The 71,459-nt window shown below is 41.5% G+C and overlaps 4 protein-coding genes across 7 annotated transcripts in view; 2 read left to right on the top strand and 2 right to left on the bottom strand.

The window, feature by feature from the left end:
• The first annotated feature begins 6,179 nt into the window (after positions 1 to 6,179).
• Positions 6,180 to 29,251, top strand: LOC104612853 (uncharacterized protein At1g51745). The gene is made up of 3 exons (XM_010280462.3): positions 6,180 to 7,083; positions 11,264 to 12,264; positions 27,478 to 29,251. Exons 1-3 carry the CDS (start codon positions 6,899 to 6,901, stop codon positions 28,842 to 28,844), a joined length of 2,553 nt encoding a protein of 850 aa, XP_010278764.1. The 5' UTR covers positions 6,180 to 6,898; the 3' UTR covers positions 28,845 to 29,251.
• A 4,397-nt stretch (positions 29,252 to 33,648) lies between these two features.
• LOC104612922 (multicopper oxidase LPR1 homolog 1-like) lies at positions 33,649 to 40,611 on the top strand. 2 transcript variants are annotated; one of them, XM_010280581.2, is made up of 5 exons: positions 33,649 to 33,793; positions 33,908 to 33,993; positions 38,365 to 38,662; positions 38,757 to 40,217; positions 40,423 to 40,611. In XM_010280581.2, exons 3-5 carry the CDS (start codon positions 38,414 to 38,416, stop codon positions 40,477 to 40,479), a joined length of 1,767 nt encoding a protein of 588 aa, XP_010278883.1. In that variant the 5' UTR covers positions 33,649 to 33,793; positions 33,908 to 33,993; positions 38,365 to 38,413; the 3' UTR covers positions 40,480 to 40,611. The 2 variants fall into 2 exon arrangements, with proteins under 2 accessions (XP_010278883.1, XP_088756148.1); XM_088900022.1 differs by having other exon boundaries at positions 38,757 to 40,611.
• A 25,814-nt stretch (positions 40,612 to 66,425) lies between these two features.
• On the bottom strand, positions 66,426 to 69,536 carry LOC104612851 (uncharacterized). 2 transcript variants are annotated; one of them, XM_088901501.1, is made up of 2 exons: positions 69,166 to 69,536; positions 66,426 to 68,691 (listed from the first exon to the last, which is right to left on the bottom strand). In XM_088901501.1, the coding sequence occupies exon 2, from the start codon at positions 68,600 to 68,602 to the stop codon at positions 66,680 to 66,682; it is 1,923 nt and encodes a 640-aa protein (XP_088757627.1). In that variant the 5' UTR covers positions 68,603 to 68,691; positions 69,166 to 69,536; the 3' UTR covers positions 66,426 to 66,679. The 2 variants fall into 2 exon arrangements, with proteins under 2 accessions (XP_088757627.1, XP_010278761.1); XM_010280459.1 differs by having other exon boundaries at positions 66,426 to 68,834.
• Positions 69,537 to 70,420: 884 nt separating this feature from the next.
• The window catches only part of LOC104612850 (uncharacterized), a 3,664-nt gene continuing 2,625 nt past the window's right edge, over positions 70,421 to 71,459 (bottom strand). The window contains exons 4-5 of one of the 2 annotated variants that reach the window (XM_088900025.1): positions 70,929 to 71,432; positions 70,421 to 70,809 (exon numbers count right to left, since the gene is read on the bottom strand). In XM_088900025.1, the coding sequence (XP_088756151.1) occupies positions 70,717 to 70,809; positions 70,929 to 71,432 (597 nt within the window). In that variant the 3' untranslated portion in view covers positions 70,421 to 70,716. Of the gene's footprint in view, positions 70,810 to 70,928 lie in introns of both variants that reach the window. The other variant, XM_010280457.3, reaches the window with a different exon arrangement.

Consider the following 71,459-nt stretch of genomic DNA (forward strand, 5'->3'; position numbering starts at 1 on the left):
GCTTATCAAATCGACCCTCTTCACTATTCTAGCATCTATATCTATATATTAAATCTGAATGGTCTAAACTATCACTTTCCTATACGCTCTTTATATATTTTTTGTCATTTTCTTATTTTTTCTTTAAAAAAGGAAAATATTATTACCTCTGTGATACGTTTTGGCTACTCTTGCCAACCCCAATGCATGCTAACATAGTAAGAAACATTTTGGAAACCAAATGTCTTCTTCTCAAATTCTCTCAAACCAAACTCTCCCACCCTTTCTTCTTCTCCCAACTTTTTCTCAAACTACTTCTTGCTGAAGAAACAAACCCTCTCTCAAATGTTTTATTGTAGGTCCATTTTTACAGTAATTCTTTTTTCTTTTAGTTTAAGCTATTATTGCAATTTTTATGTCGTTTTTTTGGTTTAACAGAAGTTGTTAAAGGCATACTGAGGTTCTTAGAGCCATTAGAAATCTAGTAGCTCCAAGAATGAACCCTTTCTTAAACCTCTTCTTACATGTTCATTTTCCCATTATTTTATTTTATTTTCAAGCTATATACCATTGACAAATAATGCCATTTTTTGGTTCCATAGATTCAAGGCTTATAGCTTAGTATTTTAGCTCCAGGTGTTGTTCAAGTTGGCTTTCCCATTAAATTTGCAAGAAAAACACCCCAGGTATGAACATACATTTTTCTTCATTGTTTCTCTTATTATTTTTTGGCTTAAATCTTAATTATAATAGTAAAAATAATTAAAATTAAAAGAAAATTCAGATATACGTAAAACCAATTTTACTGAACAGGTGATGAAGAGGACATGAAAATGAATTTGCTAACCCATTATTCTGTGTTGTGTACTTGATCTGCCCTAAATTATAAAAACAATGAACAATCAAAAACAACAACAACAACAACAATAATACTGAGTGATCAAATTAGAAATATCACGAGCCATATTTTGCTCCATTTTGACTTAAATTGCATGGGTTCCAACAAGTATTGTGCTTATATATAAAGCAAATGATGTCCATGTTATTGACTGCCATTTTTTTTTTGCCAAAAAATGTTGACAAACATAGTTAATGCTCAAGGTTGAACACATGGTTGACCTTTTAGGAAATAGACTAAAACTATCCCTATTGTTTGCAAAATCTCGTAAATTAAAGTACCCCTAATTTTTCTGACAATTGACGTCGGCACAAAATATTGCTGATAATAGTAAAATATCTATTATACCCTTCATTATTCTTTTAAAATTTCAAATACATATATACAACACTTTTTTCTAACCGCTAGACCATAGGTTTGAACTTGTGCCGCATGTGACACCACATTCTTTTCATCTAATATGGTCTCCTTTATAAGTTATTCAAATTAAATTGGTAGAGTTCGAGTAAAACCGGAAGGTATTATTAAGCTTGTTGAATTTGTAATTTTTAGTTTCAGATATGTATTTGGCACTTAATGTTGTATATAGGTGTCGCCACTCTCTCCTAATTAATGGACTGATGAGGGCCACTAACATCATGAATGACAACAACGCTATAGGTGTTTGTGGGAACATGCAAACCTGCTCACTACACATGTATTTAAGGAAGGAGGAGTCAACAAAGCCTCTGTACTTTTGCCTAGCAAACATGAAGCAATCAAACTCGAACTCCATACTTTCTACTTGAACTATAAAGAACATTACACCCCATTCTCTTGACACGTTAATTTGTAACTTCATTTGGGACAAGAAGGTTCATAAGAAGAAGATCAACTACATATGTCCCCCGGGTTTGCCTCCAAGAGAATCTCCCCTTTGGCTCTTGCAATCTCCCAAAATAAAATTCACCAAATGAGAGAGGGTCCAACATTAATTCAAAATCACTTTCCCTTGCAAGCTCCATAGTATCTCCCTGATTACTACTCATTTTCTTGCTCTGTATATAACTATGTACAGTTTGTTGCCAAACATTACTTGTCAATTAAGCTCAAAACTAAAGCAACTCCAATCTGATTGTTTTGGTTGCCATGTTTGTGATAAACAAAGCAATTGTTTCAAGAGCAAGCACTATCATCGTTCTTGGGTAGTCTCTCCACACTACTTGTTACTCCTATAACATGACCATGGAACGTGTTCCTAGCATACTTAGGCCACCTTTTGCAACTTTGTTCATCTCTTTCTCTCCTCTCTTTAGCCACTAATGCCTCTGCTTCTCTGGTTGAAATTTCAAGCACCCTACCAACCCAAACTAGTCCCATCTCTCTATACCCTACATTCAATCATCCCACCAACTCAAATCCATCCCGTCTCCGCTTTAGTCACCCCCATACCTCCGAGTCTAGCGATCCTCTCACGTCTCACCAACCCAGACCAACGAAGGTTGAAGGTTTAGAAGGGTTTAGGAAGAAGGTTAGGGAATAGAAAGTTGTCCAATTTCAAGTTACGAGATGATTTTTTTTTTTAACTTTTTATGTTTTATATAAATAATTAGGGCATTTTTTACTACAAAAGTTGGATTTTACAAAAATTACAATATAATAGTCACATGCAATCACATGCGGATAGAATATAATGAGAGTCCACGCTCTGTCAAATGCACTCTCCAATGAGAGACGACCACGTCGGCATATTTAAAAGTTATTAATGTTAACGAAACTTTAAATGTTAAGCAAAAAAATCCGGTCGAACCAGGCATAAAAGGATAAAAAATACTTAAAAAGTTATAAACATTTTAATTACATGGGATTTTTCGGTCTTCCTCCCATTTTCAACTCTCCCCCGCCAAGCCCTAACCTAGAAGTATCCATCGGCACGACGTTCGTGAACGTGAAAGCCACCGGCGGACAACATCAAGGGCTACAACTTTGTTTGCCGTTGGATAGCACGTACTATCTCCGCTGTTGTCGTCTCCGTCAACTATGTCTCTTGCCAGAACATCGTTACCGGGCATTGCATGACGATGGATTCAAAACTTCGGTGTTCCTCAACGCAAGAAATTGTGAGGGGTTTCCGGTTAATGCTGACATTATTACTTCTTTATACTATTATTTTTTTGTTGTTTGTGAATGCTTCTGAAGCTGGCAGTACTTGAACCCCTTTTTCTTTGAAACGAACAACCACATCCCCAAGTTGTTGGTACCTTGATAGAAGACAATCTATCGAAGTTCCAAAAAGAGAACATTTAACTCTCTACGCCTGGTTTATTTCACCAAATCAAGATGGGCATTTTTCTGCAAGTTCTAAATTTTGTAAGCAGCTATAAATTTAAGAGTAAAAAAATCGAAGTTTTACTTTTTTACTTGCAACAAATTTGTATCACAAAGTAATAGAGCTTGGTTTGTGGTGGTGCTGAGGTTCTTCCTTGAACTCCTCAAGGTTAGCAGATCAACATGTTTTTTCTTTTTATTCTAAGGTTAAGGTAAAATATTGTATTAGTTTTCATAAAAAACTATACAGGCATAACTCATGTACGGTGAACAACCATGCATTAAGAATATAAAAGTCATTTTGGAATTTTTACAGTGAGATGAACTCAAATAGCATTCAATATTGGAATTCTAGTAAGAGAATTGCTTTTACAATTTCATTTCTATAGTCCAAATTCCAGGTTTTCAGCTCTCAAAGTGGTGCAGTAAGTCTCATAGAACTACATTAAACAGACAAGGAATTCAGTTTTTCTACTTTAGACAAAGGGCACCAAGGCAACATAGAACTGGATCCAGTTTTGTTTTTGGGGTTTTGATAGGTTGCCTTCGAATAGGGTAGCACCAACTTGGGGATGTGGATGTTTGTTTCAGAGAGGAAGGAGTTTAGGGGTAATGCCGACTTCAAAAATATTAAAAAACAAAAAGAAAAGTTTATAGGGAAGGAGGAGGAGAAGAAAAAGAATTCATCAGAAGAAGATTCGAAGAAGAAAGAAGACAAGCATGCTTATTGCCGGTTGATTTCTTGCCGTCGATGGATTCCCCAATCACGGACGTTGATTTGTGTAGTGAAATCGCCGATGGATTGCTTGCTGTGTTAGGGCTCCGAGGAGAAAATGGGAGTAAGAATGAATTCTCACATCCCAATCCTAAATAATTCAAAAGAATCAATGATTTTAAGTTTTTTTTTGTCTTTTTCTATCCAGTTCAACCAGATTCATTTAACTAACGTTCATACGCGTTAGCATTAGCTTGATTTCGCCCAGAGGACGTGGTCGTCTCTCATTCGAGGGTGCATTCGTCCAATGCACCCATGGGTGGACATAACGTGGACTCATATAATGATGTCATAATGGTAGGGGTAGACTTAGTGTAAAAACAATCCAAAGAATATTTTTAGAATATGTTTGGTTTGAAGGAACAAGTAGGGAAAGACAGGAAAACTTATACAAGGTTTGTAAAGGTTTTCTTATATTTTCCTTTCTTTTCCTACCTTTTCCTTCAAACCGAACATAGCCTTAGGCCCCATTTTTTCTTTAGGAAATGGGGGTGGGGTAGTTGGTCAATGGAAAAGTGATTCCTGTTGACCAATTTTTGCGTGTGTTTTTTTTGGTAAATTCTAGGCTTCATGGTAAAATTAGTTTCCCTTTGCATTACTTAGGTGGATAGTTAACTTTCTTACGTAGGGGATAAGTTTGACTATTCTAACATTGACTTTTATAAATAAAAAATTATTTATATAACTTATCTAAGAATAAAAAAACGAGTAAACAAATTTTCCTGAATAAGTGTTTTTTATGAAATATTTATACTTGAATAAATACACTTTAGCCGGGTAAGTGGACTTTTGAAAAGCGAACAAGGCCTTAAGAGATATCATGGATAGTTTTAATCCATTTCGTACAAATATTGGGTTGTTTGAAGAGTTTTCCCTTCTAACCAACCAAGGGTTAGTTCTTGGTGTGTTAGTTGGTTTGTTCTAGTGTTAACGTGGAATCAAATTTCGCAACCAACACTTTGGGGAAAAAGGGTCAAGGGGAAATTACTAATGGTGCATGGCACCAAATATCAAAAACAAAAAAAAGAAGGGTTTTCCTTTCTTATTTATAATTTTATGTGAAAATTCCATTTTAGTATTTTGAACTTTGGGGGTAATGCCAAGTTAATACCCAAACTTTCAATCGTGTCACTGCAGTACCTAAACTTTTAAAAAGTGTCAAGTTGGTCCCTACCGTTAATCGATCGTCAGTTATCTATTGAAAATATCAAAACTACCCTTCTAAAGAAGACATTGTTCATTGTCTTCTACCTTGAGACGAAATTGATTGAGGTGTTTGAGATTTTATACTAATGAAGTCATTATCTTTTACCTTTAGATCTGAAACATATTTTTGTCTAGTTATTTCTTTGTTTTCCGTTATTGTTTCTTTCTATCATATTTCATGTTTTTTTTTTCTTTGAAGATAACCGATTTAGTCTCAAGGTAGAAGACAATGAATAGTATCTTCTTTTAAAGAGTAATTTTGATATTTTCAACAAATAATTGAGGATGATTAACAGCAGGACCAGCTTAATATTTTTTGAAAATTTAAATACTACAATGACACGTTTAAAAGTTCAATTACTAACTTGACACTACCCCAAAGTTGAAAGTAAAGTGAAATTTTCTCTAATTTTATTCATACAAACGTCTATGCATCACGCATGACGCATGAACGTCGAGAGAGGGCACATAGCATTCGTAAGTACAAATGAGGAAATGGCCAAAATAACCCTAGAGGTTTCTGTGTCCCGCTCGCTCTTTACAGCCAAGCCTGAGAGAGAGAGATGTCCGGTCTGGTCCAGAGTCCTAAAATAGCTAAAAATTTTGAGAGCTGAGCTCCCGCCATGCAACGACAATGCACAGACTTTGTTCAGTGTTCATAACATCCTCGTTATGTATTTAAGGTAGAAGACAATGAATAGTATTTTTTTTAGAGAGTAATTTTGATATTTTCAACAAATAATTGAGGATGATTAACAGCGGGACCAGCTTAATATTTGACATGTTTAAAAGTTCAAATAGTAACTTGACACTACCCCAAAGTTGAGAGTAAAGTGAAAATTTCCCTAATTTTATTCATACAAACGTCTACGCATCACGCATGACGCATGAACATCGAGAGAGGGCACATAGCATTCGTAAGTACGAACGAGGAAATGGCCAAAATAACCCTAGAGGTTTCTATGTCCCGCTCGCTCTTTACAGCCGAGCCCGAGAGAGAGATGTCCGGTCCGGTCCGGAGTCCTAAAATAGCTAAAAATTTTGAGAGCTGAGCTCCCGCCGTGCAACGGCAGTGCACAGACACTGTTCAGTGTTCATAACATCCTCGTTATGTATTTCTAAGGCGCGAGAATTTAACGATATCACAATATTCTCGTGAGTTAAAAACATAACTTAGGAATGAAGAGAGAACTAGAAGAGTTCTTCTAAAGCAACTGTGCAGTTCTCGTTTCGTCTCGTCTCGTATCGTAGAGAGAGAGAGAGAAAAGCAACTATTCGTTAATCGTTACTTCGTTCAAATCAGGCATAGAGAGACTGGGGAGACAACACCCGTTCCGATCCATATGTTCTGCTTCTGCAAATCGAAATAAAAAAAAGAAAAACATCTACTGAGAGGGACTGCCGTCAATGAAACACCTTAGAAACCCTAGAAATGTATATTTTTCATTGGATTTGAATGGAAACCCTAAGAGACTCCGGACCAGCACCTTCCACCAACAATGGCGGTTTTCTGATATCTTGCCGACGTTACGATTTCGCGCTCTCATCTGCTGGAGGCTGACCAGGCCAGTCAGATGATCCTCCCCTGATCAGTCGCCATTAACGGCGTTGGTATCTGTTTCGATTCTAATAGTTTATTTTTTCTTAAATTATTTTTTATATATTTTTGTTTTTGTTTGGAGAGGAGAGGGGGGTGGGAGAAAGAGAGAGAGAAGAGTGATAGGGAGAGTGGGATGGGGATTTCGGAAGGATCGGGTGGGGTTGATTGCAGCGTTGGCACCATCGTTTGGGTTCGTCGGAGGAATGGGTCTTGGTGGCCGGGTAGAATACTCGGCGAGAATGAGCTCTCAGCTTCTCATCTGATGTCTCCCAGATCAGGAACGCCGGTCAAGCTTCTTGGAAGGGAGGATGCCAGTGTGTAAGTTTGTTTCTCCCTATTTGCCCCTTCTCTATTTGTTAGTTTTGGGGATGTTTTCCTTTGTATCATTTCCATATTGATGGCTTACCTTTGCTGAATTGTTATTAACAAGGTTTGAGGTAACTGGTTTTTGTTGGCTAACTGGTTTGAGGTAACTAAACTGCATGCTTGATCATGCTCTGTTAAGCTGAATAGCTGATAGCGAATGCTATGTTGTACTTAACATTCATCAAAAAATAAAATAAAATGCTATGTTGAATTTAACTATCTAAAAGTTTTTTTGTTGTTGTTAATTTTCAAGAAAATTTCTTTTGTATTTCTTAGAGTTGTGTAACGGACTTTAGGGTTACATTTTTTTTGTCTTTGTTATCTTGTGAATGTGAAGTGAGACAGAATATAATGTACCAATGAAATAATATATTTGATTTAAACATGAAGAAACTAGAAAGTGAACTTAACGGATATTCTTAATCAAACTTGCAAGCATTTAACTACTGATGAGTAGGTCTGGCTCTGCATCATTTGGAAAAATGAGCCCTTCCCTCTTACAGAAATCTTGTACTGATCATAGTTTTCAAGGCGCCAAGGCGAAACTAGGCAACAAGGGAGTGCTTAATCGCCTAGGTGCCTACCTAGGCGCTGCTTAATGTTCAGAAAAAAGACAGAACAACAAGGGTCTGAGCCCCTGCTCTTGTCATAGAAATATGAGTAAAAGAAGTGGTGGAGCCCCTGTTATTGTCATAGAAAAAAGAAAGCATGAATAAAAACCTCAGAAATGATGGAGAACAAGGGGTGAAGACCCTGTTTTTTGTTCCATAAGAAGAAGAAAAAGGAGCAGAGACCCTATTTTTTTTTGTTCCAGGGGTGGAGCTGAGCCTCTGTTTTTGCTCCAGAGTAAAAGAGGGGGTGGAGCCCCTGCTTTTGTAAAAAAGAAAAAGAAAAACTAAAAGAAGAGGAACCCCTGCTGACGCCCTAGCAAAACAAGGGACTGTAAGGGAGAATCTTTATTGGGCAGTGCTGTAATGTTTGATGTTTATTGGATCAACCTTTTCTAATAAGGGTTGAATTCTGTATTTCTGTTTAACTTATCTCTAATGAAGTTATCGTTTCTGATAAAAAAAAAAGAAGAGGAACCCCTGTTTTTGCTCCAGAAAAAGAGAAGAAGAAGAATTACAGGCTAGAGGGGGCATCAAAGACTTGAAAGTTTGAATAACTATCCTCATTTCTTCAGTCTTTGAATAGCTATCAAAAAACCCTATCGACATATGAAACTAATAAAAATATATTATTTTATGAAAGAAATAAAAAGAACGATTCAGTGTATCGATCTTATCTTAATATGATAAACTCAAAATATAAAAATATTAGAAAATTGTAAAACTTGAAGAGTTAATATATAAATGCCATGGTGATTGGGCAAGGCAAGCCCCCAAAAGCACCTAGACGTCTAGGTGTTGCCTTGACAACTATGGTACTGATGGATCAGGTATTTGATACCCAAGGTTTTGATGCTAAGCTTTCCTTATTTTGTATGCATCATTTGAGTTTTAGTCTTTTAGAACATTTCCCTTTATCTCTATTTCCTTATAGTTTTGCAACTTATAACTCATATTGCATAAGATTGATGTGTGATGGAAGTTAGAATAAGTGATGCTTACTTCTCCATACATTCCATCACTTAAATTTTCATAAAGAGAATATTAGATTTGACACTTCTTCAGGGGCTAAAATAAGCTTTTGGGAAGATCTTTAGTGGGGCGAAATTTCTTTGATTTCTCAATTTCCACCCATAAAAATTTGCCTGCATCCCATTGTGCTACCATCTCTGACTCTGGGGTCTGTTGGGATCTTGTTTTTAGAAGGGTTATTAGGGACTGTGAGCCCTACTTGCTGTAGATCTATAACCCCAATATCCTTGACCAAAGAGTTTGGGCCCTTCTTCTTCTGGCCTTTTTTGCGTGCTTGCTTTTTGATCTTCTGCCCTCTTTTCATCCTCTCTCAGTAGGGGTGCAACTTTTGTGGGTTAGGGTTAGGATTTTGTCAAAATTTCAATGGGCCCAACCTGAAGCCCGAGCTGGAAACAGTGTAAATTATTAACTTAGGCTAACCTGACTTGCACCCCTATCTCTCAGGGCTTCCAGTAAAAGCCATTTGGAGAGGCGGTCCTATGCCACCCAAAGTAAAAGCATTTTGTTGGGAGGTTTCACTTGAAGATTAACACTTGTGAGGTTTTGCAAAAGAGAAGGCCTAGCAGTTGCTTTTGCTTCATGTGTGTCTCTTTTGTAATGCTACTGGTGAAACTTCCTTTCATTTGCTAGTATCCTGTCCCTACACTTCTAACAATCGGGTGTATGTCTTTCTCTTTTTGGTTGTGGGATGACTCTTTGATGAGACATATTTTTAGGCCTTCAAAATGGCGTGGGAAGATACTTTGGAAGATGTGTTGGGGCAGCAGTAATATGGGTAGTATGGGAAGAGAGAAAAGTGGGGATTTTCAAGGAAGAATACCACAATAAAGAAATTCTAATAGAGGCTGAGAGTGGCATGTTGTGTAAAGACTCTCCCTTGCTTTGACATGTTCTCAATAGAAGATATCATAAGAGGGCGGTCTTGGTCTCATATGGAGGATTAAGAGGCGATCTCATGTAGCAGTTTCCTCAACTGCAAGAAATGCAATCTCTGCATCCCAGGCAGTTCTACCCTTTCCTACAATAAAACTGAATTTTGATGGGAGTAACAGCAAAGCCCAGGGAGGTTGGGCATTTTTAAGTCTTTAAATTGTAACTGCTTAATGTTGGCTTCGTATTAAGGTGGAGTCAGGACCTATTTGACAAGGGAACTCTTTAAAAGCTGAACTTTTTGCTGCCCATCAAGGACTCAAGCTGGGGAAGGCTTTAAATTTCAAGGATCTCATTGTGGAAGGAGATTCCCAATTTTTAGTAAACTGCTTAATAGTGAACAACAGTCCAAGCCTGTGGCAATACAGACGGATGGTGAGGGAAATTCGAAAGATAGCGCAGGAGTGAGCAACATTCCAATGGACAAGAAGGTAAGCTAATGGCATGGCACTGGCAGACATGTTAGCCAAACAAGGAGCAAACGTAGCACAATTGTTCAGGTCTCTGTGGAGCAAAAAATGAGGAATTTGGGACATAATATGCTGTCTATTTGTGGAGGGGTAGCTATGGCTATCTTGGGTATTATGGGGTTTATAGTAATACCCTTTCATCATATTACTTGTATAATAATTAATAAAGCACTGTTTCCAATAAAAATTGAATTGTTGGTTTCTGCTCTAGTTCTTGACTGCAAGTTTGGGGTATTCTCAGTTATACCTTTTTTTTTTTTTAAATAAAACAGAAATTCAAGACTAGGGTCATTTCCTAATAATTAAACTTAGGAAGCTCCTATAGCTTCTAGAATATCAATATCCTTGTGGGTATTGACAGCCCTTCTTGAGGGTATGGACAGCCCTTCTTGAAAAATGCTTAATGGTAGTTCTGCATTTTAAAAGCCATGCCTAAGTGCATAGGTGAGGCTCATTTTTCTTCATTGCCTGAACCCTGAGGGTGGGCCTTGGCACAATGGTTGGGTTGCTCCAGTGTGACCAGGCTTCAAATCTTTAAAGCAGTGTCTCTGTGTATCTGCAGGGTTAAGACTTCATATATCTGTCCCTAACCAGACCTCGCATTGGTGGGAGCCTCGTGCACTAGGCTTCTCTTTTTTATTCTTTGCCTGAATCCAAGTGCTGCTTCTTATTGCTATGGTTTGATGAACTAACCTTGAATTTAATGTTGGAATAATTGACTTATTACATTGTTGATTTTAGCTCTGATGTTTTCAACTTAAACAGTTCAGCCTATGTAGGACCTGAACCTACTATGAGTATGATACAACCTTCAGGTTAATAACATGACACTCTAACCAATTGAGCCAATTGGCTTTTTGAGACATTTTGTTTCTTTTAAAATTTATAAATACATGTACAATGTTGATCATCATGCTACTTATCCTGTCAAAACCTGACTCAGTTTCCCTTACCACTTATCCTACTTACCATAAAGTTATGTTGTCACTTTGGTTTTATTCGTCTTTCATCATTTGTTGTTTTATTTCGTGATTAACATTTCAGCAATTTCACTCAATTCACTCAGCTTGATTGTTGGCCTCATCTTTCCAGGGATTGGTACAATTTAGAGAAATCCAAGCGTGTAAAGGCATTTCGCTGTGGGGAGTTTGATGATTGTATTGAAAGGGCTGAATCCGCACAGGGCATTCCTATAAAAAAAAGAGAAAAGTATGCACGCCGAGAAGATGCCATTCTTCATGCCCTTGAACTTGAGAAGCAGCTGTTGGAGAAGAGACAGCAGAAATTAGGTGTTGCTTCTCCAATCAGAAAAATACCCGGTGCTCCAAAAAAAGAGGCTGCAGAAAACTTGGGAAGTGATCATGCAAAACCTGGAGTTCTCAAAATACAGGATGAGAGCATAGGCCACCCTTCTTTTGTGCAAAAGGTCAGGCAGGGGAAACAACCAAACTGGGAAGATGATAATTCTGAAGCCATCCCTCGCATGAGAGGGTTGCAGGACTTTGGGCTCAGAATTGTCCCATCAAAGAGAAAGCATTCAATTTCTGAGGGTCCTTGTAAAATTACTTCAGTCAATCATCAGGATAATGGTCTTCCTAGTAGTAGTCATAGTATGGGGGGTTTTAATTATATCAGTAACATTAAGAATTCTTTGGCCATTAAAAGGAAAAGGTCCCAAGGAGGCCTGACTGAAGAATCCATTGTAAAGAGACGTGATAGACGCCGGCCTCTTGTTCAAGTATTACAGAGTAGTGTAAAATTACAAGTGCCTCATGCTTTACAGTCTGATGGTACTACTGGTCCTGTTTCTGTGCAAGGAGAAAAGGAGCAGACAGGACTTACTTGTGGGGCAAAGAGGAGCAGGTATGTTTATGTGCCAGGTGACTCAAATGAATGTTTTGATCATATAGATTTTATCCCAGACCAGATACATACATCACCCACCCTGTTTGGAATGGATAACTGCCAAATACACCCTGGTTCCTTGACAGAAGAAAATGATTCTTTAGGGTCGATGGATGATGATGATGATGATGATGATGAGTGGGATTATCTGAATCCAGGCATGGATGATGGGACTACTGTTCTTGCAGGTTAAATTTTAACTTTTCTTGATGCATTTCTTGTTACTTGAGGTTTTTTTTTTTTTTTTTTGATAAGTTTACTCAAGATTTGTCTTTACTTTGAATTGGTTGATAGTTTCCTTGGGCTCTGGACTACATATGTGCTACGGACATGTGGGGTAGAGCCTTGTTACGCTAGGTTTTTTCCTTCTTGTCTGTATCAACAAAAAAAAAAAAAGAAAAGAATTGTGCTTCTCACCTATAGTGGGATTCTAAGTTATATTTTATTGTTCATGTTAAAGTTTTCTTTATTTGGAATGCTATAATTCATTCACTCCTTTAACCCTTTAACATCTAGTTCTGAGTGATATTCAACTATATTCATTTACAAAATAGATTTCTGTTGGATATTCACTTGGGGGCTATTTTCTTTTTCCAATGTTATACTGCTATTCATTTCTCAATGCCTTGTTTTTGCTAACATTGTTCAAAATAGCCAGTGACCTCATTTTTCCGTTCCTTGCAAGGTACTGCATGAAGGACACTAATTCATGTGAAACCCATCCCCGGAATCTCTTTGGAAGTTCATTGTCCTTGGAAAAACTTAACTGCTAATCCCTTTTTCCTCTTCTGATGTGCCAATTATCTGAAAGATACTATACATGCAACATAATATTGATGCTTTTAGCCCTATGCTTCAAATTTTTTGATCAGTACTGAAGTTTTTAGTAATAAAACATAAACAGAATATATACACAAAAATGTGACAAGTAATTTGGCTCTCTGATATTGAGACTTTGAAGAGAAATTAATTATATCATTGTCTTCATCAGCCATTATCCCTAGAATGCAAATATCAGGTAAAGACTTACAAGATGAAAGACTTAACTGGAAAATACCTGATTCACCATAGATATGCAGACATGAGAGGCAAACTGATTCACTGGAAACAACTTGCTAAATTTTATTTTTTCCAGATTTTGCAACGTAGTATTTACCTGTGATGTGAAGATGAAAAGCTTGGACTAGGGATTGTTGGTGAAAACAGTATATGGTACAGTTCTAGGTTGTTTCTTATGAAGGTCCAAGCAAAACCATCCTATGGTTGGTTGGTTGGAATCGTCATACTAAATGCTTTTGATTGTTACTTATCAAAAAAGGAAAAAAACAAAGAAAAGGCTGAAGGAAGCATTATAGTAAAATGTGAAAATGAACCCCAATCCTTTCAGGCTGGAGCATTGCTGGTTAGACTCAGTGGATTTGGTGGCAAATGTTAAAAGGTGGTGGTCTGAATGTTCAGCCAGCCATATCTTCTTCAAAAAACTAAGGCCTTGTTTGGATAGACTTTTATAAAGTACTAAAGTACAAAAGTACAAAAAGCACTACATACTGTTTGGATGGCATAATTTCTTCTTATACTTTCATACTTTTTAAAAACATAAAAACCCCCAAAAACACAAAATCAACTTTTATTACTCATGTGAGACCTCCAATTCGACAAAACCCCTCGACCGAAGACTCCCCATTTGCTTGTTGCCTTCAAGCCCTAGACCTTCTTGCTGCCGTCGGTTCTTGCTCTGCTGTCACCTATCTCTGACCACCAAACCCACTGGGAATCACTATCGGAAGCACAATCTGTTGGCGATACTACTACTTCATCGGAATCACATGTATGGGTTCCGGCATAGTTGTCAAGGCGCCTGGGCAAGCCTAGGTGACCACATAGCACTCAGTCGCCTAGGCGATGGAATTTGAAAGTATAAAATATATACCCCTTCTACAAGTCATTCTGCTCTATGATAAAGATTCCGATTAATAAGGTTTTGGAATGGAAGCTCCAAACATGAAACTGGAGAAGCACTGCAGAATATCCAAAGTGTTTAGCTTCCCATGATGGCGGTGGAGGAAAGTTTTAGGCTGGCGGGGAGGTGGAGAAAGGAACTGAGCATTGAAACGAAGAGATTCATATTCGAGCAGGGACGAGCAAGGGGTAAAGAGTACCTGAAAGTCAGGGAAGGTAGTAGGGCTACGATCCTTTTACCAAAGGAAGCCTGTTTCTGGCTGAAAGGCTTCGTAGATGGAACAGTTAACTCCATCAAGGCAGAAGGGTGGAAAAATTCTTTCGGCTACTCTGGAAAAAGATACGAAGCGGTTCTGAAGAGGAACGGGAGAGGCTGGTTTTTCACAGTTCCACAACACTTTAGCATTAATAAAAAGCAGATGATTTGCGTGCCTGAAGGTCTGAGGAAACAAGGGTGGGCCTCCTTTGCTGGTAGTCTTTAATCTTTCCTCTTGAAAGTTGAGAGTGAGGTAGCAGAAGAATCACCGAAGGGAAGTAACTCCTCCTCCCAGTGGTTACCTAATACCAACCTGGACCAGACCCCTGTTTGTCAAGAAGTTACGGTAGCAAGCTCAACCGTACGTCGGAGATTAACAGTTGAAGAAGGGAGGAAAAGTTGGGAGCACATAATGGTTCTAACGGTTGAAAGGAAAGTAAAGGATTTGCGTGCCTGAAGGTCTGAGGAAACAAGGGTGGCCCTCCTTTGCTGGTAGTCTTTAATCTTTCCTCTTGAAAGTTGAGAGTGAGGTAGCAGAAGAATCACCGAAGGGAAGTAACTCCTCCTCCCAGTGGTTACCTAATACCAACCTGGACCAGGCCCCTGTTTGTCAAGAAGTTACGGTAGCAAGCTCAACCGTATGTTGGAGATTAACAGTTGAAGAAGGGAGGAAAAGTTGGGAGCACAGAATGGTTCTAACGGTTGAAAGGAAAGTAAAGGGTTGGACAAAAATCCTAGATGCAGTGGCACAAAAGTTAAAGCTGGAAGGTGATGTTATAATATTGCCTTTCTCTGAGAAGAAAGCTATCCTGGAAGTTGATGTTCAGAAGTGGAGCTTTAACACGATACAGATCGATGGCGGATTGGTACAGATACAAAAATGGGTCCCAATCTGTAATGAAATCGTACTAGAAGAAGGTAGCTATCGGATTAAGTTGCTTGGACTTCCATTTCACCTCTGGAACGGAACAACTTTGGAAAAAATAGCAAAAACCTTGGGTGAAGTAGTATTGGAGATAAACCAGAGGAGCTTGCGAGCAGTAGAACTTAGAGTTGCAGGATTGAAACCAGAACAAGTGCCTCATTCGATTAAGATATGCTCGGATGGTGCCTGGTACAAAGTTTGGATTGCCTCATAAGCTGAGGCGTCGCTTTGGGGAAGACGAACAACTGAAAGGGGGGATGCTGAGGTGGCCGGTTGGAGTACACATGGCTTTCAGGGGCTGAAGGAGAAGACTGGTACAGTGAAAAAAGAAGGGGAACAGTCGCAGGAGGTTAACCAGTCCCAAAGCACTCCATTTAAAGCAATTAATTCCAATTTTTTTGAACTAAAGACTTTTGGCTATGGTCTACAGTCCTATGCTGATGTGGCATGAAGGGGTTTGGGTTCAGATGGTATTAACCAAGGCGCACACTCTGAGCCGGTTCGAAGATTGGGTGAGCCTGATAGCAAACCTTTTAACACTCTTAGAGGCCCACGTGACACTTTAAGTTGTCATGTGGGTCGGGAAAGAAAGAGGGAGATGATAGATGAAAAATCTCATCTATCATCTTCCAAAGCAGCCCTGGCCGAACTGAAACAAAAGAAAAAATGCCGAATAGAGAGAGAAATTCGATCTCTGTGTTGGGTCCCTCGACTGGGTGTTGAGGAACAGGAAAGTAGCGCAGCAGATTGCCTTAATCTGCGCTATTTGAGGGATAAGAAAGAAGAGAGGGATGTAGAAGACCAAGGGTGGATAAGTTGTGGTTCATACAGTGACTTTGAGGAGGAGAGTTCAAATGACATTTCAAGTTTCGGAAGCCTGGAAGATGAAGGATCTCAAGAGGATCATAACAAGGAGTCCCTAAACTTGGATTGCCTATTCCATGGAGATATGGTGGGAGAACAAGAAGGGAACAAGGAGGCAGGGATGCACAACACAGAGGCTGAAAACTGAGAGACTCACAATCAAAGAGGTGGGGGCAATTCTGGTGCCCAGAATTGGAAAAGCCTCTCCCAAGTGCTAGTGCTGTACGGAAAACCGAGGTGTTAGCTTACGTTAACCCAGAACTGAGCAAGAATACATCACAAAATGGTAAACAATCAAGTAAGGGGAGCAGTCGTTGTGAAAACAAAATGACGGGGAATATTTCCCTCCAAAACGAGGAGACAGAAAACTCCAATTTTGACACACAGGGCTTGACAACCATCTGTTCGCTTACGATCCCAATTCCCTTTGCCTAGCTGAACCCAGGTAACCCTACTAACCCTGTTCATTTAGCTTTTGCTACTAACCCTACTAACCCTATGATCCCAATTCCATTCCCAATCCAGTCTCAGAAGCCCATGAGAAGGAGGCCACACTGAGTCCTTAAGGAAAGAAGGGGGGAGAGGTGAGGATGGAGGGAACTTTAAGGGAAGAAAGAATATGGGGAATCATTGAGAGCATAATGGGTGAAATCGAGAAAAATGAGCTACAAAGGAGAGTTACAAATGGGTCTGAGCAGGTGTGCAATGAGGAGGAGGAGGTTAGAATGGAGGAGAGGACTAGTTATTGGATAGAACATAAATGAAAGAGGGAAGGAGACTAGGAAGGATGATTCGATAGCTGAAGTTGTTGGAAAGTTGGGGTGTAAATTGAAGAATCCAAATGATCTAAAAGCTTCCCTAATAAAAAGAAAGGAGGAGAGCAAGATTAAGAAAAGAAAATTGAGTGAAGTGGAGAGATTAAAAAGAGATATCGAGGGGGATAAGAAGTTTGGTGTGAGAGGGGATAGAAGGAAAGGATTCAAATAGATATCTAGTGGTTCTTTAGGGTTAAATTCTAAAGTTGAGATGAGAATTCTAAGCTGGAATGTGAGGGGATTGGGTAATGCAAGGAAGAGAGCAACTATCAAAGAAGTGATTAGGAAGTTCAATCCCGGATGTGCTGTTAATCCAGGAGTCCAAGAGAATGGACTTTGATAGTAGATGGGCAAGAAGTGTCTGGAGTTCTAAAGGGATAAAATGGGTGGCTACTCCATCTTGGGGAGCCTCGGGTGGGATCATAACATTGCGAAAAGATGATGTGGTGGTAGGTCTGGAAGAATTGATAGGGGATCATTCAATTTCTATGAAATTCAGGCAGGTGGAAGATGGTTTTGAATGGGTACTAACAAACGTATATGGCTCCAATGACTATAAGAAGAGGAAGAGGTTATGGAAAGAATTTGAGCGATATTAGGGGTCTATGGGAAGGACCTTGGTGTGTGGGGGGGGACTTTAATGTAGTAAGATTCATAGAGGAAACCAACAATCCCAGACAGAGAGTGACAACCAACCTGAGAAATTTCAATCAATTTGTGGATACTTTTGAGCTTAAGGAATTCCCGATCCAAAGCAATATCTACACTTGGTCCAACTTTCAATCTAACCCAATCTGCTCTAAGTTAGATAGGTTCTTGTTCTCAACAGATTGGGAGGAGCATTGGGGGAACCTAAATTCTAGAGCACTCCCTAGACTCACTTCAGACCATTGGCCTATAGTGTTGTGTAAGGAGGACTTAAGAGGAGGTGGACCTGCTCCCTTTAGGTTTGAAAATATGTGGTTGATCCATCCGGGATTCATAGAGAAGATCAGAGAATGGTGGGAACAACACAATCCATTAGTTGAATGGGAGATGAGATTCCACAGAAAGATTCAATTCCAAAAGTCTCAAATAAAGGAGTGGAACCGTTTGGAATTTGGAAGAGTGGAGGAAAGAAAGAAGATTTTAATGGAGCAGATTGAGGAACTGGACTTGAAGGAGGAAAGGGGTTCTTTTGGACAGAGAATTGAGATGGAGGGTTAGAAAGCAGTTGGAGGATCTCTTATTGCAGGAAGAGATAAGTTGGAGACAAAAGTCTAGATGTAAATGGTTAAAGGGGGGAGATAGAAACACTAGATTTTTTCACTCTATGGTAAACACTAGAAGAAGGAATAATATCATTTCTAAGCTAGAAGTTGATGGAGCTGTTCTCTCCCAACCAACAGAAATTGCAGAGGCTTTTGCAATCCATTTTAAATCAATTTTTGGAAGGCCTCTAAATGAGAGGATTTGGGTGGTGGGGCTGGAATGGCCAACTCTTAGTTTAGAAACCAGAGTGGGGTTAGAGAAAAACTTTGACTTAGAGGAGATAAAGGAAGAAACATTTTCAATGGATAGAACGAAAGCTCCAGGCCCATATGGATTTACAATGGCATTTTATCAAGATTGTTGGGATATTGTGAAGAAGGACCTAGTGTTGGTTTTTGAAGAGTTTAACAGGTGGGGAATCATTAATCCGGGTTTAAACTCCACATTCATTTCATTGGTCCCTAAGAAGAAAGAGGCATTACAACCAAGAGATTTCAGGCCGATTAGTTTGGTGAATAGTATGTACAAGATAATTGCAAAAGTCTTATCTCTAAGAATTAAGAAAGTTCTTCTAGCCATTATCACACCCAATCAAGGAGCTTTTGTGAAGGGAAGGCAGATCACTGATCAAATTTTGATTGCAAATGAGAGCTTAGAGAATTTTAGGAAATCCAAGAAAAAGGGAGTGGTTTGCAAACTAGACTTAGAGAAGGCTTATGACCTAGTTGACTGGTCCTTCTTGATGGAGGTAATGAAAAGTATTGGCTTTGGAGACAAATGGTGTAGATGGATCTGGGGTTGTATTAGGAGTTGCCATTACTCGATATTGGTGAATGGAACTGTGGTGGATTTCTTTTCGGCCATGAGAGGAATAAGACAAGGTGATCCGCTCTCCCCCTTTCTCTTTACTCTGATTGCAGATGTCCTGGGGAGACTGATACATAAAGCCGATTCTAGAGACTTAATAAGAGGATGGAGAGTTGGAAGGGGGGAAGTACCACTTGCACACTTGCAGTTGCAGATGACACAATCTTATTTTGTGAGGGTGGGGATATAAGATGGATCAGAAACCTAAAATTGACAATACAACTCTTTGAGTAGTTGTCTAATCTTAAAGTGAACTTCAATAAGAGTTGTGTTGTGGGAGTGAATTTGGAGGAAAGGGAAGTAAGTGATTGTGCAGGTGTGTTAGGTTGTGCTATTTTGGAGTGGCCTATCACTTATTTGGGCCTCCCCCTCGGAGATAACCCCAAGAATGAAAGCTTTTGGAACTCGGTAGTAGAGAGATTTGGGAAAAGGCTTGCTTCTTGAAGGAAAATTTATATTTCTCTTGGGGGGAGAATCACCTTGATTAGGTCTACCCTTTCTAACATTCTTGTTTACTTCATGTCAGTGTTCAAGAAGATTCCTACAAAGGTCTCCAACAGGGTGGAAAATTAATGAAGGATTTTTTATTGGAACCAGGAGTGGAGAAGAAAGACCATAGGGTGAGGTGGGAAGTGGTAAATAGGAGCAAGAAGCTAGGGGGGCTTGGGATTGGGAATATCAGGAAAAGGAACATGGCATTATTGGGGAAATGGTTGTGGAGATTCCCATTGGAAAGGGACAAACTGTGGACAAAGATTGTGGTTAGCATACATGGGCTGGAAGAGAATGACTGGGATTCTGGAATTTTGGCAAGGACTATTGCCGCATCCCCGTGGAAAGCCATTCATGATTTGCTTCCAGTTTTCTCCCCTTGGATCAGGTACGATTTGAACTCCAATAATCGAATAAAATTCTGGGAGCAAATTTGGGTTGGGGACCTACCCCTAAAAGACCAATTTTCGTCATTGTTTGCTTTGTCAGATTTGAAAAATGAACCCATTTCCTCCTTAGTTCCTTCTGATTCTTCTAGATTTGGGTGGAATTTGGGGTTGAGAAGGGCAATAAGGGATACAGATTTGGGGTGTATGTCATCTTGGCTAACCATCCTTGAAAATGTTTTCTTGAACCCCAGTAACAGAGACACCAGAATCTGGACCTCTTCTTCATCTGACTCTTTCTCTTGTGCTTCGTTTTTGAGACATTAGTCCAACCTACTACTCCGCTTGGGCTGTCATTCCCTGTTAAAGAGATTTGGAGCAAACCCATTCCTCCTTGGGTTGGTAGTTTTTGTTGGGAAATTTTCCTGGAAAGAATTAACACAAACGACTTGCTTCAAAGAAAGGGTTATGTTATTGGTTTTTTATACTAACCAAAATACCTGTATGTTAGCTATTAGCAATAAAATCATTCGAATAAAACATAAAATGCCATAGCTGGCATCCAGGCCAAAAAAAAGGGGGGGGGGGATTGAAGATAAAAAAAGAGTGAAAAATAAGGGGGCGGATCCCCGGTTTCGTTCACAACATAAGTTAGTAGGAGACCCTGTTTCAGGCTAAAAAAATGGAGGAGGAGGAGGAGGCGGAGCCCTTGTTTCATCCCAAAAGAAGATGAAGAAGGAGGAGGAGGCGGAGCCCCTGTTTCATCCCAAAAGAAGAAGAAGAAGAAGAAGGAAAAAACGTACCAAGAGTTCTTGGACTATTTGGAAACTTCCCGTCATCGTTTTCTCTTCTCTTTTATTAAAGTAAAAGAGAATTACTTTAATAAAAAATGATAATATACAACAGGTGTATTGTAATAAGATAAAACAAACCAATAAAAATGATATAATACATATGCACATTCAAAAAAATAGTATTGCATATATTTGGGTGAGCGCCTAATACAAAAACACCTAGGCGTTGGGCGAGGTGACTTCTAAAAATCGCTTAGCGCCTAGGTGTCGCCTTAACAACTATGGGTTCCAGTTTCATCTTTTCTCGTTTTTGAATGTTTTTTTTTTCTCCATTTGCTCCACTATTTTTTTTTTGATAGATAAAATTCATATGATTTCATTAGAAGCAAATGATAAATAATTCGTTACAAGCATCCCAAAATGAGGTGCGAGGTGCAGCCTCACTCGTTAATACAGAAACATCATAAATTTACAATTGGGCCCAGTACAACTGTTCCCTAGTTACCTCCATGTGTTAACCATTTGAATTTCTTCAATTCATTTCTGTAAGCCTAGATCATTGAATCTGGGTTTTTTTAGCCAACCCACCACCACCTTGGAGTCCCTTCTATCACCAAATTTTCCAATCCTATTCTTGCAATCTGTACACCTTGTAGGGCTGCGTACAATTCTGCCTTTAAGGAGTCTCCATTCCCCACTGGTCCTTAGAAGAGTTGCTGGACAAGGAGTCTCCAATCCTGCGTACAAAGAGGAAGAGGACTGACAAAGAGCTTTAAAAAAGGAGGCACAAGAAAAGGAACCTTTAGAACTTGGGAACCAAATTCTTCCATCTGGACAAGAAAGGTCTAAGCAAACACTATCAAGGAGAAGGAGAAGCTCTAACAGACAAGTTGCTTCCTCATCCCTCAAACCCCTACGAAATCCGAGATCCCAATTAAGACTCAAAGGCAAAGAAGGAAGAACCAAAAAATTTGAAATGACCTTATTTTTATACAACGAAATAGAATATAAAGAAGGAAAAACCTCCTTTAAAGGCCGGTCACCAAACCAAGTGTCTTCCAAGAATCGAATTAAATTCCTTGAGCCAACATCATACTTGACGTACCTGAGAAACTGAGGGAGGAGGCTATGAATTGCCTTCCAAAGTGCTGCCAAGGTAGCCCTATGCGATACACCAACGTCCCAGCCATTCTCCAATCTACCATGTATGCTTGCCACTACTTCAACCCACAAATTTTCTCTCTCAAGAGGCCATCTCCATAACCATTTCCCTAACAGAGCTGTATTCTTCTTCCTTACATTCCCTAGACCTAAACCACCTTCTTCCTTTCTTTTACACACAACCTCTCATTTTATTAAGTGGTCCTTTCTAGTCTCTCTTGGCTCCCAAAGAAAATCCCTCATAATTTTTTCTAATTTCTTTTCTTCTCTTGGTGGAATCCTAAAGACAGAGAGAAAGTAGATGGGTAGGCTAGCCAGAGTAGATTTTATCAAAGTGATCCTACCTCCCAAAGATATGTAACTTCTCTTCCCAAGTAGCCAATCTCTTTTTACATCTTTCTATAACTGGGTTCCAAAACCTACTTTCCTTCTAATTTTGCACCTACGGGAAGCCCTAGGTAGGTCAGAGGCCATGGGGTGATATGACATTCTAAGCAATCTGCTATCCTATGTAGGACCATCCCCTCCATATTAATCCTTGCTATACAACTCTTGTCCAAGTTTATTTTCATATTTGACACTTTTTCAAACTTCTTGATTAGATTTTTCAATCTCCCGACTTTCCTAATGTCTCCTCCTTCACAAAAAATAATGATATCATCTGCAAATTGGAGATGAGTAAGTGGGACATTGTCTCTACCCACGCTCCAACTCCTAAATTCATCTTCTCTATCTGCCTTAGAGAGAAGTCTATTGAAGACATCTGCCACTAAAGTAAAAAGGAAGGGTGATAGGGGACCACCTTGCCTTAACCCTCTACAAGCTGGGAGGAAGTCTTTTACCACTCCATTAACAAGGATAGAAAAATGACAAGATCGTACACACCCAAGCATCCAATTGCACCATCTCTCCCCAAACCCCCGTTGATGCAGAACTTCTTTTAAAAAACCCCAATCCACCATATCGTAGGCCTTTTCTAAGTCCAATTTGCACACAAAACCTTCCTTCCTAGATCTCTTCATCTCCTCTACACATTCATTGGCTATTAGAATTTGATCAACTATTTGTCTCCCTTGAACAAAAGCTCCTTGATACTGACTGATGAGGGAAGGGAGAATTACTTTGATCCTCAATGATAGGACTTTAGCAATTATCTTGTAAACACTAGTCACTAGACTAATGGGTCGGAAATCCTTTGGATGGCTAGCATCACCTTTCTTTGGAATCAAGGCCAAGAAAGTCGCATTAACTCCAGGGCTAACAACATGTGTATTTAAAGAATTCCTTAAAGACTTCCAATAAATCATCTTTCAACACTTCCCAACAATCCTGATAGAAAGCCATTGTGAATCCATCTGGGCCTGCTGCTTTAGACCTATTCATGGAGAACACTGCCTTTCTTATTTCTTCTTCCTCAAAATCTCTTTCGAGCCAATTTGCTGCCTCCTCATCTAGCAAAGGCCACTCCAAACCTTCAAATCTCAATCTATCCACTAGAGGTTTCCTATAAAGAGATTTAAAGTGGTCCACGTACAAAGATTTTGGCAATTTCATCTTGATTTGAGATTAGCTCTCCATTGATTTCCAACCTAGCCACAGAATTTTTGCGCCTTCTTCCATTGGCGATCGCATGAAAGAATTGTGTATTCCCATCCCCTTCCTTTATCCATTTTTGTCTTGACTTTTGTCTCCAAGATATTTCCTCTCTCTTGAGGACTTCTTCCAATTCTTTTTTTGATTTCCATCTTAAATCCCTCTTTTCCGCACGGAGATTTCTCTCAATTTCTACATTGTCCAACTCTTCAATCTGGGAAATTAGAGTCAGTTTCCTTTCTTTTAACCTTCCAAAATGATCCCTATTCCACTCCTTTATTTTAGATCTTAATCTTTGCAATTTCTTATGGAATTTGATTCCTTCCCACCTTATTCCTCTTAGTTCCTCCTTCCACCAATCCTCCACTTTTCGAATAAAATCTGGATGCATCAACCACATGTTTTCAAATTTGAAAGGAGCAGGGCCATGCTCCACCATTCATCGGCCTGCCTTTGTTGGAATCACCATTGTTGACCACTGCTCAAAACCAGTCACTTAAAATTAGCTGAATCATATGACTGCTAGTGAGCTTTTACAAAACGGGAAATGGTTCTGCTTTGTAAAGCATACTTTACAAATTTTTTATCCAAACGGTTTCACAGCAAAAATACCAACACGAAAGTAGTTTATGTACTTTATATTTTGGTACTATTAAAAGTACAAAAGTAGAAGTCTATCCAAACAGCGCCTAAAATGGTTGAAAGGAAAAATTAAGGCTTGGCAGAAGGTATTTTCGAAGAGTGAGGTGGAAAAAAGGGAAGAGTGTATGAAAATTATAGCTAACATTGATGCAAAGGAGGGTGGGTCTTTGGATGAGGAGAAAAGGAGGAGAAGGCTCTCAGCTAAGAAGGTGTTGGATACTCTGATGCACCAAGCTGAAGTCAAATGGAGGCAAAGAGCTCGAGTAATGTGGCTGAAAGCAGGTGATAACAATACTGCTTTCTTCCACAAGGTGGCTGTGATAGAACAAGAATTGGAAGAAATTGATGTCCTTTTCAACTGAGAAAATAGTACATATATATACAGCCTTGTGGATACTAAAATAGGAGGAAAATCAACTACCTCCTCCAAGAATAATTCCTATAATCAAGCTATTCCTAATTGGGCTAATACTCCATAATTACAGCCTATAATTACAACCTATAATCTCGTAACAGTGGCCAATGCAAGAAAGAGGGTTAATTCCATAAAAAAACTGGAATCGGAAGGAAGGGCAGTGAATAATAAGGAAGACATAGCAGATGCCTTTGTTGGTTATGACTGCTTATCTGAGCAGCAGGCTTCAGACTTGGAAAAACCCTTCTCAGAAGAAGATGTAAAGAAGGTTTTAAAAGAAATGGAAGGGGAGAAGGCACCAGGCCCGGATGGTTTCACAATGCTGTTTTTTAAGAAGATTTGGGAGCTCATTGAAGCTGATTTATTAAAGGTTGTGGAGGAATTCCATGATTCTGCAGCCATTGAGAGAAGCTTAAATGCAACTTTTATTTCCCTCATCCCCAAAAAGAAAGGAACTACAGAGCTGAAAGACTTTAGACCAATCAGCTTGGTTAGAAGTGTTTACAAGATCCTAGTTTCTGGCCACCAGGTTAAGAAAGGCGATGGATTCCTTGATCTTCAAGTACTAAGGGGCTCTTGTCCACAATAAGCACATTCATGATGTAATTCTCATAGCTAATGAACTAATAGACTCAAGGTTAAGTGGAGAAAGTGGGCTAATCTGCAAAATTGACTTAAAGAAGGCTTATGACCTTGTTAATTGGTCCTCTTGGATTATTTATTGAACAGAATGCACTTCGGCTCTTAGTGGAGAAGTTGGATGAAAGTTTGCCCTTCCACTCCAACATTCTCAGTGCTTGTAAACTGAGTAATTAAAGGAAATTTTAGCAGTTCAGAGGTTTGAGGCAAGGGGACCCTTTGTCTCCTCTTCTCTTTCTAATAGTCATGGAAGGTTTAAGCAAAATGGTAGATATAGCTGTGGAGAGGGAGCTGGTGGAGGGCTTCCAGGTGAAGCCCAATGGGACTGCTATTCCAATTCCGCAATATGCTGATGATGGTACACTCTTGTTCTGTAAGGCTTCAGAGGAGCAAGTTCTGAATCTGAAGTACCTGCTATTCTGGTTTGAGATTGTGTCAGGCTTGAAAGTAAATCTAGCAAAAAGTGAGATGATAGCAGTGGGAGAGGTCTCTAACATCCAGGGTCTGGCAGGTTTTTTGGGTTGCAAGGTTGGTCAGCTACCTTTAAATTATTTGGGGTTGCCATTGGGAGCCAAATGCAATTCTAAAGCTATTTGGAACCCTATAATAGAAAGAGTGGATCAGAAATTGGCTACATGGAAAGCAAGGTATCTCTCCAAAGGTGGGAAGGTAACACTCATTATGAGTGCCTTGGCAAGTTTGCCAACATACTTCATGTCTCTTTTTTCAATCCCCTCAGAGGTGGTGGATGTTTTAGAAAAAAGATGAGGGATTTTTTGTGGGTGGAAGGATTCACACATACCATCTTGTAAACTGGGGTCAGATTTGTAAACCCTTTATCTCAAGGGGTGTTGGGGATAAGGAGCTTAAAATCTTTCAACCTAGCTTTGCTAGGAAGTTGGCTGTGGAAGTTTGCTGCTGAACCTGACAACCTTTGGAGGAAAGTAATAGCAGAAAAATATGGGATGGTTGACAGTGGTTGGGGTAGTGGTCCACCCATGCGACCTATTGGTGTAGTCTGTGGAAAGGAATCTGCAGAGATCCAAACCTATTCAAAAGAGGAATCGGATTCAAAGTAGGGAATGGGAGAAGGATCAGGTTCTGGTTGGATCCCTGGACTGGGAGAGTAACCTTAAGGAGCTGTTTCCCACCCTGTTCAGTTTGGCAGAAGATAAAGAGGCAATGGTAGTTATTGATCAAAAAAAAAAAAAAAGAGGCAATGGTAGCTGTTACTTTTGTGATAAGGGACAATGCTATATACTGGGTTCCAGCCTTTAGAAGGGGCTTCAATGACTGGGAGATTCATCAGGTTGGAAATCTCCTATCTTTGCTTCAGTCTCAGGTTTTGAATCTGCAATCCGAGGATTCTCTAGTGTGTAAATGGAACAGAAATGGGGAGTTTTCAGTAAATCTTTCTACAGCTCCATGGTGGGAGGTTTTGAAGCCCTCTTCCCTAGCCGGGCCATTTGGGGGACAGTGGCGCCCTCAAAAGTCAAGTTTTTTGTATGGGTGGCAGCTTTAGAGAAGTGTCTCTCCAAAGAGATGTTGGTGAAGAAAGGTTATAACTGCAGTGATCTGAGGTGCAGCTTCTGCAGTGTGAATACAGAATCAGTCAACCATCTGTTTTTACATTGCAAATTTGTCTCAAAGATCTGGAACCACTTCTTAAGTAGTCTGAGGTTAAGTTGGTGTATGCCTGCCTCAGTTAAAGCTTGCCTGGAGGCTTGGCAGATCCAAGGGATGACTAAAAAAGGAAAGATTTGCTGGTCTTCTATTCCCTTAGCAATTTGTTGGTGGTTTGGACAGAAAGGAATAGCAGGGTTTTTTATCTCAAACCCTCTACTGAAGCAGAAATCATCAAATATGGCTTTAGGTTTTGTTAGAAATTGGTTGTCTATACTTACTGACTTTAAAGAGGTTACTTCTGATTGTAGTTTTTTGAGGTCCTTCTGGCTTTTTATGTACAGCTTCTCAATGTCTTTGTACAAAGGACCTTTACATTAATACAATTATACTTTACCTTTGCTAAAAAATAAATAAATAAAAATGCCACTTCTGGATAAATCTCTTTACAATAGTATTTCATTCATATATACCGTATTAAGTTAATAGTCTGAACAGTTTATCGATCCTCCTATCTCATTACATATTTAATGAACTTCCTTGATGCATCCCTTTATCCTATTTCTGCAATTTCTCAGTCGTTTTTCACAACTTTTTGCTTTTGTTTTCTCCTTTCCCATTTTTCTTTTGGTTAAGTTGATTCTCTTTTCTTTTTGCTGTCTAAGTCATTACAATTTATGTCCCTTTATCAACCAAATTCTGATCTTTTGCTTGTTCAGATGCTACTCAGACACTGATGGCTGAACCTCGAAACTCTGGTAGATATGTTTCATCTGGTGGTTATCATGTTCAAGGACATCAGGGAAGCATGAGCAGTGAGGAGCCCAGTGAGACAGCACTCAACGGTCACATGCCTCACTTTCAATCCCATGATTATGGTGCAGTTGCTGCTGATGTGGGGGTATCCAAATGGCAATCGAAAGGAAAACGGAATCTTCGCAACTTATCCAAGAAGCCCATGGAGGTTATGGATGGAAAGAGTCACTATGGATCCATTCAGGAAACATACATTGAACGGAAGGGAACAAACTTCAACCAGAAGGCATTAGACCAGGGGCTTTACCATAGAAATGAGGAGTTAGATTATATCTCTGATGAGGATGATTTAATTGAGGACTCTCTGCGATCACAAATGGTTGGATTTGATCGCAGAAAATACCCATTAACCTTAAAATCAGCTTCCAAAGAACCTGGCAGAATCAATACAGACATAGCAGATTCAGAGGAAGACTTGATTTGGAGGGCCAGTGGGTTATCTCACTCCACCCTTAGAGGGTATTGGGAAGAACCAGATGAGTGCCTTGATCCATTGTATGCTGGTCATCGTCTTCACAATGGTATGGACTTGGTTGATGTGGATTTGAAGGTTCAAACACAGACAAGCTATCAAGGGGAGCATGTACCTTTGGTATCTTTAATGAGCAAATTGAATGGGAAAGCAATTATAGGGCATCCTATCCAAATTGAAGTGTTAGAGAATGGATCCTCTGATCTTCTGCCTACAAATGATGATTTTGGTGAGGAACTGTTTGGTAATGATGGAAATACAGCACTTCCACCAGTGTGGAGAACAGCCAGAAGAACAGCCATGCATCGTGTCCCACGCCCTAAGCTTTCAGCAGCATTAGTGGATGATGAAGCAGGCAATGAAGCCGCTGCCCTTGGTCCACCTTTAGATCATGGAAACAAGTCATTGTACAAGAAACCATATTTAGGTTATTTAAGTCACAAGGCAAGGTTGGTGAAAAAGAGCTGCTCTCAGATTCGCCGGCCTCCTCCAATAACAGAAAAGAAGTCCCCAAAGAAGCTATTGAAGAAAGTGAGCTTGTCTAGCCAGAAAATAAGAACCCTGTCTTCAATTCCCATTGAGCAGAAACACCATAGCAAGGGTTTGAACCTAAAATTTGCAAGCAAAAATAACCTGGATGGGCTGATCAACCCAGAAGAGACTGGACCCACGACGGTTACTTGCATCCCTGTGAAACTAGTATTCAGTAGGTTACTGGAAGCAGTTGGTAGGCCTCCATCCAGAGCAGCAAATTATGGGGTTCTGATGAACGGCAATCCAGAAAGGAAACCACTATAGTATCCATTTTAGATTGTTACATGGGGGATCAATAATGTTGTACCACCGAATCCCCAGGCTTCAACTCAATTTGTACATTAAAAGCATTCATCAATTCAGGGCAAATTTCCAATGTCTCCTGATCTGTTAGTCTGCTTTTCAGGTATCAATAGAGAGTCTTCCATTGAAATGCCAGCAAAGTTCATCGATCGAAGTACTGTAAGTGCTTCAGTCCTAATAATTCTCCCATGTCCCATCTACCACCTCCTTTCACCCCCCCACCTTCGAGAAGGGGCCCTGGACCATTGGACTAGCTTAGTCATGTAGCATTCATCTGATCAAAATACACAATACACTAAATTCCGTGTTACTCTTTCCTTTAATTCGACTGTATATTCAGGTAGGGATGGGCCAAGATTTGTGATGTATATTGGTGCTAAATTATGCCTTGTTGCCTTAATTTAATTCTGGATCAATGGCTGGACGTTAAGTTCATCGTAGGCCCCGTTGAAACAGAGAGAGAGAGAGACGTATTCCCTATTCTAATGCATGGAATTCTCGAAGCACATGTGTCACGGGGCTAGCGCAAGGAAGGCACTTGCTGGCGTGGCAAAGTTGTCACTTGTGACACGTGTCTGTTACTATGTTATAATGCCAATTATGCCATGAAAAACTTTCTCCTACATGGCATTAAGCATATTATTTGAAAAATATCCATTTCCTTCGCCGAAGGTGACACCAGCTAGGTTGGTCCCTGGCTGCAGGGGGTAGGGACATGGGGTTTGGGGGAAGGGCTACCCCACTCGGATGCCCTCTATTAAAGAAGCATGGTTTTTAAAATCGGATCGGACTGGACAGTTGGACCAGAAAAACTGGGAACTGGTCATCTGACGGATTCCGTTTTCCTCTAAAATCGTTTTTTCTTCAAAATCATTGATTTTGGTCAATAAACTGCTGAACCGGCCGGTTAATTGTTCAAACCGTTCGAACGGTTTTGATCGTTTTTCAATTTTTTAATTTCTTTTTTTTTTTGATAGAATGGACCGGCCGTTTGGGTCGAATGGTCAGACCGTTCAAACTGATAACCGGACCCCTGACCGGTTCGGTTGTCAGTTCGTTTTTAAAAACCATGCAAAGAAGTGTTTAAGTTCGCCAAATTGTTGTGGATTCTTTGAAAAAAATCTGTCAATCCACAGCCACTTAGAGGTGTCCCATCTGGTTTTGGAATATCAAACCACAATTTGATGTTATTTGACATGTGTTTATCGTTATGGAGGCACAAGCCTATCATTCCCAGACAGGTAATAGATTATTTAGGCAGCGTTTGGTAATTCTTTTTGTGCTGTCTTTTGGGCTTTGGCAGGCTCAGAAGACCGAAAATTGGTCTTTTCCGTTTGGTAACTAAAAGCCATAAAGATGAGAAGACACGTGCATGGAGAGACCTGAAAAGAGTGAAAATATTGAATTTCGGGAAGATCCAAATGAAATTTTCTGGTCTTTTTATGTGATATATAATCTTTAAATGCATTTTTAAAATCCCGATAAACCGAGCCGCTTACCAAACAGTTTTTTTCTTTAACACTGGAAATCTCAGTGAAGAATAAGTTTTAGCTGAGAAAAACCTACAAAAATATTTTATGCATATCTAATGCCTAAATTATGGAAAATAAGGTATCCAAATAAAATTAATGTAATTTTATATCTCATGTATAATTTAGGAAACCAAAATATATATCTTATTAATACTTAAAGTGCTGATTTTAATGTTAATTATTTCTTATTTTTAGATATTTCATTGACGCTTAAAAATACTAGTTTTAGTAATTAATTAAATTTTTCTATTTTTTCTATCTTTTGGTTGATACTTAAAAAATTACAAAGTGTGTTTTAAAAAGTTGAACTTTAAAATCATTATAGTTTTAATGTGTTCGTATAGTTTTTTGTTTTGGTTAAATTCATTCGTTCATTAGATCAAGAGGGATAAGGGGTCAAGAATTAGCCCCGGACAAGTCTCTTTGAGCCACTTTTTGAGCAAAAGTACATGGGCAGAGGAAACATCTGAGACTGAGAGCATAGCAACCAAACTAACAATATCCGAGATTATCGGGAAAAAGGGGGCTAAACTGAAAGACGAGGCGACCAAGGCAACTAAAGGAGCCCCAATTATGTGCTTGTCTCCTAGGCTGAAGCTTGAGCCTTGAGGGTAGGGGTGTTCATTGTTTGATTCAAACCGTAAATCAAATCAAACCAAATTATTTATATATACTAAATGCATAAAATTATAAATATATAATAATCTCTTTTACTTTATAATAAAATATAAGTTTTAAGTTTTAATTTTTAGGGATGCTATTTAGGATTTTTAATTGGGTTAAGCCAATAGAATTAAAGAATGGTCTAAAGTTCTCCAAATAATAATAAAATGGTTTGGTCTGATTTGGTTTAGCTCGAGATTTTTTCAAATCGTAATTTACTGATTTGGTCTAAGATCTTTTCTAAACTGCACCGAACTGGACCATGAACTCTCTTACTTGAAGGCCTACAATTATCTAGGCAATTGGGTTTTCTTTAATAAGGGTTGAAGAAGATGTTAGGACCCTGATGGATAGTAGTATAGTACTAAGCCTCCATGGCTCATCTCACAAGTCATGATTGCAATGCTTTCAAAATAAGGACTTCCAAAATATAGTTTTTTTTTTTTTTTTGCCTTATTCCCTTTTCATGTAATAAGGTGATGCATAATCTTGCTTAGCATATGTTGGGAAAATAGGCAATTATGAAATATTATATCCAAAAAAAAATGAGTGTTGCAAAAATGCAAATATTTATATGGATGAGTGGTAAAATTAGAGAAGAGAGTGTTAGAAATGAAGTCATACCAAGGAACCTAGGAGTACCTGTAATAGGTGGTAAAATGAGAAAATGTAGATTGAGATGGTTTGGCCATGTGCATAGAAGACCAATTACAACACCAATTAGAAAAAAAGTGATCTATTGCAAGTTGTAGAGGCTAGAACTATATAGGAGCAGACCAAAAAGGACTTGGGTGGAAGTAATTAGAAATGAATTAAGTACCCATAATTTTAAGGATTGATATGGTGCTAAATAGATTGAAATGGCAAGATAGGATTCATGTAGCTGACCATATATAGTAAAGACGAGGCTTAGATGACAATGATGATGCTCTTACTCAGCTTGCTATCTCTTTGCATAGGTCCAAAACCTATACAGTTGCTCCTCATTTGCAATCTCCCATGAGATGTGCCTTTTGCAGCTTGAATCAGCAGGTGATTAAAAAAAAAAAAAAAAAACGAGACAATCAATCACCAAATGCAAAGTTATGGTCTTGGAAAGTTTTCACAGCTCTTTAATTTTTTACATGGATTAGTAAACGTGTACGTGCTTTGCATGTGGCAATTTTTTTATGATGATTATTATAGTAACTAATATGTTTCCAAATTTTTAAATTTTTTATATTGCAATGTCTATAAAAATTATTCTTATTTGTCACACTTAATTGTTGTTTCATATGATGGATATATGATATTAGAGATGTGCCCAATTGTTTTCCGTGTTTTATTTGTATTTTTATTATAATTTTGTGTGTATTCATCATGTTTAACTTTTATTATTATAATTTAATTATGACATCAAGGGCTGACACATTTGTCCCAAACGGTTGAATTGTTGACTCACTACGAAATAGGAAAACAATTTCATTTCTAGGTTGGTTTTAAATTTGTCTTTTATTTCTGTTATCAATAAAAACAATTATTCATTGCCACACTTATTTTTCTTTAATATGGTTAATTAATATAAGATATAAGAGATATGCCCAAATATTTTATATATGCATTGTATTTTTTGTATTTTTATTTTTGTTTTATATTATTTAATTATGACTTCATGGGTTAACACATTTAACCTAAAAGGTTGAATTGTTGATATACTACCAAATAGTAAAGCACTTTTCATTATCAATAAAAAGTTATAAACAATTCTTGTTTTCATGTTTAATTTTTAATATGATTAATATAAAATAATAGAGATATTTCCAAATGTTTTTTTATAGAATTATTTTTTTCAATTTTTATATTTTATCCTTTTTCTAACTTTTATTATTTAAGTAGGAGATCAAGGGCCGACACATATATGACCCAAAAGGTTGAACTATTGACCCGCCACTAGGAAAACGATTTCATTTTTGGGTTGACTTGACATTTTATATTTTATTTCTAACATCAATAAAAATAACTATTATTTATTTTCTTTAATATGATTAATATAAAATATTAGATAATTGCCTAAATGTTTTTTGCAAAATTTTCGTATTATTACATAATATTATTGTGTTGTTTAACTTTTTTTTTCATTTTTTATTTAATTATGACATCAAGGGTTAACACATTTGAGTCAAAAGGTTGAATTGCTAACCCACCACCACAAAAATAATTTTTATTCTTGGTTTGCTTTTAAACTAACATTTCATTCCAACATCAATAGGAAAGATTATTATTTATCACACTTAATTTTCTTTAATATGATTATAAAACATTAGAAATATGCATCATATATTGACCCATTTGACCCAAATGGTTGAATTGTTTAGGCCCTGTTTTGTATCCATCTAAGAATTGTTTCTAGCGATTCTCCAAATGGGATTGTCATTTGGGTTTGACTTATCTTGAGAATCGCTCTATTTTTTATGGAATTTCCACTCCAAAATCATGATTTTCGGAATCCATAAAAAGAAACTTCTAAGATGAAGATTCTCATTCTTATAGTTCTCGTCTCTATTATAAATATGAACATGTGTGCCCATGTTTCATGTACAAAACATGGGCACTTCAGTAATTTCACAAGAAAAACATGAGAGACCTTGACAAAAGCCCCTAAATCCTGTCGTTTGGGCATGTTCTTCTCCAATGGCTCTCTGTGACTCTTTTCATAGGCAACCAATAGGCTTTCAGGTAAAAATCTCTATTTTCGTGTTTTCTTCAAGTTTTTGGTTTCGTTATTTATACATTCATTTGTTTTTTTTTTCTCTCTTTCAATTGTCATCCTCTTTGTTTTGATTTTTCCAGACATTTTTGAGATTTATCGTGTTGATATGTTAAATCTCAAAATTCACCATTCTCTTGAAACCTCCAAGAGGCTTCAAATAATCTAGGTAAATTCATTTCTCCATTTTTTTTTCTTAAAGATTTTTGCTTTGTTGCTCATATACCTTTATTTTGTTTCCCTTTGCCACCATTTTCTCTGTTATTCCAAACGTTTCCTTCTCTATTATTCCCTGCTTTTAGCGTTATAGAACACCAGAAAGAGATCATTGAAAACCCAGTGGGCAATTTTAGATGATGGCTTTTGGATCTTTTTGCTTTATGCTTTATGGTTGTAATGTCTTCCCTAATGATATTAAGCTGTGTGGATTTTCCGACTGCACACTAGCATGATTAGATATGAACTTCTGGTGTGTGGTATCATTGCTATATGAACAAATTTAACAGTTTGGTTTACACAAGTTTTTTTCTGACTTTGATAGTAAATCCATGACCGAATTTAATGATACCTTAAATGGTACTAATGGAACTTGCTTCGTAATAGTACGGTGGAGTCTCTTGATTGTGGAAAAATTTCTGTAATTCTAAATTTTAATTTATTTGTTCTTGTTATTTTCTTGATTAAGAATGGATGCACCTCCTACAAAATAAAATAATGCAAAGCAAATGTCTTGATTGACATGATTTTATGTATTTTTCATTTAAAGAATTGATATGAGCAACCTGAGAAACAAGAATCAAATGAATGTGCCAAATGCATCTACAAATTCTCTACATGAGAATTCTCAAATTCTATTCTTTTCTAAAAGGATTCTAAGACTCAATTTTCAAGATCCATGCTAAATGGGGCTTTATTGGCCACTAGGATGGAAGAACAGTTCATTTTTTTTGGTCAATTTTAAAAAACATGTATTTTATGCCATTAAAAATATTGGATATAGATCCAATTGATAGAATTTATTGATGAAAAGAATAGTTTAAATATAGTATTTAATGAGAGAATAAGAGTTAACAGCCTAAATATAAGACTTAATGAATTGAATGAGTAGAAATGTAGTAGTTTAACTTGCATTTTGTGTGTCACACTTAGAGAGAGACCAAATTCAAAAAAGGGGTATTATAGTTAAAAATAAGATTCAATGAATATTAATAGGAGTTAATAATAATACCTTTAATATAAGACTTAATCAATGGGGAATTTAAATGAGGAGAAAATGGTTATTCAAATTACATTTCTATCCTTAAAATTAAAGTTAATTTGCAACCCATTCACAATTTAATAGTAGTATAAATTTATATGCATAGATATTAGTAATGTTAATTTGCAACCCATGACCCATTGACCAGGTCAAGCAGGTTAAAGGTTTAGCTACTTGGGATGGTGGATTGCTGTCAAATCAATGGTTTTTTGATTGAGGGTGGATTTAGGGTTAACCCAAACTAGAATCATGATTGGGAGATGGGTTGAATGGTCTAATCGATAGGGGAAATTATGGAATAGTTTGTTATTTAGGATACAATATGGGAACCATGGTTTTTCAAAACTGGATTGGATGATCGGACCGGAAAAATTGGGAATTGGTCAGGTGACCGGTTTTAGTTTTCCCCAAAACCGAATTTTCTTCAAAAGCCGTTGATTTTGGTCAGCAAACCGCTGACCCGAGCGGTTAACCGTTCGAGTGGTTTTGACCGTTTTTTATTTTTTTATATTTTTTGTCAGAACGGGCCGACTCTTTGGTTCGAACAGTCGAATCATTCGACCCGATAACTGGACCCCTAACCCGTTCGATCTCCTGGTCAATTTTAAAAACCATGATTGTAACACTTGAGACAAACTTTATGAAACACACTAGCTAATTGTATATGGTTCTAGAAACCCATGACACGGAATTTCCCATCAAATAAGCAATACAATAGATTAGCCACATTATCAGTTACCCAGCCTACATCGGCTGTGTAGACCCTTATAAATTGGACCATTTCTCTTCGAGTCTTACATCAACTATGGAAGTTTGAAATTTCTTAATTAAAATAAATAGTTTTGTTTTGCATTGCATTGTAATATAGCTTGTGCTTGATACTGTTGCTATTTCTTTATACATAGTATGTGTTTGGTTCCGTGGGCATTTATGGACAGGGTGTTTATTTGCACCTTTTCACTTTAAATGTTTATTTATACTTTTTCACTCTAAACGTTTTTTACTTTAAATACTTCATATTTTTGTTGTTTGGTTGAACTTCACCTTAAACGTTTTTTACTCTCCACCTCAGATTAATACCCATTAAAGTGTGCCACATCAGCATTTGGTTTCAAGAAACGCCCGTTGGGGGAGACAAGAATTTGACGTTTCCCCAAATTCCCCATGCACAAAAATCAAAGCATTTCAGTTTTCTACCATTTATTTGATAAACGATGAAACCAAACAATTGTTTCATTTTGCTTTATCCGCAAAAAATGCCAATGCCTATGTGGTGCTGGTGTGATGGCGTTTTTTTAATAAATGCCAATGGAACCAAACATCTCCATAAATGTTTCGGGTTGATCAATAGAAATTGATGTGAAGTATGAGTTGTCATGTCACATAATCAGAAACGTTTTGAGTTGATCAAAACAAATAGCTATTGTTATATAAAATGTCAAATGTGGTGTTTCAAATCTAAATGGCAATATATCAGTCCCTCACATGCTTTTTTTTTTCAATTGAATTGAATTGAAGAAATGTTTTAAAAACCGACCTAGAGGCTGAACCATTTTTTCTCTAGGTCATAAGTCACTGGTTCGATCAGCTGGATTGAACGGTTCAGACCATGCCACATCATTATACACACACACACACACACACACATATATATATATATATATATATCTGTGTGTGTATGTGTATAAATATATATTTTTGCAATAAATAGTGTATAAATATGTTTTAGATATGTTATATGTATTATTTTATATTTAATTTATATTTTTAAATTCAGTTTTTATTTTTTTATTTATACAAAATATTAAAAATTACAATTTGAGGCCAAAAATAGAGTTTTTTTTTTTTGTGAAATAGCGGGGCAAGGCGCATATAGCTCCTTAGGATGCATAGATCTCGAAAAGTTACCAAAATAAAAAAAAAAATCACCCTAATCAAACAACTGGAGTACAAAGTTATGACCTCAAAAGTTTGTATATATTGAATATAGAACCCGGGACTCAATCACCAGATCAAACAGGTTAACGGTCGAATTGACCGAATCAAATGATTCTTGACCAAGGACTGTTTGACGGATAAACTGAATCCAGAAAACTGATTGAGTGATGGTTTAAACGATTCGACCGATGGAATCAACGGCTGGTTGAAAACTTTGAATTGAAGTGACTCCCTTGTAATTTGTATGGCGTGATAAATCATATTTTTCATCATTTTGATTTGATGAACCCCAACCCCGATAAAAGGGCAATCGTATTCGTACTAAAGACAACCATAATTTATACTACCCAAATTCGTGGGCCGAAATTTCTGACTGCCACATAAGCTGCCACGTGCAATGGTTGCATAGATCAATGTGCCATAAAACCCATCATCTAGAAAATTAAAGACATAGCAAGGGTTTGCTTGTAATTACAAGTATATATAATTATGTTTTAATCAATTCGCATTTCCTTCATTCCTTCCGGTGCAAGTCCTCTAGAAACAGTTGTTTGTAAAGGTTGTGGGGTGGGAGTGGGGAGGCAGGCTTATGCTACCTATAACTATAAGAGGGCGCCCTTGCTGTATTGTAGAAAGAAAGGGAAATACTGCAATAGCTTGAGCTAACGTACGTACGTGTGGTTTCGATAGTTCTAAAACTCAATCAACCTTACTCTTGGAAGAAAATGCATGGACCGCAGTTCACAAATTCGTAAGTTGGGGGCTATCACCAATGTACAGAGTGGTGCTTTAAGCCAAACATGAAAACATTGTGTTCCTGCAAAGCTTGAGATCAACCCAAACCCAAACTAGCCTTCTCTACCTTATCTCTCTCTTTCTCTCTCATCATCATCTTCGTCTTAGCTTCTATGTTATTCAGAGGTAGGTATGCATGGTATTTTGGTCTTTCTCCTACTTCCACAACGTAACACGGGTCCTTCACCTTCACCAAGTCTGATGATGATGCTGGTGCAGACCAGAGTGAGACTAGATGCCCGCCGGTTCAGTCCTGTGTCCATCCAGTCCAACTGGGTACTCAGTACATTGGTTCGTTATACTAGGAAAAGCCTGAACCCAAAAGAATATCATGCATATGCATGCTGTCCGGTCACCCATTTCCACGTGGCGACCTTCCTTGCATTAGCCACGTGTCGTGTGTGTCGACTCCACAATTCTAGGGTTGATGCATGGAAACTATGTTTACAAATTACAATCACTTCTGACGTACGTACTGCATGCATTTAGGATTTTATCACTTCGATTTCATATAGTTTCTGACCAATTGTCTTGTTTGCTTCACTAAAGGCACTAATTATAGACAACTCAAGATCAGTCAATTAAGTAGACCAAGACAATGAAGACCCACAGATTTTTTTTATCTCTCACAATCACAATCACAGTAACGTTAATAATCATCTCCAATATTTTTTACCAAGCTCAAGCACAGGCTCCTATAACCGAAGCAAGTCTTCAGCAAGTAGCCGCTTCTCTGCAAATGTTCGTCGATGAACTCCCACAAATGCCTAAACTCTACGGTTATTCCATGCTATATCGCCTTCCCATTCCCTCAAGTCTCACCATCGGCATGTATCAAAAGAAATGGGTACTAATTTCTTCTTGATTCACACAGTAAGTATTCCTCCCTCCTGCTTGTTTCTCATGTCTGATTAACTTTTTCTTTCTTCACTCTGCTACAGAAGTTCCACCGTGACTTGCCTCCGACGACAGTCTTCGCGTATGGAACCTCCCGAATGACCGCCACTGTTCCCGGTCCCACAATCGAGACACTCCGAGGAGTACCAATTTATGTGACGTGGAAAAATCATCTCCCTCAAAATCACATACTCTCATGGGATCCAACCGTCCCCACCGCCATCCCCAAGAACGGTGGCGTCCCCACCGTCGTCCATCTCCACGGCGGGGTCCACGAGCCACAAAGTGACGGCAGCGCCTTTGCCTGGTTCACCTCCAACTTCAGAGACACCGGACCCGCCTGGTCCCAGCAGACCTATACCTACCCCAACGTCCAACACTCCGGGAACCTCTGGTATCACGATCATGCGCTTGGCTTGACACGCGTTAATCTACTAGCTGGCTTGGTCGGTGCGTATGTCATCCGTGACCTTTTCTTGGATGACTATCTCAACCTCCCACGTGGTCCCGAATTTGACCGACACTTGATCGTTTTCGATAGAAGCTTTTCCACTGATGGATCCATCTACATGAACTCCACCGGCGATAACCCGTCAATCCATCCCCAGTGGCAACCGGAATACTTCGGTGACGCCATTATCGTTAACGGCAAAGCCTGGCCGTACCTTAAGGTTCAACGTCGGAAATACCGCTTCAGGATAATAAACGCCTCCAATGCACGATATTTCCGATTCTCATTATCCAACGGTCTCCCGTTTGTCCAAGTGGCATCTGACTCATCCTACCTGCCCTCACCCGTCCAGACATCAAATATACTCCTTGCACCATCTGAAATTGCAGACATGGTCATTGACTTTTCAATTTCTACGACGAAAGAGGTGGTGTTGACCAACGATGCCCCATATCCGTACCCGACTGGTTCAGCCGTGGACCAGCTAAACGGGAACGTCATGAAATTTATAGTTGCACGGAGACGACCGTTCTTGCCGGACAGATCAAATGTGCCGGCGAATCTAGTGAATTACCAAGCGGCGACAACAGAGGAGGCAGCACAGACAAGATACATAGTGTTGTATGAGTATACCACCGATGCCGGGACTCCCACACATCTCTACATTAACGGGAAAAGATTGATGGATCCGGTGACAGAGACACCAATATCCGGCACCACTGAGGTGTGGGAGGTGATTAACTTGACTGGCGATAATCACCCAATGCACCTGCATTTAGCTTCATTACAGGCAATCAAGGTGCAGGAGCTGGTGAATTTGGAGGAGTTCGAGGCTTGCATGACAACCAAGAATGATGCAGTCGCCTGCAATGTGGTCGCCCATGCAACCGGGAAGTTGCTTGACATACCTCCTTACGAGAGAACATGGAAGAACTCTGTGAAGATAGAGCCCGGATACCAGACGACGGTGGTCGTCAAGTTTAATCTGGTTGAGAACGGCGAGCCTTATCCGTTCGACGCTACCGCAGAACCTGGATATGTCTACCATTGTCACGTACCAATCTTTTTTCTACTCAGTTCCTCTTCACATATAAGTGGAATAATACAGACCTTTTTTTTTCTGTCAAATGGATATAAACGAAACAAACAGAGCTCACATCTGCTGCGACTACCAGCTGCTCACACGGTAGATTGGGTTCAAGCAAACCAACTCATATATACTCACTGAATAATTTTTTGTTTGATTTCTATTTGTGCAGATTCTGGACCATGAGGACAATGCTATGATACGACCATTGAAGCTGCTAGTTTCATAGAAAAAATTGGCTAAGAGAACGTCTACAGTCTACTTGTTCTAAAGTGTACAAATTCAGTACGTTGTATATATAAATGATGTTTGGTATTCTAAAGGATGTAATTTAACGCCACAAAGCGCACTCAGAACAAAAGTTCTGATTGATTAAAGCCCCAAATCTGAACAGTTAGGTTCATATGGTATTGTTTTTATAGTGACTATATTTTAGAGGAGAAAAACCTATTATGATAGGATTCAGACCCATGTCCAACATATCGAACAAGCTGTATAAAATTTTAGGGTCCATTTGGTTCACACCCAGAACCGGAATTGGAATCGAAATCCCTGAAAATTGGAATTAGAATGTTTTATTCCTCCTTCCTACCTGTTGGCTGTTGGTTTAGATGGGTATTAGAATCGGAATCCACTGGAATTGACAAACAGGGGAAGACCTTTCCAGGAAGAATGGAAATAGGATTCTGATCCGCCCAACCAAACGGTAGGAATTAAAATGAACCATTATATTCCAATAATCCCGGTTCGCGATTCCTTATTCCTGGGAATTAAACGGACCCTTACTACTCGAGGGTTACGCCTCAAAATGCTCTGTAAATTACCCCTCACCACTATATGACACCCAACTGTCTGCCTACCCTCTACCTTACCTTTTAAAATCTTGTTTAGGGCTTGCGCGTGCTTCGGACCTTCTTCAGAGGTCAGAATTATAATATAGATTCGACCCGGATTTATCACAGTGCTTGAGTTCAATCCGGTTCGATCGGATCGATCAGAATCCGATATTAATATAATGGATTCTAGGTCAAACTCACCATGCCGGTACTTTTTAAGTGCAATCCATTTAGAGCCAAACCAGGATCCGACCCATCTGGATTGGATATGGTCCATATTTTTACTGATTAGCTCGCCATCGCTAGTCAGATCTGTTTTGGGTTTTAAAATGGGATAGAATAACAGAAGTATCATATGAGATATGAACATTTTCGGATTCTCGACGCTTTGTTCAAACGCCAAAGCACTTGTACCAAACTCTCCACTGAAATCAACTTGGTTTTCCTGCCGGGTGTCGGGCCAACTAACGAATCCAATTTTGCTTCTTCTTTAAGACCCTGCAGAATGGAGCTTATAAGCTGATTAACGAATCCAACTTGGTTCATATGGCCTCCTGAAACTATTTCTTCCGAGCGTGACTCGAGAAATAATAAAAAAATCCATCCGGAATTGCTCCATGTACACTTCGATCACAGTACTTGGGGCTGATTGATCACCAAAGTAAATGTTTACTTTGTTCATAGAAATTCCCTCTTCAGTCCTCATCAGTCCTTGAGGAACCTATCAAATCATCATATATCATAGTTAATTTTTCATGTCTATAATATAATAGACCTAAAAAGGTAATTTAATATTAAACAAAAGTGAAATTGTCTAAAACTTATTATGAGTTTTTAGCATTTATCATAAACTCATCACAACTTTTCGAAATGTCTAAAACTCATCATGTCACTAACTTGACGATTTACAGATTAACGGGTGTTAATATATTATTGATGTAGTGCGATCCGGGCATTCTTAGTTGACTGTTGACTGGCTCCTTATTGGCAACGAACGACACTTGAGAAGATGAAAGGAAGGATTCCCGGGGATTTACCCGGTGGGAATACTTCGATGCTTAAGTTAGTACTGTATATGAGAAGTAAAGAGAAAAACAAAGGCTAAGAGTAGAGGTCGCGCTTTATCACTATATTCGAGCGATTAGAGGTCTTTTCCAGAAAAGTTTCTCCTCTGCCCTGAGGGCTTTTATAGGGGTGCTTTTGTGAGATCGAACATAACTGCCACTGGGCCCCTACCACAGCCGTTACCTGCCAGGGCTGCGCAGGTGGCCGTTGTGACGTACTCCTTGCCCGGGTAAGTGGCACGTCCCCAAAGTGACAGGCACGCCTCCGCCTGCTGAGAGACGTGAGTGCAGACTGTCGAAAGGACAGGGACGTGGCGCAGTCTGATTGCTACGGCCTGTTGGATAGAAGCTTCCTGAGGAATGCTCGTGCGGCCCATTCGCGAGCTACTTTGCAGCAAGCTCGGAATACTTTAGGAGTGCCCTTAGTAGAATTGGTCCTCGGGATGACTTGTCTGCTTGGGAGCTCGGGTGAGCTGGTTTTCTTAGCTTGCGACCTAAAGTTGCTTCGGAATATCCCTTTAGAGGTAGCTCGGGGAACCCGGAGCTCGCGTCGTGGCGAGCTCCTCCTTTTGCGTGCTACGATGTAGCGAGCTGCTTTATGGGCCCGTTACTTAGTTGTACTGGACCGCAATGTTGAGTTGTCGCTTACGTCGAATCAGTGTCCACGTGTCGTCGTTTCATAGGTCAGGTCAAATCATCCTTCATCAATTTCCCCCCACTCCTTGGGCTAAGAGTATCGCCTTAGCGCGGGGAGTTTATGAAGCGCGATTGACTGATTTAACCGAAATTCAAACTTGATTGACTATCCCCATTAAATGCATTTGCGGGAATCAAGAGATCTTCTGACTTCCCTGACTTTTCGGATTCCGAAAAGGTGCTGAGGTGGCCTTTAATTCCGAACGTCGTGCGGCTGCTACTACCTTAATCGTAGAAGATGTGCCGCCAATCGCCTTCGGTTTTCAGAAGGCGTGCGGTCAGGGCGCCCGCAAACCATTGGATCTGCTTTGATCTGGGCCGTCGGTTTGAAAGGATGGGAGTTACCAATAGGGGGCCCCTTGGGCCCTATCTCCTTCCACGCCATCTTGTTGTCTTTGGACTCTGAGGTCGCGTACTTCGCCTAGTCTACTCAAGTTCCTCAGTCTGCTCCGTTCCATCTACTCTGGTGAGTCCCAATCGCCGTCAGCCATGTCTGGGTACCCACGCCATACCTATCATAGGGGCGATAGCCAGGATGATGATGCTCCCTCGAGCTCGGGAGGAGCCTGGGAGCAGATCCTAGAGGCTCGGGAGGCCTCTGGCGACATGGCGTCTACTTCTAGGGGGAGGGAGTTTGATACCTTTGGCCCTTAATGACAGCGGAGAGACTCAGGTCTCTGATCCGCTACTTTCGCCTCCCTGGGGACCTGGTTTACAGCCTCCCTACTGGCAACTTCCCCTGTGAGCATGGTCCCAATGATATAGTAATCTTTCAAGAACAGCTCGAGGCTGGCTTGCGTCTCCCCCTGCACCCCTTGATAATGGAGGTGCTAAATCATTTCAACGTCACTATTGACCAGTTTCCCCAACGTCGTTCGAAACATGGTTGGGACTATATCCCTGTGTCACGAGTACTACCTCCCTTTGGACCTTGACATTTTTGTCTCTATCCTTTGTATAAAGAACGTTGCTCCTGGGGTTCCTCCGGAGAGGCGCTTTTATTACCTCTCTCCCGGTCGCGGCTATAAGCTCTTGTATGAGCTGCCGAATAAGATTCCCGCCTGGAAGCGGGACTACTTTGTGGTCCATAACCCCGATGGGTGGCCCTTTCCCACTGCTTGGAGAGGCGCCATCCAGGACCCCAGGGCCGAGCTGGACCCTGAGATTTGGAAAATGTTGCTGTCCTGGGCGTCGGTAGGCTTCCTTTGCTCGGGCTACTTGGCCGAGGAGAAGCTCGTGCAGGCAGTTTTGAGCCCGGGTAGGTCAGCCTTTTAGGTCGCGTAGTGTCTTGTGACTATTGTGTAATGTATTTTGTTTCTTGTTGGACTAATATCTTGTGGTCTTTTGGCAGCCATAACGTCTAGTGCCGATACGTGCCGCCTTCTCTTGGGCAGCCAGAGACGCCAGGTGAAGAGGACACACCCCGACCGGACCCCTTCTTCGGGAAGCACTGAGTTCGGGTCTGTTGAGCCGGTCCTGCCCTCTCCTCCACCCAAGGTTCCGATGCCCCCTCCTGAGGGGACTAGTGGGATTAACCCTGGGGGAAACGAGCTCCCTCAGTCGGGGGAGGTCCCCTTTAACCCCCTTCAGCCCCGTCCTTACCCCAGCTCCCAGTGGGAAACTGGGAAGGGGTAAATTATTATCTGGTAGCTCGCTGGAGGAGTCGGAAGGCAATCAATAATGACGAGATCGCTCAGTGGGGAAACATGGAGCTCGGGGATCTCTCCGCGTTCGCCTCTGCCCATTGCATGGTGGTAAGTGGCCTTTTTCCCTCTCTCTCTTGTTTTGCCCTTTTCCGCTGTCTTCTAATCTTCTTTTTCGTCGATAGGTAAATTCCTCCATCCATGCCATGGCTCTCCAGACGCGCATCCATCGTGTCGACGTCCTCGACCAGCGGGCTGCAAACCAGAAGCTCCAGGTCGAGCTCGACCGGATCCGGGGCAAGCTCCATCACACCCGCAAGGGGAGCGAGTCTCAGGAGCTACTCGTCCACGACCAGGAGGCTCAAATCGCTCGGCTTACTAAAGAGAGCACACGTTATAGGGAGGAATCGTCGAGGATGGCGGGGGAGAGGGAGCTCCTCAGGCAGCAGGTGCGGGATTTGGAGTCCACTCTTCTGAATCGGACCTGAAACTTTGATCAGATGGTGGAGGCTAAGCGAGAGAAAGTGGTCTGGGATTTCAAAGACTCCCAGGAATTTCATGACCTCCAGGCGGAGTATGGTTCGGGTTCGTACCGCTCAGGGTTTAAGCTCTGCCAGTGGCTGGTTTGGTAGAAGTTCTCCGGGCTCAACCTCATTGGCATTACTATGAAAGGTCTGTCCCCTGAGACAGCAGACCAAGCGGATGAAGAGGAGCCTGATTCTCCAAAGGATGAGGAAGCAGATCCTTGAGGTGGCGTTTCTCTGGGCTTCTGTGGCTTCCGGGTGCCGTAAACCCGGTCTTTCACAAGTTTTCGATTGGGCGGTTGTGCCCTGTGATGATCAAACCTTTCCCGAGCTATTTAGCTCGGTTACTGCGCTTGTTATTTTCCTTTTCTGCTCTTTCTTCTCTTTTTTTTTTGACAATGAAAGTTTCTTCCTTCTTCTGAGTATGATGAACTCCCTTTATTCTTGCTAAAGCGATATCATCATTTGAGCTATTAAAGTTACATACCCAAATCTTTGGTAGGTGTTATCCCGATTTGTCACGTTTAAGGCTTCTGTGGTATACCGCGAAGTGATTACTACGCATGTCTGAACTAAGCATTGGTTAGTTATTCCTCAGTTCGACCAACGTATCGAGACGAGCTATGCTTCGAGGGTTTGAACCCGAGCTGCTTACGCCTTTGATATTTCATACCTTGCCTTTGCCACTGAAGTGGTTGTCTTTCTTCATGCCGAGGTCTTTGTTAGCTCGGTGTTTTGGCGCTTGGGCTGAAGGAGTGGCTCATGGCCCACTCGCGGAGTTTGCCCATGCCATAGGGGTGGCTGGGTCCTGTCGTGCCGAGGTCATATTAGCTCGGTATTCTGGCCCTTAGGCTTAGGGAGGGACCTGTAGTCCGCTCCTAGATTTCTCCCAGGCCGAAGTGGCAACTGGGGTCTTCTTGTGCCGAGGTCATGTTAGCTCGGTATTCTGGCCCTTAGGCTTTGGGAGTAGCTCGTGGCCTACTCGATTCTTACAGATAATATTGCCTCAGGTTGACAATATTCCATGCTCGAGGTACTTGTTTACCTTCGAGGGTCTCGAGCTCGTATGTTCCTTCCCTGAGCACTCGTTTCACTCGGTAAGGACCTTCCCAATTGGACCAGAGCTTGCCAGCATCGGGCTCAGGCACCATAACTTTACGAAGGGTCAGGTCGCCAACGTGGAGGTTTCGCTTCCTGACCCTGGCGTTATGGTACCGAATTACTCTCTGCTTGTAGGTTGCGGTCCTAATGTATGCGAGGGCCCTTAGTTCGTCGAGTAGGTCGAGGTTGGTACGTAGCTCATCTTCGTTTGTTTGATCACTGTATGCTTGTAGGCGCAATGTAGGTACTTCGATCTCTGCGGGGATCACTGTTTTGGTGTCGTAGGTGAGATTGAAGGGTGTTTCTCCCATGGCGGTCTTCTCCGTGGTCCGGTAGGCCCATAGGACACTGGGTAGTTCATCTGCCCACAATCCTTTAGCTCAGTCTAGCCGTGCCTTTAGTCCGCGGAGGATGGCTCTATTCATGACTTCTGCCTGACTGTTTTCTTGAGGGTGCGCGACTGAAGTAAAATTCTGTTGGATCCCCATGTCTCGGCACCAGTCTTGAAATTTGATGTCCTCGAACTGCTTGTCGTTATCGGAGATCAACACCCGAGGTAATCCGAAGCGGCATACGATGTTCTTCCAAAAGAAGTTTTGGACATTTCGGGTTGTTATTGTTACGAGGGGTTCGGCTTCTACCCACTTGGTAAAATAGTCCACTGCTACCACTAAGAACTTCCTTCCACCCGTTGGTGGCGAGAATGGCCCGAGTAGATCGATGCCGCACTATGCAAAGGGCCACGGACTGGTGAGATATTTTAAGTCGACAGCGGGTTGGTGGTAAATATTGGCATGTCTCTGTCATTTGTCACATTTTCTAACGAGTTCAATGGCGTCTGCCTTCATTGTTGGCCAATAATACCCTTATTGAAGCGCTTTCTGGGAAAGGGCCCTGCCCCCCAAGTGTCTGCCGCACAGACCCTCATGAGTGTCACGGAGTACGAGCTCGGCTTCGGTAGGTCGCAAGCAATGCAGGTAGCGAAGCGTGTAGGATCTTCTGTACAGCCGCTCGTCTACCATAACGTATTTAGTTGCCTAGCGCTGCACCCTTCTGGCCGCATTGCGATTTGCAGGGAGGGTCCCGTGTAACAAGAAGCTCATGAGTGGGTCAATCCAACTCGACTCTGCTTGAACGACGGAAGTGACCTCCTCTACCCCCCCGAGAATGCTAGGCCGAGACAGGTCCTCCATGTACACGGTTCTCATGGAGATGTCGCTAGTGCTGGCTAACTTGGACAGGGCATCGGCCTCAGCGTTCTCCGACCTAGGGATCTGTTTGATGAAGTGTGACTGGAAGTTTAGCAGGGCTTCTCTGACTTTGGCTAAGTAGGCGACCATGGTCGGCTCGCGAGCTTCATATTCGCCCGTAACCTGGTTGACCACGAGTTGAGAGTCGCTGCAGATAACGATGTGCTTGGCTTTTACTTCTCTGGCTAAGGCTAGTCCGGCTATCAACGCCTCGTATTCTGCTTCATTGTTAGACGCCTCGAACTCGAAGTGTAGCGCGTACTCCAGTTTCATGCCGCTTGGGCCGTGCAGAACTATTCCGGCACCGCTGCCTTGTTGGTTCGAGGAGCCATCTACATGAAGGATCCAGGGCTCCTCATCCCAGCTCGCGGTTGGCCGAGCTAGGAGAGGTGCCACACTGGCTGCTACTTCACGGGGTTCAGACTCGACCGACCTGGGAGCTTCGGGCTCACCCGAGGTGGGAGCCTCGCGTTCAACCAGCCTGGGAACTTCGGAGCTAAATGTGCATTCGGCTATGAAATCTGTTAAGGCTTGGGCCTTAATGGCAGTTCGCGGCTTGTACTGGAGGTCGTACTCGCTGAGCTCAATGGCCCACTACGTCAACCGACCGGAGATCTCGGGCTTAAGCAATACTTGCCTCAGAGGTTTGTCGGTAAGGACGATAACAGTATGAGCTTGGAAGTACGGGCAGAGCTTCCGAGCTGCAATTATCAATGCGTATGCTAGCTTTTCCATCTCCGGGTATCTCGTTTCTACTCTCTGCAATACTTTACTAACATAATAGATGGGTCGTTGGATCTGATCTACTTCCTTTATTAGTACCGAACTGACCTCCTCGTCGCTCGCTGAGAGGTAGAGTTCTAAAACATCGCCCTCATTGGGCCGGGTTAAGGTCGGCACGCTAGTAAGGTATTCCTTGAGCTCGTCGAACACGAGCTGGCAATCTTGGGTCCATTCGAACCCTTTGCTCTTTATTGCCTTAAAGAACGGCAGACAACGGTCCGCCGATTTAGACATGAAACGGCTTAGGACGGCTATGCAGCCATTCAACCTCTGAACCTCCTTCAGCTTCTGGGGTGGACTCATGTCTAAGATGGCCTTAACCTTATCCGGGTTGGCTTCACTGCCGCGCTGGTTAACGATGTATCCTAGGAACTTATCCGCGGTAACACCGAACACACATTTGTTTGGATTCAATCTCATATTAAACTTACACAAAATTTCAAAAACAGAATGCAAGTCTTGTATTAATTCATGTGAGAATTGAGTTTTGATGACCATGTCGTCTACATAGCATTCTACTTTTCTGTCGATTAACGGCGCAAACAACTTATTTACAAGCCTTTGAAAGGTTGCCCCTACGTTTTTCAACCCGAAAGGCATAACCTTGTAACAGTATAGGCTGAACTCCGTGATGAAGGCAGTCTTTTCTTCGTCTGCCGGGTCCATCTTGATCTGGTTATAGCCCGAATAGGCGTCCAAGAAACTTAGCAACTCATGCCTTGAGGTCGCGTCCACCAAACGGTCGATTCAGGGGAGCGGGAAGCAGTTTTTCGGGAAAACCCGGTTCAGGTTGGTGTAGTCGACGCACATGCGCCACTTGTCGTTGACCTTCTTTACCAGGACGGGGTTGGCTACCCAGCTCGGTTATTGGACTTCTCTTATGAAGTCCGCTGCGAGGAGCTTCTCGACTTCCTCGTCGACCGCTTTCCACCGTTCTGGGGCTAGGATAAATTTCTTCTGTCTAACGGGCCTAACTACAGGATCAGTGTTCAGCTTGTGGGTTATGAGTTCGGGGTCTATACCGGTCATTTCTACCGCGGACCATGCAAAAATATCTAAATTTTGAAGTAAAAGGCTTACCAGTTCGGATCGTAGGGGCTCCTGGACAGAAGCGCCGATCTGAAGCGTCCGAGCTGGGTCTACTGTCGAGGTCGAGACCGCGACTGTTTCTTCCGTGGGCGCGGCTCGTTCTTCGCCTTGCTCCGTGGGTCGTTCCAGTTCAAGGTCATCGGCCACCTTGGTTTTCCCCTTTAGGGCGGCAACGTAGCACTTGTGGGACTCGAGCTGGTCGCCCCGCGCTACGTTGCGGGACTCGAGCTGGTCGCCCCACGCTACGTTGCGGGACTCGGCAACGTAGCACTTCCCCCTCAGATGGGGTGGCCACTTCACGTACGAGGCGTCCTTGATCGCCATCAGGATTTCGGCCCGCTTTGCATTCAGTGGGGTGTAATCAGCTTGGTCCGGTGCAGGAGCTCGAAACAATTGACCCGACTTTGCACCCCGAGTTGTTTCCTTTTTTCTTCGGGTGTCCTCTTGACTGGAAGGCTCTCCTTCTCTCTTTCTTTTTTCGGGTGCACCCTTGCCCGTCTGGTTGATCTCCTCTTCAGTGGCTATGAACTTATCCCCAAGCTTTAGAAACTCGGTTATGGTCGCGGGTTAGTTGACGACCATGTGCCACTTGAACTCTTTGTGCCTTCTTGGCTGCTGCAAGGTGTACGGCGGGGTCCAGGCGCGGTATCTGCATACAAGCATCGTTGAACCGCTTGATATAGCTTCGAATGGACTCTCCCTCTCTTTGTGCTACGTTGAAGATGCTTTCTTCAGTTCGTGGGCACCATTTGCTGGTGACAAAGTGGGACGTGAAGTTTTGTGCGAACTGCGCCCAACTTCTTTTCGACCCGAGTGCCAATTTTCGGTACCACATGCGGGCTGCTCCCCTGAAAGTAGTGGAGAAGGCCACGCACATGCACGACTCGCTGGCTCGCGCCAGGTGCATCTGTGACTGAAAGGCATCCACATGATCATTCGGGTCGAACGACCCATCATACTTGTCAAGAGGGGGGAGCTTGAAATCCTTGGGCATCGGGACTGCCAAGAGTTCGGAAGACAGGGGGGACGGAACCAAGAGGAAGGGAGCCTTGGCTTCGGCCGAGCCTACATCTTCTTTGCCCATGAGCTCGGGCAAATCGCGGGTGACAGATCGGCGAGCTCGGCGGCGACGTCTCTGCTTCTTGATAGGCTCGGCGTTCGTGCTACTCACCTCCGCGCTGTCCAGAATGGTTTGCGCCGGGAGTAGCCCGGTCTGCTGGTGATGGCTACAGACAAAAGGGGCCTGCTTGGAGTCTGTTGCCAGGATCTCGAACTGGTTTTCAAGGATCGGAGTTCCAAACTTCGACTGTCGAGGCGACGTAGACCTGCCGAGCTGGGGTCCTCCCGACCTGTCTGCCCGCGGCGAGATCGAGGTAGCCGGTCTCTCCCGTCTGCCGTGGGGGGAGGCCTGGTTTTTTGGGAGATTTTGGGGGGCCTCTCCTCAGCCGGAGTGCTCGCTCTGGCGGCGAGATTTGGCTTGCTGCGAGGCAAGGCGTTGAGGCGAGAGCTGAGGCTGCTGAAGCTGAGGTTGGGGCAGCTGGGGGAACTACTGTTGATACTGGTACTGGGAGACCTGGTGCAGTACATGCTGTTGATAGAGCTGAAGTTGTTGGAACTGTTGCATTTGAGCCTGCATGGCCCTCATGCACTGCATCAGGTCCTCCATCTGGTTTGGGCTGGCCGCTGGGGGCACGACCGAAGGTTCGGTGAACGTCGTTCCGACTATAGCAGGGAGTGGGGCGATGACGGGTGCCATTGTGAGGGGTACGTTCAAGCTGGGGATTTTGTCCACTGAGAGGGGGATGGTGAACTGTCCGATACAGACAGTAGGAAGCTGGGGTTGTTCCCTGGAGTTATCCATTTCCGTGCTTCGTCCGACGTTGCTAGAGGAAGCCATGAGCGTTGGATTGTTTCAAGGAAGAAGAAGGAACTAAAAGAGTTTAGAGAGAAAGGCCTTTTGAAGCGTTTCCCACAGACGGCGCCAAATGATGTAGCGCGATCCGGGCACTCCTAGCTGACTGCTGACTGGCTCCTTGTTGGCAACGAACGGCACCTGAGAAGATGAAAGGAAAGATTCCTGGGGATTTACCCAGTGGGAATACTTCGATGCTTAAGTTAGTACTGTGTATGGGAAATAAAGAGAAAACGAAGGCTAAGAGTGGAGGTCGCGCTTTATCACTATATTTGAGCGATTAGAGGTTTTTTTCTAGCAGAAGTTTCTCCTCTGCCCTGAGGGCTTTTATAGGGGCGCTCTTGTGAGATCGGGCATAACCGCCACTGGGCCCCTACCACAGCCGTTACCTGCCAGGGCTGCGCAGGTGGCCGTTGTGATGTACTCCTTGCCTGGGTAAGTGACACGTCTCCAAAGTGACAGGCACGCCTCCGCCTACTGAGAGATGACTTGTCTGCTTTAGAGCTCGGGCGAGTTGGTTTTCTTAGCTTGCGAGCTAAAGTTGCCTCGGAATATCCCTAGAGGTAGCTCGGGGAACCCGGAGCTCGCGTCGTGGCGAGCTCCTCCTTTTGCGCGCTACGATGTAGCGAGTTGCTTTATGGGCCCGTTACTTAGTTGTACTGGACCACAATGCTGAGTTGTCGCTTATGTCGAGTCAGTGTCCATGTGTCGTCGTTTCATAGGTCGGGTCAAATCATCCTTCATCAATTACCATTTTAACTTTCATAGAAAAATATAAAATATATACAAAATAAATTAACGGGTGTTAATATATTACCATTTTAATACTTAGACATGAAAAAAGGAAAAAGTTCAAAAAAAAATTCAAATATAAAATACATAAAAATATAGAAATTACAAAAAATATAAACATTATAAAAATTATAAACAAAATAAAAAATTATTTTTAAATTATAGAAACTATAGAAACTGAAAAACAAAATCAAAAAATAAATATTATAGAAAAAACACCAATACATTACACTCACGATCTTGTATTATGAGATGTGTGGCTGGCGTGTTTGATGGGTAGAGTGATGGAGGAAATCCGGATTTGGGATTCAATGAGGAGTTGGCATCGATGCCCCATGACAAGTATGGAAGGAGTTCGAAGCTTCCCCCACCCCCCACCCAACCCCACACCGATTTGCGCCCAAAAACGTCCCACACGCATGCGCCTCAACCTCATGCGGAGCTAATGGGACAGTTGTTAGTAGGGTGCAAATGGATCAAATTCGAATCGCATTATGTAATATTTAAATTGGAATCCAATAAAAAATTCGATTCGATATTTAACAGATATCAAAAATTAATATTCAAATTCGAATCTGATTAAATATTCAAATATTTGATTCGATTCGAATTTGACTAATTAATTATTTTAGATAATTAATAAAAATATAAAATAAATATTTTATTTATATAAAGTATATAAATATATAAATTATTTACATAATTTAATTATTATATATATAAATTATACAAAATATTTAAAAATTTTATATATTATATATAATAATTAAATAATCGATCGAATTTGGATATTTATCGAATTGAATCAGGTCATATCCAAATTCAATTCGATTATGTCAAATCTCGAATTCGAAATTGGATTTTTGAATACCGTTGACACCCCTAGTTGTTGGCTTGTCCCGTTAGCTACCATTTCACCTAAAAAAGTGAGTTTCTCTCTTTCGAGTTTGAATCTCAGTCTTCTCGGTCCTTCTATTGACCTATCCTTTGAAACTCAGACCGCCCCATCTCCTCCCCTATCGGATCTTGTCGAGAAATCTAACGCCAACAATTGTTCCAATAGATACACTAGAGGGACGTACTCCCCGTCCCTCTCATCTCAGATATTCTCAAATATGCTTTTCTCAATTTTTTTTAACTTGTTTTTTTTCCGCAATAGAAAAAACGCAGAAGGGAAGAATAGCCAACAGATATAGGTGTTGGCACTGGTTAGGACTCAAAGGCCTGAAACAATGACAACGATGTATTTTTATGTCATCCCTAGAAAGCACTTTGTCATCGAGTTGGCGTCGATCTTAAGTACCCTAACTTCAACTGCCTCATGCCGAGAACTACACTCGCTCTCACTCTCGAGAAATAAATTAAGCTCAGGTCACCTGAAGCATCAAGCAAGGGAAACAATCTGAGATGTCAATTGAACTCCAAGACAATCACCTTTAGAAATGGCAAAGTGAAATGGCTCACCCACTCCCCTTATATAGGGGCAGCCAAATGTCTAGATGAAGTGCCACACTCTGCACACATGTAACCTCAAGAAGACGAAACAACACAATCGCCAACACGTATAGACAACGGTACGAACGTTGAACCAGATGATCTACCCATCGAACCAGTCTAACCATGACCTAACCAGCTCAAAAAATCGAAGTTTCTCAACCGAGGACCTAAGAACTCTTCTGCCTTGTCATGGCTGAGCACTACCTTCATCGACTTCGAAACTAGGGGAGTGGTGTTCGGGTGGTGCATGAGCTGGCCTTGGTCACCACATGTCAGTTTCCATGGCCAACCTCCCCGGGCCACATCAGCACCGCCTACCACAACAGTGTGACAAAAGAGCACACCAAGGAGATAGAGATTTAGATAGACAAGGAGACATGTCCCGCTAAGGAAGAGGTAGCCCTCTTAATACTTCAGCAAGCAACCTCATCCCGACAACTTCACGAGCATAATCCAACTACTACACGGATGCTTAGCTATATAGGCACCTCCCACTCAAGGTAAATGACTTTTGACCATTGACTCACTTCAGCACCCACTACATTCACCTCAGTCTAACTAACCCATCCTCTTCGACTCGGCTCGACCGATCTCTCATCGCTTTACTGACTTGAGCATTGAAGTGCCTATCTGGGGAAGAACTCCTCGGGCCTTTGACTCTTTTTGTTCTTATAGATCACCTGGGTGCACATCTTTGTCCTCCCACCTCGGTCTCATCCAGTTGATAGAATCATTTGACTGCATCCTCGGTTGGAGCCACCTCGAATCAGACAACATCACCAATTGCTTGTTTCTATCTCTAAATTATTAGCAACAACGACGTCTATAGGAAAAGGATTCATTATTTTTCTTGATGGAAGCCAAATTGAATTAATTTGAGCAACTTAACCTCTAACTAATCTTTATTTCCCTTTAAGGTTATGTTTGGTTGCAGTGCAATTTTATTTGCACTAGTACAAATTCATAAGAGTGCAAACGTCAAAAATGCAAATTCTTATTTAATTTTACTTTATTTTTCTTTATGTCTTAATTTACTTCATTTATACTGCAATCAAACAAAATAAACTAAAATTTGAAATAAAAATAGGTCAAAATTTACACTCAAATCATTTGCACTGCCATGATTTTACATCAATATAAATTTATTTGCATTGCAACCAAACACAACCTAAAACACAGAAAACATCGATTAAATAATTAATCAAATATAAATTAATTAATGAATTAATTAAATAAAATAGGGAAAATACTTAAATAATCAAGAAAATTACTCAAATATGTTATATAATAAATAATCAAGAAAATTCTTAAATACATTTTTTCTAGGGCTTTTAAAAACATAAAATGAAAAGTCAGTCCAAACACAGTCTTTTGAGTAATCCGTAGCATATTATGTGTGCAATTTTGGTAGGCTACGCCGGGGATAATCCAGGCCCATCCCGAGATCAAGCCCAATCTGTCCAACGAAGGGCCAAGTTTGTATCAATGTTATTAATTCATCATTGATCCGAACATGTTCGAACTATCACCCTGTCATCAAGATTCTGGGTTCCTTTTATATGAAATCCATCTTTTGGCAAAAAAAACCCTTAACCTGATTAAGATCTGTTTGACTCGAGCAATTGAACTGCTGACTTATTTGATCTGATCATCGGGTTATAAGTCGCACATTTGATGTATGTACAAATTTTCATAGGCCATAACTTTGAGTTTATATGTTCAATTGAAAATGGTTTTTTTTGTTGTCTTATTATTTTCAACCCACAGTCGAACTGGCCGGTTGGACGGGTCAATCCATCACCCAGCCAGAAAAGTACTAATTCATTGGAAAAACAATTGACTTGGTCAATAACCCAATGATTCAACCGGTTGAATTATCGACCTATTTAACTTGGTCCATTTATTTCATTAAGAAGAATATTTTCATTCATTGTACTTATTTTTTTGTTTAGTATGATGAATATATAAACATTAGAAACATGCCCATTTGTTTTGTAAAGTTTTTATATTTTTCTATAATTTTATCTATTTTTATATTATATTGTTTAATGATTTAATCTATGGGTTTGATTTTTTTTTCAAATTGATAGTAAGCTTGATTGCATATTGATAAGGGAAGTGCTAGAAAAAACACTTATATCCTAGAAAAAGATAAATTAAGCTCTGTTTGTAACTTTTATATTACAGCTTCCTGATTTGTTAGATAGGCAATGTTTGGTAAAAATTTTGAAGAGCCAAATTTAGAGAATGTTCGACAATATGGTTGATTTTGTTTCTGAAAATAAAAAACAACTGTGACATCGGAAAAAAATATAGTATTGCTGATGTGGCAGTTTTTTATTTTAAAAACAATGCAAAACCAATCATGTTATCGAGAACCCCCTTAATCATCATACAGACATTTATGTGGCTCTCCATGCAAGTGTCAAGTGTCTTCCTGAGGCACAAGGACCTATATATAAAGCTAACCCTTTCCAAAGAATGTGAAAGGGAACGGGTAGGGTATTAATGCAAATTGCCCTATCTTCACTTTTGAACCCACCAAGGTACGCTTGATCTCAAATCCATTTAATTTTTCTTCTCAATTTTTCAAACTTGCAATTAAGACTTCCTTTAACATGGTACGAAACACCAAGAATGCCCAAAACCTAATCACCAACGAGCAATACCAAGTGGTCCTAGACCGAATGGACCACCTCGCCCGGCATGTCGAGGAGGCGTGTCCCCAGGCAGGAAGCCACCCTTAGGGTGGCTGCCCCGCCTGGGCATCGGGCCAGCGGGGGTAGCGCAAGTTTGCGGACCCGCTAGCCCTCGGCTCCGCCGACTCCCACCGAGCCGAGCCCTCCGAACCTGGTAGTAGCCAACGTGTGAGCCAACCCTCTCGGCACATAAGACCTCCCAGCCGAAGGGAATCAGTACTATTTTTCAACCGACGCCGAAGCCAAGGACACCACCATCGACAAGAAACACCACCTCCACCTTGCACCTCGGACCTTCGAGACTACCTCGATGACAGACGAGCCAAAAGGAACCAAGACGTAGCCGGCCCATCCCACTGTCAAGGAAAACGGGAGGAAGCCGAGGTACCCATCGGCCAACAAATCACCAATATACAGGCACAGCTCGTCACGGTGAAGGATTAACTTTGACAAGTCAAGGAGAGCCAAGGTAACACCTCCATGAATGCAGCAACTCAAGGCCTCCTTCTCGGGTCGGCCCTCAAGTGCTCTGTCGCCAAGACGCCACCCAGAACCAAGGAAAAATTTTTGAAGGCACAGACGTACATCACCATTGAGGAAACCTCGGCTCAAACCCTCAGCGTATATGTTCTCATCTCAACCGAGCGCCCTTTCGCAGCATACAACCTTGGCCAAGGTTACATGCTCGGACTGGACCTCGGTCCAAGTTACACGACCCTCGGAGGTCGTACACCTAGTCGCCAGGTCCCCTACCTCGCTCGACAACTAGGACGTAGTATACAACATTTGCCAAGGTTACACGCCCAAACCAGACGTCAGCCCAAGGCATACAACCCGTTGGATGTCACACAGTTGCTCATTCCTTGTGACAAGGAACCTATTGGCACTCAGCCGCAGCCAATGAGCCGGCCCTTGATTTTGGCTTCGGCCTCAGAGAGACCCTCCAAACGAGTGAGTCCTCATTTAGGCTCAAGAACTGGCATCGACCCACCTGGGTGATTGAGTAGATGGGTTTTTGAGCAATGAATTTTTGCAACTTGCGATCTCTTGGAAGGGGGCATCGATCGCTACATAAGAAACGCAAGAAGAATTACTACCGCAAAATGGCACAACATACACAACTTTGCGACCTCTTTGGCAATAGGCGGCCACCTCGGCTCCATGACAGCACGACAAGGGAAAGAGGATAGTAACCCCAACCTCCTAGCGGTTCAACTCAGCACGTGACCCCGATCACCTCGGAGGTCCACCTCAGCCTCGTCTAAGGGAATAAGTGTTCCTAAAGTGAACATCTAACGAGCCACTTCAGGTTATTTTTTGTCTACTTGTGACCCTTTTAGACAGGCACAAAGTATACGAAAAAATGCTCATCTCGTTTCACAATTCAACTTACAAAATTTTTGGCCCTCGAAGCATAGCACATTTATAACAGAGACAAAAATAAGAACTGAAGTCGGCTAAGCCTCACCCTCAGTTAAAAAAAATGCAAGGATCCTTGATGCCTGTGTCTGCAACCTCGATGGGAACCTCGGCCTTGTCCTATAAGGAGAGAGATTCAGGGAGCACCGGCAACTGGTTAATGGAGAAGTTCGGTGCCATCTTCAAAAGAGCCTTCTTGGTGTCGTCAATCCCCTCCAAGTAAGCCATGGATCCATAGTGCGCCAAGCATTGTACTCTGGTGTCTGCTGCTAAACAACGACAATGTCCCGGTATTTTACCTCAGCCTCAGCCTTTGACCTCCTCATCCGGTTCTCGACCTTGGTGATGAGAGCCTTCTCGGCCCTTAAGTCATTCTCCAATGTCTGTTGGAGCAGCTTCTCCTCCTTCAGCAATGTGAGGGTCTCATCTCGGTTGCTCTTCGTCGAAGCCACCCGCACCTGAAGCTGTTTATTCTTCTTCTCGAGCCGAGCTGCATGCTCGAGAAGAAGCCACCCGCACCTGAAGTCATCCTCCAATGTCTGTCAGAGCAGCTTCTCCTCCTTCAGCAATGTGAGGGTCTCATCTCGGCTGCTCTTTGTCGAAGCCACCCGCACCTGAAGCTATTTATTCTTCTTCTCGAGCCGAGCTGCATGCTCGAGGCGGCAAATGCAGTCATTGAGGCCGACATAGTGATGCTAGACCTACACCAAGCACACCATTAATAAAGCCAGCAGAATCTAGCAAGTAGCAAGTCAAAAAGAGATGGAAACTCACCTCGTCCAAGAAGTCCATCCCCTCATCAACGATGGCAACAGGGTCCATCTGCATCATGTCTAAGCAATCCTCTGGAGGAACCATCCCCTTGACGAGGGCCCTGCTAACGCCCTCGGTATCAATGGAGTCCCCCTCGTGAATGCCCCACTTTGGGTAGTAGAGACAGTTCAGGCGCTCCTCCCCCCTTGGGGGCTCGAAAACGAAGAGAGGAGCAGATGAGGGCCCGGTGGCGGGCCCCTTCGTAGGCGGTCTCCTTGGAGTATAGGAGCCCCCTTCCTCGGCACACCGCCCTCGGCAAGCAGTCTCCTCGGAGCAGCAGGAGCCCCCTTCCTCGGCATACCGTCCACAGCTGGGATGTTCTTGTGCATAGGTCTCTGCCCCCCCCCCCCCCCCCCCCCCCGAGGTGCCCTTTGCTTGGCCCTTCTTCTTGGCCAAGGCACCCTCCAATAGCAGTCTCTTGGTGTCCACAGGCATCTCTACAAGAAATTGTACCAAACAAGACGAAGAAGACAAGGACAACGGAGATGAAGGTGAGCAACTGAAACCGAGGGCTCTAGCGAAGCAAGAAACTCTTGGAAGCGAAAGCACTAGTGAACAAGTGATGGCCAAAGCCGAGGCCCCTATTTAAAGAAAAATTGATGACCTAGATCACGTGGGGTCCAATGACAAACAACTGCCTTTGCTACCCGTCAGTTGACTGACACGCGTGGCCTGCCTCGGGTAGACAAAACGACGCCTGGCAAACTAAAACACCTCCTGCTTCGGGAACTGCTTCCTTCATGACCCACGACACCGCATAAAGAGATCCCTCACAAAGCGACCAAGGCACCAGCTCGGGTACCCTTGCACTTCTTCCTCGGCACCCTCAACCGAAAAAGAGGCCTCGCGAGATGCACCCAGCATTCACAAGACTGGGGGGCAACCTCCCTTTCGCCCACCTCGCACCACGGCAAACTCGGAGCCAAAGCCAAGGCCCCCCTCTGCAGGTGCAGCCGAGCCAAGGCCCTGCATGAGCCTCAACCATCCTCGTAGTTCAAAGGAAAGGCATACCGACGCCACTGCAGGCCACGATGCGCACAGGTCCATCGACACCTCCTGGTACGAGACAATGCACTCCCTTCGGCTGAAGCTGAGGCCCCTCCTATCTCGAACCCCCACCTTGGCCTCGGGAGTAGGGGGCAAATGATGTAGGCACATCCAGCTGGGCCAATGGCGAGCCTACACGTGTCAAGCGACAAAGCACAGAGGAGAACCAATCAGGTTGCGGGTAGAGCCGATGCCAGCACCTCGTGTTGGACTAGTTAGGGCACACACTAGGTTGGGCTTGGCAGGCCTCGCGGAGCCAATCGCGCGCCCTCACCTGGTGCTCCCAGATGATCAAGCCCTCGGTACGGACTGCATCTAGAATGTCCGAGGTCACCTACCCCCTAGCGACCTCAAGTATAAATAGGGGGCAACCCCCTCTAGGTAAAGGGGGAATACTCCACCTTGTACCCTCTTACCAACTTGACCATCGTCGGAGTCATCACCTCAGATCTTCACTCGAGGCCTCTGACATTCTCCTTCCTGCAAAAGCAATACCGGGATCCTCATCCACCTCGTGTACCGGACACAACGGATATCGGACCATGGACCACGGATCTCCCTCATCATGGACTCTACTCCTCGGCCATGCCTGTACTCGAACTTTCAATACCTTGGGTCTACTTGGACTTGGGAGTGAATCGACAATGTTGACCTCGGCCAATATGAGCATCAATAATATCTATTTAAACTCCAAACTGCAATCTAAACTCAAACCAGTGAACTTAGAATGGAGTTATCTATCGGCGATTCTTCCCTTCTTCGTTTTTTCTATTGCAAAAAAAAAAAAAAAAAAAACCGAAATAAACATATTCTAGAATATCTGAGATGATGAGAACGATAGGGAGTACATACCTTCGTGTATTTGTCGGAACGATCGTTGGCATCGCATTCTCTGACAAGGGAGGAGATGGGGCAGTTTCAGAGGGCAGGTCGATAGAAAGAGTGAGAGACTGAGATTTGAACTCGAAAGAAGGAAATTATTTTTTTTGGATGAAATAAAAACTAACGGGACAAGCTAACGGCTATCCCATTAACTTGGCACCAGGAGCGCAAGCCGGTGGTGGAGACAGACTAGAACTCGTAGGGAAGATGTTCCCAATGCACACACAATATGTGGGGAGGGTGTGGTGCATCAATATAAATTCCCTCGGAGGCGGCAACCATCAGGACTTGTGGCTCCACCAACTCATTCTAATGCAGCAATAGGGGGTGGGTGTCTCACCATCTCCATTAGGTGTGGTCAATATAAAATGTAGCGTTAGAAACTTAGTATTGGAGCCACTACATTGGGCCGCTTTTGGAATCGGATTATATTTCATCATTTTGAAATCTAGGACTGCATCTTCCACATCTTTTGGATGATAGCTTAGAGGCTTAGAGTTAAAAAAAACATTTTGATGCTTCTAAATCTTGGAGGGTTATAAGCGCTACTTTTAACCTTGGTTAAAAGAAAAGGTAAATTACAAGGACTCCCCCTGTATTATGGCTTTTGTCACCCTTTTTCGTTACAATATTTTTTAATTCCCATATTACATTTATAATAATTATTCCCGATCTCACGATACACGAATAATAGCGACGACAGACTTCGGAAGTCCTCCCCCTTTCTCTCCTCCATTTTCTTCCTTGCTGCCAACAAAAATGAAATCATCCCACTACCGCTTTGCCCTTCTCTGAAAATTCTGCTTCAAGATTGCCTGTACTTGTAATTTTGACTTGAATATTTCACAAGAAGCTTCTTCGCTCATAATCATAACTAAAAAGTATGAATTACTGAATAAACTGAAGGCTAGTGCACCACACACAAGATGGTCAATATCAAATCTCCAAAATCAAATAGCCCAAGCTTCAAAACAGGACAAAGTATATGAACCATAAGCTTACAGAGTACAGAACTACAGATAAAAAAAGCCAAAGAATCCCCTGTTCAAACCAATTTTGGTAGAATAAACTTGATGACAGGGAAAGTATAACCTTTGGTTCTCAAAATGGAATGGGTCAATTGACTATGCTGTTGAGCTAAAATCCTATACACGGCTTACCTATCAAAAACAAAATCCTATACATGGATTGGCTTGATGATGAATTAATTCAAAATAGCACTCATAGATAGGAAAAATGATAACAGAATATAGCTCAGCAACTCTAAGGAAATGCACTTCAAACAAAACCAACCTTCGAGCACTGCTCCGAAGACGATGTTTGTATTATCAAGCTGCGGAGACGGCCCCGGTCCCGTTGTGATCAGAAACTCAACATTCCTGTAGTTGGGGTTAAGCTTGATCTCCTCATCGTCGTCATTTTCAGACAAACACAGGCAAAGCGGTGGTGGGACGGTTTCATTTTTGTCGGCAACAACGAACGGAAAACAGAGGAAATTGGGAAGAAGAAAGGGGAAGAGAGAAAGGCAAAAGGGGAAGAAGAGAGAACGGGGGAGAGAGAGAGGGAGGACTTCGAAAGTCCGCCGCCGCTGCAACTGCTACCGCCTGTTGTTCGTGTATCGTAATTCGTAAGATAGGAGAACAGTATATTTTTTTAAATAGTTATTAGATAATATGGGGATTGAAAAATATTATAACGCGAATTTTAAACGGAAGGCTAACGGAAGGGGTCTTTATCTTACGGTCATAGTACAAGGGGTCTTTGTTACAGACCCCATAGTATAGGGGTCTTTATAATTTACCCAAAACAAAAGCTATTATATGGGTTGTGCTGGGCCGCTATGGGATCATGTCGTACTGCGCCAGTGGGCCGTGTCGTCCTAAGCTGCAGACCATACTGGCATGGCCCACTTTATTGTATCATGTTATGCTGGCCCGTGGGCCTCAAAACCCAAACCCCGCATAGTGCAGGGGTATGGGCCGACGGCCCAGCCAGGTCACTGTAGTGACTAGGCCATGCCTGGTACAACTCATTTCGTTCCACTTTACAGCTCTACTACTACTAAACTTTGTATCTGACAAAAAAAAGAAAACCCTTTGCCTTGGGTTAAAATTTGAATAAACTGGGTTTGTTTCCTGTTGAACTACACCAAATTTATTGTATTCCGACTTGACATATTTATACATGAATCTGTACATGTTGCTATATAATTGTTTACAAGAAAACAAAATTAGAAATTTAGGTTCTGTTTATTTGCCTGTGTAATTCTGAACGAGATACAAAATTTGTACTCGTTTAAGTTGTTCATCACTTCATCCATTTGTTTGTGATTATGATTTGTATGCTTGCATTTTTGCATCTGAAAAACAGATAAATACAAAATGAGACCACATCATTTTACTTATTTTATTTTTCGCAAACAAATGGTACAGAGTCAAATCTGATGCAAAACTAAACCAGAATTTACATACAGCCAATTTGAACTTCCATGCATTTACACCAATGCAAATGGAATTCACACTAATACCAAATACCAAATATAGGACTTGATCATCCAGAGGGATGAAGTGAAGTCCTTGTCTCAGAGGATCCCTTGTAATCACTGGAGCTAGAACCCTTGTCATCAGACTCAAATACTAAATGGACTCCAGTCTTTCACCCACAATCCCGTTGTGTTTGTATCTATTGAAACAGCGACGAGATGCCCTGCTCCCAACTCCTTAGTACATGGTTAGTAGCAGATCCACATCTGTGCTTCACGATATATTCTTATCCAACAGAACTCTGGTATGTGGCGATAGGAATAACCCAGTGTTAGACTATGGACATAGGCACCGGGAATAAATAAACCGTGATCAGTTCCTTCATGAGCCACACAGATAGCACATATAATTAGCCCTTGAACCACCTTACGACCCAAAACTCCAGGGACCTGAAGAAATATCAAAGGCCCCATGGTTCTGTTGTCAAACCATATTGGAACCTCACCTCCAGGTACAGGTAGAATGGTGTCACGTACATACCCTCGCTGTTTCATGGAAAGCTTGATGATCAACAACAATCTCACAGATATTTATACATGTAGAGGAGAAGAGAGAGAGAGAACCTGGAAAACAGTAAGGAGATTCTTCCAAAAGTTAAGTGTCACACTGTTGCAGTCATCTGACCTCAACACACCCTGAATCTCTTCTAAGTTCTCGCTGCTATTAAGGTACAAGGACCACGAATTCTGTAGCTTTGACAGATCTGGCAGTCTCATCGATGTGCAACCAAAGGCTTGTAATGTATTCAAACTTGATGGAAGGCCTTGCAGTGATTGAAGCCTTGTGCAATTGCTTAACATAAGTTCATGTAGCTGAGAAAGGCAACTTATGTTGGTTGGTAGGTTAGAAATACTGGTTCCACATAGATCTAAAACTGCCAGTGAGGATAAGCTCCCAAGGTTTGATAATCTCTCCAATGATTTACAATTATTTGCTCTCAACTTTGTTAAGCTTATTGGAAGCAATGGGAGTGATTTTAGCCTCAAGCAATCTCCCAAGTTCAGGTACTTGAGCTTGGGAAAACAACCGAGGCTGTCTGGAAGGCTACAGAAATTGTTATTACCTAAATACAACTTTTCCAATGAAGATATGCTACCAAGTGCACGTAAAACTGCACCATCTGACAGACCACAAGAAGAGAGGTCTAATTTTCTTAGGAAGCATAAACCAAAGAGCAAAAACCAGAGAGGAAGTAAAGGAATCAAAACAAGAGAACGCTGGAAACTTATCGAGTTTGGAACAGCCAGATAGAATAAGCTTTTTAAGAGATTTCAACTTACAAATGCTGTGAGGAAGATTTCTAAGTTTCTCACAGTTCTTCAGATTCAAAAAATAGAGCTTGTCAAGATATCCAATGGAGTTGTGAACTTGGACCAAACTTGTGCGACCTTCAAGTACCAATCTCTCAAGATTGGGAAGTCCTAAAAAATCTGGAGTCTTCATTAGGTAAAGGGATGACTGAGATTAAGCACCTTCAAGCAAATTATGCCTGTCAAATGCATCCCCAAAACTCCCAGTTTGGTTTGGAACATCCGAGGGTTCTACATCATAGAAAAGGGGTAGAACCCACTGGCCCAGCGTTTTCCTGCATTCTAAGATGTTGACTAGTTCATCAAGACACCACTTTGAAGAAGCATAGTTCCTGGAGAAAACCACGATAGCAATTCTTGGTTCTCTGGTTGCTTCCAGTATTTCCACCGAAATTTCTTCTCCTCTATTGAGCTCTTATCATCTCTGAAGGTATGTATCCCTCGTTCTCTGTAAAGCTCTTACATGTATCTTCACCTCTGAAACTCAAGAATACATGACAATTTCATCGACATGAGGCTGCGACTGCTCCTGTGGTCATCTTGAGAGAAATTTACCATGGGAAGGAAAGAGGAGTGCAAGCACGTACGAGAGAACGAGGGGAGGGGATGGATGAATGTGAAGAGAAACTGAACTGTGTTATAGTTAGTTGACTTTAGATGCTCTATAACATGATACAATAATAATAGTGATAATAATAAATCTCTTGAAAATTGAAATTATTCCCTGTTAATTTATCATTGTGTATTATTTTTAAATAATTTGATAATACGCATTGTCAAGTGAAAGGCGTTCCCCTTCCCTTTGGCTGTATGATACTATGATACCATACTAATAGTCTCAAAGTTTGTTTTGGTAAGTCTAGCGTTATAAGCATGAGAGTGAGACTAGAAAGTCCAAGATAACGGCTTTGACATGGGGAGATTAGCCAGCCACATATTTAGACTTGGGAAGGAGATGCATTTCTCATTTCTTATTTCTCTATTTGAAGAGAGGGACCACCTGGGATTATCCGCTATTCTCATGCCATGATTCCCATCTCCAATGGGCTTTAACTTATATTAGTATACTGTCTACATAAACAGGAATATTATTCTTCTTTCCCCACTGCGTTTGGTGGTGGGTCTGTCCCTATGGTCTACAACCTTCCTACCCTCTTGTTCTGTATAAAATCTTATCACAAACTATGAAGTGGGTTTTCGTCATGTCATCATAAAATTTAATAACTAATTGAATATCAAAAAGAAATTTGACATCTACCTACCCACGATGTATATATCTATCTTTGGTCATGTCAATGTCCGATCCGAGGGGGTATGTTGTGCGTTGTGGGGCACTCCCTGTGCGGCACAGATGTGAATTCGACGACTCCACAGTGGATACCATATACTACTCACTGACTAAAGGACATTTTGACAAGTCAAAATGTAGATACTAGTTTAATTCGCATTTGTAGGCGAACACCATTATACTAGTACTTTATTCTTTGATATTTGGTGACACACCATTAATAACCCCTCTTCCCCAAATTAGCCATTGTGGGGATCATTTACATCAATGCTGGAAGATCATACAATACATGAACACTTGGTTCATGTTAGAAGTGATTGCCCTAACATCTCGTTAGTTTGTTTGTTGCTTGTCCAACGGAACAACCTTCTCCATTGCAGTAGACCATAAAGGTTAGAGGTAATATTAGAATTAGAAACATCGCCCTGTTCGTTTTTGGTAAATTATTTACCTGAGTAAATACAATTACCTAGGTAAATTTTTCTTGAAAAACACTTACCCATGTTCTTTTATTTCTCAAGTAAAAAAGAAAATGACTTTTAGCCATAAAAAAAATATTATTAAAAAGGACACTTTTGTCCCATGAAAGTGTTAGAAACTTTCCCCCCATGTGAGGAAGTTATTTATCTACCCACCTAAGACATGGGTAAGTGATACCCAAAAAAAAATAAACTTTCCTTAGTCTCCACATTAATTTGAAAAAAAGAAGGAACCAAAATCCAATTGACCAACTTCCCCCCTCTCAAAATCCAAAAAAAGAACGCTCCCTAAACAACATCATTGTTGGTTACTTACATATGAATCCTGTTTCGCCATTCAACTCTGCATTGTCTACCCTAGCTCTTCCAAGAAAGAAACATATACAACACAATTACTTTTATATGGATACCAGTATGAATCCTTCTTTAAAGCAGCTATACATTGACCATTTAGATCATATGTTGCTTCCAATTCCATACCTCTATATTACAAGTAAAGAACTTCATGGGGCTGTGGAACCAGACAAAAATGCCATGTATTTAGTATCAAATGTAGAATGAACACTGTCCATAGTACAGGATAACAAGAAACATCAACATGAAAATGAAACTCAATTGCATTGATCAACAACATGATATAGCATGATTTAGAACTAAATTATGGTACATGGCCTACAAGAAATCTAATAATATCCATATCACAAAGAAAGAAAAGAGATCATAACTTATTTAAAAATTGTTGTGCTGTAATAAATTTCAAAGTTAGTTTAATCTTCTCCTTTTACGTGCATGATGAACTCCTCCATCTACGTCTACAGAACCAGACACACTATTTCTCCTTCTTCTTCTGAGGGTACGAGAAGAACTCCCACTGTTTGGCTCTGACGGGGCATCAACAGGAACTCCAGCATCATCCTGAATCACGGCCATTGTACTTGAAGCAGAAACCTGATCTGCAGCTACCGTTGCTTCTCGGGATCCTTGAACATTAGGATTGGAATCTTGTGGATTCATGGATGACGAGGCACCAGACTGGTTACCACTGTTTCCAAACCTCCTCATCATCCTAGATAAGTCAGCAGCCATAGCAGCCAATCTATCAGAAGTAGAAACACTGTAAAAAGCATGCCGGGGCCAGAAGCCAATACCGTGTCGTGCAATAGCAGGTGGTGTACTTCTTGATTCACCCCCATGAAGCCCTTCAGAAGGTGAATTACCATTTTCAGTGTAGCTTAAAGCCACTTCAACAGCATTTCTAGATGACTCACCTCTCCTTGTATCCAATCCACTTTCTAAATTGTCCCCCATATGAAACCGCTGGGCTGTCACAAGCCTGGAAAGCAATCTACGGCTCCTATTTGAAGCACTAGCTCCATCAACAAACCTCTGTGTACTCGGCTCTTCTTGCCTGTCTAAATTTCCATTGAGTATTTCTCCACCCAAAATAAGCCTCAATGAGTTAATTTCTTCCAACCTCTGTGAAAATGGTCTCCTTATTTGTTGCCTTAAACTCTCAAATCGATGTCCGCGTGGCCTAGGAGGTATCTTCAAATCTGAATTCCCAGCATCCTGCCCCTTCTGCTTATCCCCTGTCTCAGAGTTCCCCCGTCCATAAATAGGAATTATTTTGGATTCAAGTACCTCCCCCTTGCATACAGGGCACTCCCTATGATCACAGTGAAGATACAGCCACTGATACAAACAAGGCCAACAAAATAGATGACCACAAGAAGTAACCACTGGCTCCTTGGCCACATCCAAACAGATATTGCAATCAAAATTTGTGGTTCCACTAGCTTGTTCCTTTGCTCCCTCTTCCGAATCCTGTGCTGCAATGCCTTCCAAATTTGTTTTTTGGGTCTCACTATTTTCTTCATTAGATTCCTCGGTTGTCACACTGCGCAAGGCACCATTCTCTGAGGAAATTGCACCAAGATTACGGCTAAGACCATAAGGAACTGTTGATCTGAACCTACGAACAGGCCAACGGCGGCGATGTGACTCGACCAATCTCCTGATACGATATTCCGGATACTGAAGAAGCACACGGTGCAAAGGGCTGTCTCGAACTAGAGTATCTCCGCCCCGTCCAGTTACCTGATGTGCGCCAAACCCAGTGGCTTCAGGTACCAATCCACTAGAGACACCATGCTGGGCTTGATCAGAAGGACTGACTGGGATATATGGAATATGTGGAATATCTTCTTGGACTAAGGGTTCACCAGAGGAACCGGGGGTTGACAATGAAGCAGGCACATAAGACGGTGAGTATGGAACGTATTCCACATGGTTGCCACCTTCGTGGACCATAGTTTCAGAGCCATCATTCCCAGTAGCTGATGCTGGAGCATAGGACGGAGAGTAAGGAGAATGTTCAGTAAGTTCATTCATGTCCTGCCCTACAGGTTCCGGGCGCGCTTCCACAGTCGGAATGACAGAATCATAAGATGGGGAGTAAGGACTATACTCAGGATGGGACCTGCCTTCCCCAACCAGCGGTTCAACATCAGATTGCGTCGCTTGTGGAATAGACGGATAAGAAGGGAGCGACGAGTAGTCGGGACAGGCAAAGGAGGAATTTTCATGAGAATCTAGAGGTTCCACAGCTTGCGGATTCGGGGAAAATGAAGCATGAGATGGGGAATAGGGAGCATGAGAATCTGAGGCCTCTGCATAATGAGACATCTCTGTAGATCCACGAATTTCTGCCTCGCCTGATGCGGATAGGGAGCCAAGAGAAAGATCAGACCCAAGATCCAATTCCCTACGACGTGCTGAATGAGGAAGACCGAGATACAAATTCAGATCCATTCTCCTGTTTTGACCTTCATTTCCCTCATCTGCCATCCCCAAACCAAACCCCCCCAAAAAAAACCCTAATCTCTTCTTTCTCTTTTTAATCCTAAAACTTCATGGTCTGATGGTTTCAATCAGGAAAAAAAAGCCAGAAAAATTATATATCATAAATCCGCAAATTTTTCAGAATTCAAGAACATAAAGCCTATGATTTCCAAGAAAAGAACAAAAAAGAAACAAAAAGCCCTAAATAAACCGCAAAAATTGTGAAGATATTCGACCTCAAGAAAAACTGAACAAAACCCTAATTGTCCTTCGATCAAGACACCGGAACGAACACCACCTCTCTTCAAAATTTCGAACTCCGTACAAAGAATCGATTTAGCGGTTCAGGGTACCATCTATTTGGGTTGGTTCGGGGAAACAAATAATAAAACCCTAGAAATTCGTACCTGCGAGTAAGGAAGAGGAAACAGTAGTAATCGCGGCGAAAACATCTACTTCAGTCTGAGTCTGACTTGACAGAGGAACTGTTGCATTCTTCAGAGGCGATGGGAGGGATTAGATACAGAAATTCCTTCCAGAACGACTGGAAGGAAGGTTGGACTGAAAGAAGTAAGTCTTACTTGATTTTCCTTCCCGAGAGATCTCTGCTCATTCATTGTTTCCTCTTTTCGACAGATGGTTTTGGGCTCGCTCCTCGCTGGCCCTAGAGTGCGTGCGGGGACGCCTTCAGCCTTCTTGTAGTTGAGCTGATACGGGAGAGTCGCGCCGCTCTCCCTATTTAACGCTTCCACCAAGACCTAGCGGGCGCACACGTTGGTACGCGCCAATCCTTCTTCCTTTTTCAAGGGCTTTTTAGTTTTAGTCAGGTCCCGCCGGGGTGCAAATCGGGCCGGGTTAGGTCGGGTTGAAATCAACCCTAACCCAATCCGATCTAAAGTATTCAGGTTGAATTCTGGTTTATCCGACTTTTTAAGTACTAAACCGAGCTTCAACCTGACCCAACACAACTCAACTTTTTGGGTTGGGTTCGGGATAACCCAGCCCAGTTGCACCCTAATCAAGATTCAAAGTTATGCTGCCAATAGCCATGGTTCTAGCCATCTCTCATAAATTATCATGTTCTAAATACTATAGTAAATCTTCGTTTTCAACTCATAAGATGAAAAAAAAATACTATAAGATAAGATTTACGGCATAACATAATGATCATTTTAGCCATAAAAAATTATTATTAAAAGAGACAATTTTGTTCCATCAAAGCAAATTGACATTTGACAATTTATCTTTCCAAAAATGAGAAAGCTAGGGATGGGTATTATCATTAATTATACAGACGATTTTTGATAGACCTCACATAGATCTGAAAAAAAAAAAAAAAAACATAAGTATTTTGATTAATGAAAACCAAAATTTCATTAACTAATTTTACCCTCTCAAAATCAAAAAACGAAGACCCTAAGTGGTTATTGGTTAGTTAAAATGAATTAGAGATTACCCCAAACAAGCTAACTGAGGCTACTTTCGATCAGAGTTGGTATAATGCCAGAACCAACCAAATGGTGTTAAATTTGAGGCAACTCTAAATTTGATAATAGATTATGAGAAAAACGGCCATACACTTCTACTGTTTTGGAGCAAGACTAAACATATAGAATTCAATGGGGTTACTTTCCCTGCTGACACCATGAGAAAAGTGCTTCCTTACTGCTTAGAATTTTTCTCATTTGAGATTTTATTTAAATCATTCAATTCAATTCACTATCCTGTAATAAAGCACCATCCTATCTCACTTCAGAAATATCCCCTTTCATTGTTCCTAAACGCTAATAACACTCGAAAAGGAAAGCAAGAGAAAAAAATGCAACTCTTAACCATGACAAGTCCCATCAAAATATTACTACCAAGAAAAAAAAAATCTAAGGGGTAAACCAAGGTTTTAACCCCATAACTATGACTGCCATGACAACCACACCAGCACCAATAGCAAGTATCTTGAGTCAGTTTTCTGTATCTCCCAACATCAACCGGTTCTCCAGAGTCTGTAGAGCTGTTCTTGTCTTTTCAAGCTGCTGCTGTTGCTGCTCTTGTTCCTACAATTACCAAACAAATATGTGGAGCCATTATGCACCTCAAGATTAAAACCAAAAAGAGGAAAGAAAAAACTAATGTAAACCACTCCCAACAAACCTTTTAAGAAGAGTTGCCTCACCTTATCATTGTTGCTCTGCAATTTCCCCTTTTGAGTCTTCCTCAGCTTTCCTAGACCCATGCTACTGAATGCCTTCTGTGCAGTGTCCTTCAGTTTGATATTGTTCTCCTTCTCTTCTGCAACGAGAGTCAACAACTTGGCACTTTTCAGTCCACTACCCGACTCCAGTTTCCTGGCGCTATTGTCAATGTTCTCCTTGTCATCCTTCAAGACCCGGATTGCCTTTCGAATTGGTGTTTGCTTTTTGCTGGATGACTTCCTCGGTGTCACTTGAATCTGAAGTGGTAAATGATGCTTGGAGTCTGATCCAGGTGCTCCAAGGCTTAAGCCTGCTAGAACATTGGTCAGAGTTTGATCAGTGGCTGAAATCTCATGGGACGTTGGAGCCTCAACCAAACATGGGATGCATTCCTTGGTTGCTGAAATCTCATCAATCGTAACAGCAGACTCCTCAGCCACTGTATCTGAAGCTGGCCAATACTTCTCTTTCTCTGCCTTAGGAACCTCATGGTCAGCCACTGTATCTGAAGC

The sequence above is a fragment of the Nelumbo nucifera genome, chromosome 3, assembly GCF_055504915.1.
Source record: "Nelumbo nucifera cultivar China Antique chromosome 3, China Antique-T2T, whole genome shotgun sequence".
In the NCBI taxonomy this organism is placed as follows: domain Eukaryota; kingdom Viridiplantae; phylum Streptophyta; class Magnoliopsida; order Proteales; family Nelumbonaceae; genus Nelumbo; species Nelumbo nucifera.

Coding starts and splice junctions, on each gene's coding strand:
- LOC104612853 (XM_010280462.3), top strand. CDS start 6,899: ATGGGGATTTCGGAAGGATCGGGTGGGGTTGATTGCAGCGTTGGCACC. Junction 7,084..11,263: donor GGAAGGGAGGATGCCAGTGT/GTAAGTTTGTTT, acceptor TCATCTTTCCAG/GGATTGGTACAATTTAGAGA. Junction 12,265..27,477: donor TGGGACTACTGTTCTTGCAG/GTTAAATTTTAA, acceptor TTGCTTGTTCAG/ATGCTACTCAGACACTGATG.
- LOC104612922 (XM_088900022.1), top strand. CDS start 38,414: ATGAAGACCCACAGATTTTTTTTATCTCTCACAATCACAATCACAGTA. Junction 38,663..38,756: donor GCATGTATCAAAAGAAATGG/GTACTAATTTCT, acceptor ACTCTGCTACAG/AAGTTCCACCGTGACTTGCC.
- LOC104612851 (XM_010280459.1), bottom strand. CDS start 68,764: ATGGCAGATGAGGGAAATGAAGGTCAAAACAGGAGAATGGATCTGAAT.